The sequence below is a fragment of the Arachis hypogaea genome, chromosome 8, assembly GCF_003086295.3.
Source record: "Arachis hypogaea cultivar Tifrunner chromosome 8, arahy.Tifrunner.gnm2.J5K5, whole genome shotgun sequence".
In the NCBI taxonomy this organism is placed as follows: Eukaryota; Viridiplantae; Streptophyta; class Magnoliopsida; order Fabales; family Fabaceae; genus Arachis; species Arachis hypogaea.
In genome coordinates, this window is record NC_092043.1 from 18,759,232 (window position 1) to 18,831,320 (window position 72,089).

Genomic DNA, 72,089 nt, shown 5'->3' on the forward strand with positions numbered 1-72,089 from the left:
TTAATTGTTCGCAATGTGAAAATTCAATCTAGAAAGAAAATTGGATGCTAAGAACTTAGACTCTCTTGTCTTAATGTTGGTGAAACGTAGTTTTAAACCTCTTCTTGTCTTATATTTTAAAAATTGTTGTTTCTTTACACAATAGCAATGATAGTGTAATATTTTAAATATATGAAAACTTGTTTTTTAAATTGTATATATTATAAAGGTTTTCTCAATTTTTATTTAGGACTTTAAAATTAAAAAATTTATCATATCTAAAAGTATTATGAATCATATCCTTGTAATTATTGAACAATTTTTAATCAAATGTTTATATATTAAACAAATGTTTTTTATTTTTGAAATTTTGTAATCAAGCTATTATACTGAATGATATAAACTGTAAGAATTTTTTGTATAATACAAAAACTTAATTAAAAATATCTAAAAATAAATTTTTATATTAAAATAAAATAGAATATTTATCTATTTTGGTTTTCAAAAAATTTCGGATCAAATACGTTAATTTCCAACTAAAATAATTAATTAACTCGTTAATCCTCAATATTTAACTTCGTAAGTCATGTTGATTCTTGGTCCACTTTACTATGTTAACTCCTAACGGAACTATTTTACATATCACGTTATGTTGTTACGTCAGATATTAAGTATTACGCATACGAAAGAGACAAATTGATTTATATTCATTGTTAAACAAATTAGTCCCAAAATTATTCATTATAAAGCAAATTAGTCTCCCAAAATATTCATTATCACAAAAATTAAGTTATTGTCATATTAGACTTTCTCAGTACCAATATATCTCTCCCTTGCTAGTTTTATATTAAGAGTTCTATAAGTTATTTTATCACTGCATATCACATTGAATTCAACTTTTGTGTAATCAAATGCCTCTCTATGTGTGATGTGAGGCTAAGTAATGAGCCTCTTCTCCAACTTGGTTGCCACTCAACTTTGATCAGGTAGACTAGATCCAAACTCCCTTACACAACTTGATTTGAAAATAACCTCTTGCACTATTCCAAACACAATAAATGAACTGCGGACATTCATTTTGTAGAATTTTTGCATTGTTAGTTGTTACAGAAGTTTGAGGTTGAAGTCTTTTACTTCTAACTCCAACATCCTTTATATTAGTTATTACTTGTAGCCAATTATTGTGAGCTCTCTTGTGTTTCAGTCTCAATTATCACTTCTTGTACTTCAGTTTCAATGGCTGCTTTTTGTGTTCCTTCATTCATTTTTGGTGGAGTTCCATTAGTATTATGTTGTCCAACCCCTTCAGAATATAGTCTCACTCCCTCTTAACTTTGTACTTCATCTTAATTAAAATAAAAGGGAACAAAATGCTGTTCTTTTTACAATAAAATACGACATAATTAATTTATTATATATTAGATTTAGTTAATGAAGACCTTTAACTTTTAGAATTATATCGTTATTTTTCTAGCTATCTATATAGGAAATACTACCTTTTTATCTTTTAAAAAAATTATTAGTTACAACAACCCTATTCATTCACTTTTTTTTTTTACAATTCTCGTAACATATATGAAATGTAATTATTGAATTGTGGATAAGGAAATTAATGAGTTGCCATGCGAATGAAAAATTATGTAACCGAGGTTGCTGCTCTTACGGGATTCAACATTCAACGTAGACAGTTTTTCGATAATAGTTTCATTTGCAATAGTAATAAATAAATTACAATGACAAACATTCTCTATAGGTGGTTTGTATTTCTCGATTAGTGTTTATATTCACATGGACAATTATATTTTACACTCAAAAGTCCGTAGTATGCACTATTTAAAAACATTATTAAAAAATCATAAAGACTTTGAAAAAAGAATACGTTATAAATGTGGTTTATCGCAAAATTTTTGAAAAACATATAACATGATAGGGTATTGATAAAAATTAAAGGTTAATATAAAAAAGAGTATTGATAAACTCTAATAAATACAGAATATTCTAATATATAAATATATATTTTAAATGATAATATTTTAATATTTAATATTTTAAATAGCAACAAAATCTTTAATTCTTAAATAATTAAGTATAAATTTATAAATACAAAATATATCAGTATTTTTTATTCATTAAAATTAATTATTATACAAAAAAATTTATAATATTAAAAAATTATATTAAAATAATATTTTAAACTGTAATATAAAAATATAAAATAATTAAAATTTTATTTTATATTACTTGACAAATAATTAGATTATTATATTTAAAATTTATTAATTAATTACTTTTATTAAAAATATAATTTATTTAAAATATTATATATAATATATAAAAATATTAACTTTTTAAATTAAAAAAATAGAATAAATAATATAATTCTAAATACATACCTATTACATTATATATTTAGTTATATTAGTAAGACTAAACTAATTAAACTTACGCAATTACAAATTTTATGTTATCCTTTCTCTCTCTCTCCTTATTGTTATTCTTTCATATTTTTAATATAAATAATCAATCCGTTTTATTTTTAAGATGGTGATGTTATTAAATTATCGGTATGTTTGGTTTAAGGTTAAAAAAATTGAGAATATTTTATAAGAGAATTTTATATATCAAACTCGTCTTTTTAATATTATAAATTGTCCAAAGTTGTTTTAAATATTTTCAAAAATAAATTACAATTACCTTTACTTTATAATATATATTTAGAAGCTAACTTATATTCTCTCTTTACATAGAAACAGTAAATATTATTCTGTGTTGGGAATAAAATGTCAGCAATTATGATAATAATATAATTTGTTTGAGAATTAAAATTTAAAACTCAAATCAAATAAAAGATATTATATTTCTGTGCAATAATTTTCAATAATAGATTAGAATAACTTAAAATAAGTTAGAATAATTCTTTTATTTTAAATAAAAGTAAAAATATTGTGGTATTATATTCTAAACTTACTCATATTTCTAGCGTTTGAACTTTGAAGGATTATTAGGTGTTAATAATATACGCAAAAAATAATAAAATAATTCATAATAATTTATTTTGTTTTATAAATTTTATTCAAATAATATAGAATTCTTCATGTTAGGTCATATCTTAAGAGTTTTAAGTTGTTTATCTAATTATCTTAGCTTTAAACCATTATCCATTTAGATCTAAACTCAACCAAATATAACTCTCCTATACTTAACTATTGAAACTGTACATAAAATTTATTTGGGTATGAATTACCTCTACTATTAAAAAATTTAACTAAAAAATAAAAAAGTATTTAGAAATAATAAAAAATAAAAAAATGATATTATTATAAATATATAATTATAAATATTATATATATAAAATTATAAATGTTAAATTTAAAAAATAAGTTTAAATCATTATCTACTTAATATTACCACAAAATGAATATGAATAAGAAAGACTAGAAAAGAGGATCATGCGATGACATATATATTAAAAAGTTTAAAGAATAAAAGAATATATACCAATCCTATATCAGTCACTATTACACACACATATGATATCCACTTTCTTAGCTGGAAAAAGCTATGCTCTCCGAAAAAATCTGGAGGCCTGGGGTTTAGATTCGCCAGAGTGATGAACGACGCAAATCTCATGAAACTGGCCTGGAAGTTAATTCATAATAGGGATTCTCTCTGGGTACAAGTCCTCCGCAGTAAATATAGGTGTGGTGATAATACCATCCCTTTGATGAAGCCTCTTCAACGTATGTCTAACGCTTGGAAAGGTATCTCTCACATTTGGAAACAATTTGAGAGGAACCTTATCTGGAAGATTGGTTCAGGTCAGACCGTGAATTTTTGGAAGCATCATTGGATCCCAGGTGTTCATTTCTTGGTGGACTTTGCCCAAACAGAGGTAATGTCGAACATGAGAGATGAAAAAGTTTGTGACTATGTGGTGAATAATAATTGGAATTATGACCATATCGGTTATAATTTGGGGCATGATTGGCTCTCCATCTTTGCCTCTATTAAGCCACCAGAAGCGGAGTTAGGTGAGGATTCGATTGCTTGGATGCTAACACTGAATGGGGTGTTCTCCATAAAATCAGCTTGTTCTGCCCTTGCCTCCCCTGCTAGTTCTGAGAATGCGAGCCTTTTTACTCGGATATGGAAGTTGGAAGCCCCTCAAAGGCTTTGCAGTTTCTGCTGGTTGGTAGCCAATAATGCACTTCTTACGAATGAGGAGCGTGTTCGGAAAAATATAGCTCAGTCTGCTTTGTGCGGTGTTTGTGGCAGCAACTCAGAATCTTTGCTCCATGTCTTGCAGGACTGTCCAGTCGCATATAGAACATGGAAGAGCATTGATGACAGGTTGGATGCGGAGAATTTCTTCACCAAACCTCTTATCCCTTGGTTGATGGAGAACTTATCTTTCCAATCTCCTTTCAAAAGGGTTCCGTGGCCCCTCCTCTTTACTAGTACCTTAAACTTCCTGTGGTTTCGAAGGAACACTTTTGTCTTTGACAATGATAGAGTTCCAGATGAAAGCAAGATTCATAAAATAGCCTGATATATGGCACAGGACTATCACAGGACGCATTCTGAGTCTATGCGATCTAGGAAACGAGTGGGGACTTTTGCAGAGAAGCTCATTAAGTGGCAGCCACCTCCTCCTCCTTTTATCAAGCTGAATTCGGATGGCTCAGTTAGTAAGGATGGCAGAGCAGCTTGTGGTGGTATCCTTAGAGACAGCAATTGTCAGTTCTTAGCTTGCTATAGTGCGAATTTGGGTGCATGCACTGTGACTGCAGCTGAGCTTTGGGACATACTCTTCGGCCTTGAACTAATCATTAACTTGGGACATTCCCATGTTGAAATTGAGGTTGATTCAGCGGTAGCAGTGCAGCTATGTTCTCAGGATTTGGGTAACCTACATTCGGTAGGAACTCTTGTATCAGCAATAAAGATCAGGTGCAACAGACTCAGCAGCTGGACTCTTCACCATGAATTCAGGGAAGCAAACTCTTGTGCCGATAAATTGGCATCTTTTGGTCATAGTTTAAGCTATGGTTGTCATTTCTTTTTTTCATTGCCACCTTGTATTTCCTTACATTTCTTTACTGATGTTGTAGGAACGGTTCACTCCAGAATAGTTTCTGGTTAGTTTTCTCCTTTTTGGGCGTTTAGCCCCGTTGTTAATTAAAAAAAAATCAAGGAAGAATCTGATTCAGCATCTCATTCATTAATTTTAGTTTGTTTTTCTCTTTACCATGAGTAACTAACTCTCTTTTATTAGGGTTAAGAAGTTTGTTTAATTTTCATGAATTGGTAATAATGTGATTGTTTGTTATATTTTGATTAATGCATTAATATTTTTTCAAGAATTGAATTTTGTTCTTCATCTTAATGCTTAGAAGTATTAGAAAATATTCTAATTCTGTTTTGCATTCTGTTATTACTTTGAAAAATTTAATATCGAAATTAGTTTGAAACTCATTCTCATAATTTTTCAAATTGACTAAAAATAGTATTTTGAAGGTTGTGCAACATTAAATCGAAATTGTGCTTAAAATCTTTTTCTTAATTAATTGACAAAAAAATGGCGATTAAATATGTTAAAGAGATATTGAATTGCCAAAAAATTAAAATTTGATTATATATGATTTGTCGTGAAAATATTTTACATGAGTCAAAGTAAATAAACATGAGAATTTCCTTTTCTGAAAATTAAATATATCTGAAACCTTAACACATCTCATTTTATTGTTTATTTTCCTATTTTCATAAGTATTCATTCACACCAAACTCTTTACTTTACTATTTTTATTTCAAGATTTATTCCTCTTGCAAAAGTTCGGCTGATCTAATTAGAAATTGCTTGTTCAATCTTTTAATTCTCATAAAAACGATATCCACTCTCTGTCATATTATTTAAAGCAATTTAGTGCACTTGCCAAGATTAGTGCCATCAATTTTTTGGCAAGTTAATACTCAAAATGGCCCTGAAATTTGTTAGTAGTCTTAAATTAGTCTCTGAAATTCCAATTAACTCAATTTGAACCTCCAAATTTTAATAAGTGACTCACGTTAGCCCTTCTATTAATCTCCATTAACGGAATACTTACCTGAAACGTTAAGTGACATATAAACTATTACATGACCTGATATGACTGTGCTGACATGAAAAAATTAGTTTAGGCTCAATTTAGCCCCTTTTAATAAATATAAAACCCTAACAAATGACAAAGTCCCAAATTGAGATCATTGCTTGGGTGTTAAAAAGGATAGTAAAGAGTACCAATCAAAGTTTAGGAAGCTGCAACAGGTCTCATATAATGTTAATACTTAGCAGCAACCATGAACTCAAGTGATATCATCATTTTTCATCCATTGATGTTGAGACTATAAAGAAACAAGATTTGTCCAAAGTCCATTACAATTTACATACTAAATCAATATAGCTAACAACATAATATAATGACCAACATATGAATTCTAATAAATTAATAATTAAGGAATTACCATATAGACAATGGGAGTGAAATGGATAGTAAAGGGTACCATAAAGGCAAACATGATAAGAATCGACCAAAATGAAATAATTCCTGCCATTTATGCTATGGTTTTCTCTTGGTCCAAGAGGCTTAACATTAGGGGTGTGAAGATGAACACCGGAAGAAAAATCAGTGAAATTAGGAACAAAACAATCTATTATCTTTGAAAGTACATTCCCATCATATCATATTCCTTTGCATCGTATGCTTGACCACAGTGTTGACAAAGTATTCGCCATTCCTAACTACAATAATTATCATTAAAAACATAAATAAAATCGGAAGAAGAACTTAGTAATGTGAATAGAGACCATATTATGATTGCAATTGTATTTGTAGTACAAACATGTCAAGACAATTCAACAAAATGAATTCATAGCATAAGTTAAATTGAAACACAAAATACAAACAAAAAAGCACGGATAAAACCCTTGAAGTAACACTATTTTGATTGCTCTGATAGCAAAAGTTCAAAAGCTTGAAATCTTTTTTTCTTTTTTCATTTCAGAAAATAACATAAATTACTATTGATTGATAGCAGAAATTGAAGCACGCCCAAAAATATTACAAAAAAAAAGAAATTAAATTTTAATTTATGAAGTAGAGGAGAATCCTCCAAATTCTTTTTAATACAAATATTGTTCCATCTCCAAAATAAAAATTAAAAAAAAAGAGAGAAGAAGCTTTTTTTGTCAAATTTATTTAATTAATAATAAAAAAATTTAGCAAGTCAATAAATCCAATCCATTCGAACATCAAATAATGAAATCAATGACTTGTAAATCCCAATCAAGAGAAGACACAAAACATAATATTAAACCCAAACGTAAAATGGTTGTATTACTAATTTTTTTGAGAGAAACAATGGTGCGTAAGTTGTTCTTCCTCCTCCTAGCAAACAAGAACGTGTGCGATGAATATTATCGGTGACCTAAAGTAGCAGCGACATTGATCTTCCACAATATGGTGGATGCAGGAGAATGAAAAAAAAGAAAAAGAGTTTTTTTGTTTGAGTGATTTGATCATAGGTGATGAAGTGCATTTGAATTTTAGTCCCAAAACAGTTAAAACGATGTCGTCCGAAGAAAAATTACGCGCCAAAGAAGAAACGACGCCGTTTAATAAGGTTAAGTGTCAGGCTCATGTGTCACTTAACATTTTAGGTAAGTATTTCGCTAATAGAAATTAACAGAAGGGCTAACGTGAGTCACTTATTAAAACTTGCGAGTTCAAATTGAGTCAATTAAAATTTTAAAAATCGATTTGAAACTACCAACAATTTTCAAGGATCATTTTGAATATTAATTCGTTTTTGGCACATCAGTTATTACCAATAGCATTGTCATGTGCATTGCACTAATATGTCCACTAATATATTTAAAATTATATTATATGTATATAAAAAATTAGTCACTTAATTAATTATTTGTATAAAATATTTATTAAAATATAATATATATATATATATATATATAATAAATTAAATATTATATATATTTATATATAAATACATAATAACTAATTTTATAATTAATTTTTTATATGTACATAATATTTTTATAAAAATAAATTCAAAGCCAATTTTCTAGTGTCCATCATTTGGTATCGAATTTTTACCAATTTATTTTTTATAATAAATTTTAAATATTTAAAATTTATTAATTTTTATATTTTAAATTAAATATTAATTATTTAACATCCTTTGACAATTAGATGTCAAAACTTTGTTTTAGGTACATAATAAACACCTAAATTAAAAGTTAAAATCTTCCAGACTTCCGGTATTAGGTCGTCCAATCCATATCATGTTTGGTTTTAGCAGGCATTTTCAATCTTCCTCGACTTGGTATGGTTTTTTTTTTATCTATTTTATATTACTAATTTTATAACTAAAATATATTATATATTATTTTTTATTATAATTAAAATTATTTTTTTAATTATTTTTTTATTTTTTATTTATTTTATCTCTTTTATATATTATTATCAATAATTAATTATAAAATTAACAATTAAAATATTTAATATAACATTATCTAATTATAATTAAAATTAAATTAAAATTAAAATATAACTATATTATATAACTAGTTTATAATCCAAAATGTATCACGTAACATTTTTATTAAAATTAAAATAAAATAATTTTTTTAAAATTAATAAATTCTTTTTTTCTATCTTCTTATTTATTTTTCTCTTTTTTTCTTTATCCTTCTCGTTCTATATATAACTTATAACGTATATTTTATATTACTAATTTAACAAATCAAAATATATGATAAAATATTTTTTCATTATAATTAAAATATTCTCTCCAGTTAATTTTCCTCTCTCCTTCTTTTTCTTCTTCTTTTCTATTTCTCTCTCTCTACTCTCTCATTCTCTGTCTTATTCAACATTTCTGTTTTATAAAAAATAAAATTAATAAAATAATATAATTCAAATAAATTCATAAAATTATAAAAAATATATTAAATTTATAATTAAATATAATTAATAATAATCTCATAATATTATTCACAAAAATTATTATTATTATATACATACTTTTTTATATTTTTATTTAGTTTTAAAACTTTATCATTAATTTTTTTAAATATTTATTATATATAATTTAAAAAATATTAATATTATAATTAATAATTAAAATCAAGATTCAATTATTTTTAAAAAAATAATTTTGAATTAATTTTATAACTATCAATATAAGATTTTTTATACTAATATATAATTATATTTTTATATATAGAGATAGAGAGTAAAAATATCATTTTAAATAATAAACATAAAAATTAATTATTTTTATTTGTGTAAAAGACTTAATACTTAATCAAATATAAAAATATACATATTAAATTCTTTTAAGTTTTAGATCATGACTATTAAAATTAATTATTAATAAAAAAATTAAAATTTTACGTAAAAATAATAACTAAAAAATTTATTATTTAAACCGACGAAAATTTTTGTCTCTTACCATATTTGTATAAAAGTAATTTGAGTTTATAAATCTTGTGACATAATATATAATAACATATAATACCAGAACAAAATTAATATAATTTAAAAAAAAATTATATTTTCGTAATACTGTTATCAACCAAAAAAACCACTATTTCGTAATAATTCAATATGTTGTAAAAAAATTATTGGTCCAATTAACTTTCATTTTCATACTAAACTCCAAGTCTCCTCCAATCTACTATATGCAAAATAAGACTTACATACAGATTGACTATTCAACATAAACTAAGAAGTCGTGAAAAACACGATAGATTATAGTTTATAATTAAAGTAGTTACTTCCATGAGTTTTCATTTTTATTTTTCCTGGTTGTTGGGTATCCTTGTCTAGTTGTATTGGCTTAAAAAATACAAACAATTGAGATCCTCAATTAGATGATGATGAACTAAAAAAAAGGAAAGAGTAACCAATTATGTGTAAATGTACTGGTTCAAGAGGTTAGTATCTCTTTTTTCCCTAATAAATTGTTGGAAAAGTAGACCAGGGGATGCTTCTTACACAAGTTGCAAATATAATAATTATATTATGATTAAGGATAAAGAAGTATCTTAGGAGTAATTAAGGAATTGCTGTTGTGCTTTAGATATGGGCATATATAAATAAAAGAAATGAAATCACAGAGAGGCGTGGGTAAAGCCGTGTCTGTCTCCACCATCTTCAAGTTCAACCCAATAATGGCTTCCCTGTTGCCATTGCTGTTTGTGTTTGCGATTCAACCATGGCGGGTGACGTCGGAGCAGTACAAAAACATATTCATACTTGCGGGACAGAGCAACATGGCAGGACGAGGTGGAGTCAGTGAAACAACGGCAACATGGGATGGTGTGGTTCCGCCGGAGAGCCAACCGAAGCCGTCGATTTTGCGGCTGAACGCGAAGCTGGAATGGATGGAAGCGCAAGAGCCACTCCACGCGGACATCGATGTGACGAAGACGAATGGAGTTGGACCGGGGATGGCGTTCGCGAACACGATCTTGGAAAAGCGACCGGGTTTCGGTGTGGTCGGTTTGGTGCCATGTGCAATCGGAGGCACAAACATAAGCGAGTGGGAACGCGGGAAAGTGCACTACACGCGCATGATGAAGAGGGTTAAGGCTTCGTTGCAAGGTGGTGGTGCCCTTCAAGCTCTGCTTTGGTATCAAGGTGAGTCTGATACTTTGCTTCTCAGTGATGCCCAATCTTATCGAACAAGACTTGCCAAGTTTTTCTTGGATCTTCGTGCTGATCTTAACTCTCCATTGCTTCCTATAATTCAGGTACTTTTTTTTTTCTTTTTCTTTTTCAATAGTAAATTGTTTGTTAGGGTCCTTTTGTCAATGAATGTAGGACAAATAATTAATTAGGAAGTGACTGGTATAGGAAAAATATTCCTAAAGAATGCTCCTCTACTTTATGAAGGGCATTCCAAATACTAATAGTTAGGTGGTGCTTTACGCGTTATCTCTTGCATCATATAGTAGTGTTTGTACATTTACTCAACATTCATGAGATTGACATACTCCAACCAAGATTGACCAAGTTTCAACTTCCAAATAACTCTCTGAGAAATCCTATCTCTATATCAAAATTAGCTACTAAAATCAGTCACTAATATATTTGTATATAAATATATGTTTAGTTTAATTTATTTTTAATATATATTTTTATTTTAATATATATTTTATACTAATAGCTAACTTTGATCGCTAATTTTAATATACACGTAGCATAACCTAACTCCTCCGTGCTATATTAGGCACTTAGTGAATGATATATTTACATGCCTACCGGTGGGTGCGCTTTTTTTTTTATTCCTTAAGAAAGTATTTGAAATAATTGTTAGTTAGTTAATATTAATTAATTAATTTTTTAATTATAAAAATATTATTTTTTAAAAATTTAAAATTAAAAATTAAGAATTTAAAATAAATAAAAAATTAAAAAATTTAATTAGTATTAATTAAAAAATTAATTTTTTAACATATTTTTTATTTTTTGTCAGCATGTTATTTATTTAAGTCTTTAATCTGCATGTTTATATTTTTTGTCAACGTGCTCTTTATTTAAGTCTTTAATCTGCATGTCTAAGACCGCGTGTAACTATAAAATTGCATATTTAATTATAACTTATATTAAATTCGATTCGTATATATATGGTTAGGACTTGTGTTCATATTTTAGTACCAGTAATTTCCCCCCACCGACCCAAAATATTCTTATCCAATTTATAATATGCTCCGATTATTTCTTTTTTCCTCACAGTTTATTCAACGTTTTTATTTTTTTTTTTTAAGAAATCTAAAGTATTTCTGCTATATTAATTAATGATTATATAAAGAAAATGTCAGAGACAAAAAAAAATTAAGACACCAAAAATATAAAGAAAATACTTATGAATAGTAATTTTTCAAACAGTAATATTAAGAAGACAATATTTAAAATTGTTTTATATAATAATATTCATAATTTTATATATAATTATTTTCCAACAATGAATTTAAAAAATCTGAATTTTAGATTTGTATGGGTTAAAAAAAAAATTTTTAAGGAATAAACAAATTGGTAAGTCAGTTTTATAAAATATATATATAACTCTCAGATTTGTAATATTTATATCCAAAAAAATATATTAATTATCCACATTTTTAAAAAATACTACTTAAATCACAATGCTAAACTTTTTTTTTAAGTAATTTTGCTTCTCTATTTGTTTAGTGAAGATATCAGTTTAGGCTTTCTGATTACTGTAGACTACAGATACAAATTTTAAGGTATAGTGACCTTTTTTTTGTTGGGCCATTAAGCTATAGTCAGCTTAAATCTAAATTCTAAAACCAAGAGAGTGAAAGCGTCGTTATCAATTACCATACTCACTTGTTAGTTGTTATTAGTCTGATGGAATATCATTTTCTTCACTTTTTGGGGGTATGAATTGAAGTTCGTGCACTCAGCATTCCCATTTGCGATTGCAGGTAGCTTTGGCATCTGGAGAAGGCCCTTACATAGACACAGTAAGAGAAGCTCAGCTTGATATGGACCTCCTCAACTTGAGAACTGTCGACGCAAAGGGCTTGCCTCTTGGGCCTGATGGGCTTCACCTTACCACCCAGGCCCAAGTTCATCTTGGGCAGGTAATGGCTGATGCATTCCTTCAATTTGTACCCACTTCACTTCCAAAAAACAATGTTCTTCCTATTCATAATGGAGCTCCTCCTACAAGACCTCACAATGGTGCCTCCCAAATTTATATGATCCCAATATCGATAACATTTCTTACCGTAGTATCCTTAACTTTGTTATAGCAAGCATTCATTCACTTTTCAGCACTATTTCATCACACGGCCTAAGCACAGTGAGATGAGCGAAGTTGATAAGAAAATTATAGCTCTGTACGAATATTTTAAGTGGATCAGTGAGTTAACTATTAAAACCAACCCAACTTGGTTGATAAAACTACATTTTAATTTAAAGACTTCTTATTAGTGGAATATTTTTGTCCAAAATTAGTGGATTTTCATGGAATACAAAATCTGGGATCAACTATATCTCTCTATTTTCTTTTTTGGAATCTCTTGGGCACAGAAGATGTGAACTGTGCAGGACCAAAAGCACCAAAAGAAGTAGCAATATCACAGTCCAGCAGTCAATGTTCGTTGATACTCAATTTTAGCAAGCACTTTTGCAATTGTTGTTTCATGGCTATTGGGCCTTGATGGGCCAGATTCCTTTATAAGAGGCTTCAACCCTTGTTAATTATCTTTTTATGGGAAGAGTTCAACACAACATTATGCTGTGTTGCGCTAAATACAACACATGATACTGATAGTGTGTAAGGGTACTTGACCAAAAAGAAAAAAAAGAAAAATACACACAGGATTATTGCTCTCTTCAAGTATTGCGTCAACCATATGAAACAAGCACCACTCACATAAAGATCCCAAAAACAACTTTTTCTAAAGACGCCTACGTGGCAAAATCTAAACCATACATTTTAAAATCACACTTTTAATTATATAACACTTAAAACCGTAGCCTTTTATAAGAAAAAGCGTTACTTAATGAAAAAAAGTAAATTAGAAGATTTAAGAGAAGAAATAATTAAATTATCAAAATTGATAGATCAAAAACTAATGATTCCCCACATCTCTATCATACTTTTAACCCACAATTAAATTCTATAGTAGATATACTTGAAGAAATATTAGTATCCATAAAATTTTAAAGAAATAAGGAAAAAGAGGAACCTAATATAAACGAAATAAAACAGATATTAAATAAATATTTTCAGAAAGAGAATCCCAAAGAAGGAAAAATTCAAAATATAGGCAACATAACAAAACTAAAAGTAAAATCACAATTTAAATTATGAACATTGATGAAAAATTAGAAGAATTTACAATGCTTTTTAAACAATTAAAAATGGCTCAAGAAAATAATATTATGGAACAAGAATTTCAAATAGAAGAAGAATTAGTAAATTCTGAAAATATAGAAAATGAAGAACACATCCTAGATTATTCAAGTGATGAAGAACTAGCAGTTCCAATACAAGTAAAAAGTGAAGCTAGAACATCTAAGGATAATCAATCTCAATTTAAATGAGAAACAGGTTTTGAAAATTATGCTTTTAAAAAAGGATTTATAAATAAAAATTCAAAGTATACAAAAATACCATCAAAATACGTTCCTAAAATCTAGGAAATGGAAGGAGAAAGAATGCTTGATTTAGACTGTAAAAAGAATGAAAAAGAAATTTTCGAGAACTGGTTGAATTCCTTCTTATTAGAGGTCTTTACTAATCCAAAACTTAGTGAATTGTCTGGAGGAGATATCTGGAATTATATAGGGTTTCATACTAAAGGAACTGTAAGAGATTATATGACATCAATAGAAAACCAAATAATAGAAGAATTAGCAACAAAAACAACAGTTTACGATAAGATATTACATATAATGATGATTCTGTATAAAAAAATTTTTGGAAAAAATATTATAGATCATAGACAAGAAGTCTATAACAAAGAGTATCAAGAAGCAAAAAACCATTTAGCTAATATTCAAATATATGATTTATGTAATGTAGAATCTTACATATGTGAATACAGAATACATTATTATAAACTAAAAGAAGAAGATAAAAACCATTATCTTAGTATGTATATAACAAAACTTCCACACCCTGCTAATGAATTTATAATAGGAAGATTTATAAGAGAAATAAATAGAGGAACAATTGAAAATAATTTTGGCGGAGCAACTTCTGCAATAAGAGAGGAAATAAAAGAACGTTGTATGCAAGAAGCAACTCAAAAAATATTTGAAAATATAATTAGAATTTGCTGTCAGGATAATGAAGAAATACCTCAAAAATATGGTCTTAATAAAAATTTTCAAAGAAAAAGAAAATATCAATTTAGAAAAAGAAAATACTATTCAAACTGGAGAAAAAATAGGTATTTTAGAAAAAGAAATAACAATAAAAAACAAAAAAATAACTACTGCCCAAATAAAAAAGAAAATTGTAAGTGTTGGTATTGCCAAGAAGAAGGACACTATGCAAATGAATGTCCAAAAAAGAAAGATAAAAAAGACCTTACCAAACAATTAGAAATTGCTAAGTCCTGTTTCATGGAACCATTAGAAGAATCAGATGATAACTTAGACTATATTTTTGAATATGTCTTAGAAACAGACTTAGAGACTGAGCAATAATGCCACATTTATTACTATAAAAATAACAGAAAAGTTTATAAATGCTTTCATAGATACTGGAGCAACACAATGCTTTGTTAGTACAAATATAAAACTTGATTGGAAAAAATTAAAGAAACCATTAAGAGTTAGAATAGCTGACAAATCAATACATAAAATTGACCAAAAAGCAAAAATGGTTGAAATATTTATTCAAAATTATAGGTTTATTGTTCCATCCATATATATGATAGATTCTGGGATGGATTTTATCATAGGAAATAACTTTTTAAAGCTATATCATCCTTTCATTCAAGAATTAACATATATAGTTTTAAAAGCTCCATACGATTCTTCAATAAATCAAAAATCAAAACGTATAAAGATACCAACTACTACTATAGATAAGATTTTAAAATTTAAAATATTTTCTATATTAGAAACATGTTATTTGAATTTATATTTTCAGATAAATATCCCAAAAAATAATCTTGAAATAAAGATAGAAGAACTTTTGGATGAAGTTTGCGCTGAAAATCCTTTAGATATTAAAAATACAAATAAAGAATTAGTAAGCATTAAATTAAAAGATCCTACAAAAGAAATAAATGTTCCAAATAAAATTCCTTATTCCGCAAGAGATAGAGAAGAGTTCTCATCAGAATGTAAAGATCTTTTGGAAAAAGGAATTATAAGATTAAGTAAAAGTCCTCATGCGGCTCCAGCCTTTTATGTCGAAAACAATAATGAAATTAAAAGGGGAAAACGAAGAATGGTAATAAATTATAAGAAAATGAATGAAGCAGCTGTTGGTGATGCTCATAAACTTCCTAGAAAAGATTCTATTTTAGAAAAAATCAAGGGAGCAACTTGGTTTTCAATGCAAAATCAGGATATTGGCAACTTCGTTTAGATGAAGAAACAAAGAAATTAATTGCTTTTACTTGTCCAACAAAAGAATCAACAAGTGTGTTGCTCTATGAATGGAATGTTTTACCATTCGGATTAAAACAAGTCCCAGGTATCTATCAAAGATTTATGGAAGAAAATCTAAAAGAATTAAATGAATTTATTTTAGTTTACATTGATGATATATTAATTTTTACAAAACAGGATAAAGAAGATCATTTTCAAAAATTATTAATAGTTTTAGAAAGATGTAAAGAAAAAGGATTAGTTCTTAGCAAAAAGAAAGCAAAAATTGCAAGACAAGAAATAGAGTTTCTTGGGTTAAATTTATCCACTCAGGGAAAGCTAAAACTTCAACCAAATATTTTAGAAAAGGTAAATTTATTTCCTAATAAAATAGAAGATAGAAAACAATTACAAAGATTTTTAGGGTGTATAAATTATATTTCTGATCAAGGATTTTTAAAGAATATAACAGAATACACAAAAAACTTATTTCCAAAAATAAGTACTAAAAAAGAATGGAAATGGGAAGAAAAAGATAGTATGCAAATTCAAAGGATCAAAAAATTATGTGAAATGCTTCCGGAACTTTATATTCCAGTAGAAAATGACTACTTAATAGTAGAAACAGATGCTTCAGACATAACCTGGTCAGGATGTCTAAAAGCTAAGAAAGCTATAAAAAGTTTAGAATAAGAAAAAGAATCACTAGATTCTAAATATTCCCCAAAGAAATTACTTTGCAGGTATATTTCAGGGACTTTTACTCCAACAGAATAGAGATATACTACTCATGAAAAAGAAACTCTAGCAGCAATTAAATCTCTTAAAAAATGAAAAATTGATTTACTACCCAAAGAATTTACATTAAGGACAGACTCAAGTTACCTAACAGGTTTCATTCGATACAATTTAAAAGTTGATTATAATCATGGGCGATTGGTAAGATGGCAATTATTTTTGTTACAATATCCAATAAAAATTGAATATATTAAGGGTGACAAAAATATTATTGCAGATACATTGACAAGAGAATGGAGTTCGTCTACAATGCATTAAATCAAGAAATTCAAAAATATCAGCAAGAACTCGAAGAATGCAAGCATTGTCAACAAATAAGGAGACAGATCCAATCCCTCAAGAAGGCCATCGAAGCAACGAAATTAACACAACAACCAAAACCATCAGAGTTCAGCCAGGCAAGCATGGTGGACAAACCAGGTGAAGGAAAATTATCAGAAAATAAAACAATTGCTGAAATTATTAAAAAATCCACACAAGACAAAAAATATTATGTCATTATAATGGCCCCATGAAAGGAATATATGATGCCTGAGAAAAAGCAGCGCCATTTACACATCAATCAAAGATAGTTCATAAAGGAGGATTTTTAACACTAGAAGAGGCAAAGGAATCCTTCAGGGAATATGAAACTCTTCATCCAGAGCAAACCCTAAAAAGAGCAGATAAAGCTCCAGTTCAAAGAACAGGAATAATAAGAAACATTCCTACAAGGGCTGAGATCAAGAAAAAGAAAAGGGTCTGTAGATCAAATCTCAGAGAAACCCTTAACATAGTCTTGAATTGGACTGAAGAAAAAAGGGCGAGTTTGGGATACTATCCCATCGCCAAAGAACAGCTAACAAAGCTGGTTATTTTTCCAGAGGCTTCCCCATCTGACACTTATCAGTTTTTCCAATATGGATTAATTGATACAATTTTAATTTTTAATGATCTAAAAATTATTAGTGAGTTTCCTGCAGGATTGGTTGATGGAGTAAAGAGATTTAAAAATATGATTGACAATGTAAATCCAAGGGATATATCCCTAAAATTTACAAATAGTCAACCTATTTTTAATGAAGAAGAAGAATGCTTGGTTCCAGCACACCAAGTAATATTCATATCCGTCTTCCCAGGAAACTTTCAACCAATCGATCAGGTTCAAGATTTAACAATCTACAGTCATGAAGGAAGACTAGCCAGCACATTAGCAAGGGTTTTTGAAAGAACTCAAAAGATAACAAGGGAATCTCATACAAGAATTAATTATAAAAGCAGAAATACTCTGCTTGTGTCCAGTAAAAGAAATGAAATTGAAGAAAGAGAGATGAGACTTTTGGTAGAATTTGAATCTGCATTCTACAATCTATCCGGACTCTTAGAAAAGCTCCCTGAAGGGATAAAAAGGAATCTCTGCTATTTGATAAAAGACAGAGAAGACCACAAGTGCCAGCTGTGTGTCTCAGAAATATCTGAAGAAAGCAATAATGAAATGAGATCCACCCACATGATAAAAAAAGAAGACAGTGCATCCACCCACATGATAAAAGAAGAGGACAGCGCATTTGAAGCATCCCTCAACATTATTGCATAATGATGTAAGCGCTTAGGTCATAGAGCACCAACAATGTAGCAGGTGCAAGATAATAAACAATGACGTAAGCAATGACGTCATAAGAAGGGTAAGGATGGGAATTGTCCATCAGACCCAACCATTATAAATAGATTACTTAGGCAATTGTAGAAGGTATCAGAAAACAGAAAGCAGAAGGCTAAGAGTACTCATATGCTAGGAGAGCAAGGAGGAAGCTGCCGAGGCGATTCTGTAGTCTGACAAAAGAATTCCCTTAGGAAAAAATAGTTTTAAACTCCCCTCTGGAGTTAATATCTACAATCTCCCCTCTGGAGATAAAAACGTCTTATGTAAAATATACTAAATAAAGGAAGTTTTTTCTCCAGAAAGGTACGCCTTTATCCTAATCTCTTAGTTATGAATTATTTAGAAAGCTTAGAATTAACGGAAGAATCTGATTATTATAGATTAACTGCTTTATTAGATAAAGAAAAACAGGCTGTTCTAAAAACAGAACTAAATCTCAAATCAAATGAAAATTTTAATAAACAAAGTCTTTTAAAAGAAGTTTTTAATAGAAAAAATATAATATACTATGGAAAAATTCAACTTGAAGCCCCTGTAAAAATAAAATCTGCTAATGGAGAACTTGAAATAGCCTTGATAAATGATGAAGAATTAAGTAAACAGATTGAGAAAATTAAGGATCAACAGAAAAGATCTAAAATTGGATGGATTCATATTAGTACTATACAAGTTTTAATTAAATCTACATATATGAAAGAAATTAATTCACTAATAAGTTTAGCAATCTGTGATAAAAGAATTACTGATAACCTAATAGATCAAATAATTGGAATTGTTCATGGAAATTTGGCAAATGTAAATGTTAAATTTAATGCCCATCTTGGATATGCCATACCTGTATCAACTGAAAATCTTGGTAGATCTATAAGTTTAGCTTATAAATTTCATAGAAAAAGTTTAATGGAACAAGATGATGAACCATTTCAATTACATATGCAATAAATTATGCTTTAAAGAATAGTCATCATAGTATAATATTTAAAAATAGAGAAAGAATTTATGTTGATGAATTATTTCAGAAAATTGTAAAAACAGAAATACCAAAATATAAAGCTATTGAAAACCCAGTTCTATTATTAAAAGAACCATCAAAAAGATCGGTTTCATCAAATTTTCAAATAAGAGAATCTAAAATCAATAGTCCTTTAAGTTTATCTAAATTAAAAATTAAAAAAGAAAACTCTGAAATAAAAGAATTAACAAAAAAGGTCGAAAAATTAAATGAAACCCTAAATACTAAATTATGACAAGAAATAAGGAAGAAATATATGTAACTTATCAAGATAAGAAATAAGAGCTTTTTGAAAGAGAAAATCGTTTGAATTATTTGCAGTTTTCTGAAATAAATCAAAGAGCATTTAAAGCTCTAAAAATAATCTATAACAAGTTAAAAAAGGAAGTTGAAGAGTTAGAAAAATTAATAGAATCTCTGGAAAATAGTGATGAATTAATGATAGAGTTTGCAGAAATTCTAAAATAAATAATGATAAACAAAAACTATTTTAGGAATTATAATAAGATTACCTAACTTATGAGACATAAAAAGATTGAAAAACTAGAAAATAAAATAAAACGGAAAATGGCGAAAAAAATTAAAAAAATAAAATAGAGGAGTATAAAAAAGAATTACATAATCTACAGATTGAAATTGATGACCTTATAATAAAAAGGATAGAAATAAGAATAAATATAAATAAGTTAAAATTAAATCTAGGAAATTTATAAATGTCTGGAAAACCATATTACGATTAAAACTGTTGAAAGAAAAGATGGAGAAGGAAATTGAAAAGATAATTAACAAGAGAAAGTGTAAAAATAAAAGAAGTTTTTAAGGATTTAAGAAATTATAAACAAATAAAAGATTACATCAAGAACTAGTAATAAATAATCATTTAACAAATACAAGAGAAATTACAGAAATGGTTAAATACTCTAGATTATGAAGTTGCAAATTATTGAATCTATACAAATTATAAACTTATTCGAAGAGTTAGTAGAAATTTCGAAAAAAAGAATTAAGAGAAAAGTCGAAATTGAAAAAATTGGTATCAAAGCCAAGTTAACGATTAAGGGTAACACTTTCTTTTTAAGCAACACTTTTAGTAATACGCTTTTAAATCAATAACAACCACAAAATGAAAAACGTCGGGTCTTTACGAAAAGTTAAAATTGACAACTTTACCATAGACATCCACCTATGAAACATGTCGTGGCCCGTGTGCACTTAGATTAGCGTTTACAAGTATTAATTCATTTTTATAAAACTAGTTTTGATTAAAATATTTTTAAAAGTGTTCTAATATTATCTTCACTTTTATTCTGTTAAAATACATAATAGATCATAGATCATGTATACTAATAGATATAGAAACGTAATAATGATGTGGAGCGAACAAGATTACAAGACTATCCTATACATTCACTACAGGAAACACGGAAGATAGCGGCGACAAATTGCTTGCAGTTTCTTTATCTGCTGCAGTTTGCTAAGATAGCTGTGATTGATATCCGATCTATTCAACGTGACGCAGAATCAACTTGGATTAGTGTCGATTCCATGAAGTCCCGCCACTAACCCTAATCCAATTTCCCCCAAATCAGTTCAGATTACCCAAAATATATAGCAGGGAACCCACGAAAAGGAGAGTCGAAGGGGCGAACCCCTGTTCTCTGCCGACCCAACCTCTTCTCATCGCCATGACCGTTCCCCTCTACTCTACATGTATAACAAGCCTGTGCTACAGAAGCCCCTCCTCTCCCCGTGATGCTGGCGCTAAAGCGCAACCTGAAGGTGAACACGCCCGTGCTACGCAAGAATCTGAAGCACTCCATGTTGTAATGGAACAATAAGGATCAAATCCAGGCACTTAACCCGTTGTTTGACGTGGTTTGGGGGACAGACATGGTTTACATCGAGGAGTCGATGAAGCACTTGATTTCTCCTTGGAAGCTTTGGTGTCTAAAGACGGCGTTGTGTTGCTCGGGTACCAGGTGAGGTCTCTGGAGGCGCACAAGAGGTTCTGGGAGATGTGCGATGAGGTTTGGATATCGAGAAGGTCCCTCATGACCACCTGCATCCTGAATATGCATACGAGGAGACTGATGTTTTTCTCTTGTGGAAGAAGAAGAAGCAGTGATTTCGGTAAGCTTTCTAAATGAATTTTTAGAAATGCTTGAACTTGTTCACTCCTATGTCTTCCAAATCAAATTTACTAGTTGAGTTTTACAATCAATTTGAAAATTGGAGCGAAGGCTTTGCCTTTTTCAACACCTTAATCTATGATAGAATGAATGCTGGTATATGACTGCATAATCATAAGGTGTTTGAAGATTCATTAGTTCTAAAACTTTCTGTAGTTTATTTCATGCCATTGGATTTGCTTAGCTTATCATAGATGTGGCCTCTTCAATTTAATTTCTCCTGTTTATGTTTTTCTGTCTTTTAGGCTTGGATTATGCTGACCCAAAAGGGAAAGGAAATTTTTTTGGAAAAATTTTTTTTGCTGCTGGATTAACAGCATTATGCATTATATATCTTCTTGGTTCAGATTGTGCTTTCAGGTTATTTTGATTCAGATTTGGCTCAGGGTATTCAGGTGATAAGAGGCTGTTTTTTTATGAGTTCAAGCCTCTAGAAGCCTTGAATCCCATCTCTTTAAAAGAAAGTTTATATATTATTGGTGGTTATTAATATTGTTTCAAATTAAAGCGTTATTTCTGCTCACCTCTATCTATATATAGCAATTATATGACAATTTGTTTGACTTTGAAATTCTAGTAAACATGAGATATTTGAAGAGAAATTGTTATGGTTTTGGTTGACAATAATGATGTGAGCACTACATAAGCTTGCTAATTATTATGCTTGTAATATCGTACTTAGTATTTGGGCAGGTTGGGCTTCTCGAGCATATTTTTCTAGCAATGGATCTATTGCAATTGAAATTGCACTCAAGATGGCCTTCCTTAAATTTTCTGTTGATCATGTGGACTTGTTTGTAATTATCTTGAGGATACCACTAATGAGAGATCTTCGACTCAGCTGATGGTAGGTATCTGCTGTCTTTTAATTAATCTATTGTAGTTTTTGCATAATTATGTTGAGTTGATGGTTCGTTGCTCTCTAATGGTTGCTCTTTTAATATGTTTAGTTTCTGGTTCTCTTTCTCCTTGTCTTTTCACTTCATTTATTTGGTTTTCATTCGCATATTGTGATTGCTTTGCTATTTGATATAACAACGTTCAATGAGTTTTAGTCACTCTTAATTGAATTGTTTCAAATTCTCAAGCACTCCAGGTGTTTGATGAAATGATTATTTGTTTTTCTTCTCACTAAATGCAATAATTGATGTTGATTTAAGAATAAATTATTAATTTGTAAGGAAGGACCAAAATATAGATGAGGATGATGACAATGATTCCTCAAATATGGCGGTTCTACCTTTTTAGATCTTGGAATTAGCTTATTTTTATGAGCTTTGAATTTTAACTTATTTTTCTTAGTAACTAAGAGCTTAATAACCATGCTGCTTCAAGAAAGAGATATTTGATTAAATTAGCAGTTGTTGAATTTTCTATTCAGTAAGTCAAGTTATTGATTAATAATGAATTTGTTAACATGTGATTTTTGTTGCAATTGAAGGGAGCATAAGTGTAAGTGTAGTAGTAGTCATAGGACAATTTTGCCAGTGCAGCAGGGATTTGTTCACATAAAGGAGTTGTAAAAGTTGCTGGTGTAAGAATCTTATTTTTCTTATCATCTTTAAGTATTCTTTTTAAGTTTTTCCTTTTTTAGAATACTTTTTCTCTTTTTATGATTTTTTAAAAAACAATGCTATTTGAAGCGAACTTGAATATAAAAAACTTCATTTCCGATGTAGGCTTTTATCTTTAATAGCCACTTATCAATCCAACATCATTGACGCCATTTTGCATCTAAATGCATTTTTGGTAATTCAATTATCTATTAATGCATTTTTGTTTTGAATTTATTAGATACTATTTTAGTTTTGATTATCATATAGTTTGGTATTTTTGAAATTATTAGATACTATTTTAGTATATTTGGCTTACTTATTTCTTTTTTGTTTTTCTTTTTTTCTTGCGGAAAGGAACGAGAGCCGCAATGGAATCGTGACCTTAGCTCTTTGATATCAAGAAGAACTTAATAAGAAGGTAAGAAAATAGAGAATTAATAAATTCTGCAGAATATTTGATCAGTGATTGAGAACTGTGATTGTTTATATTGTTGTGTGTACAAGCTTATTCACCATTTCACATATGAATTAACACTATTTTTTGCATGCACCTAAGAGCCAATATATGTGGACTTTCTTCAAATACAATACATGCACCTAAGAATCATGTGATTGTTTATATTGTTGTATGTACAAGCTTATTCACCACTTCACATATGAATTAACACTATTTTTTGCATGCACCTAAGAGCCAATATATGTTGACTTTCTTCAAATACAATACATGCACCTAAGAATCATCCAACACTGTTTATTATACTTGTCACTGAAAATTGAATATATATTGTTTCAGAATTTAATAAAATTATCAAGTATTAGTAATTTAGGCATTTTACAGTAACTTATTTCACTTGGAAGATTTTTGTTTTTTGCTTGAAGACTAGTCTAACTGCATAACTTAATATTGTCATGTTTATTTTTTTGAGCTTTAGAATTGGCTATTGTGATGTGGATTTCTGTAGACTTTGCTTTTGTTAACAACTTTAAGATATAATATGCCAAGCAATAAAAGTATTAACCAATGTCTTTGTAGATGATTGTTGTAGGTTCTGATGGAAGGCTATACCTCTTATATATTACTACCTAAGTGTCTAGTAGCAGGACTCGGGAATTGAATGCTTTGTACATATATGTTCTATATCTTATGTCGGCAGTTTGGTTTCTGCGCATCCTCTTGTTAGTTCATGATATTTGGTTTTTATTCTCTCATTTTCAGGTTAGACTGAAAGTGAGTAGATCAATTAAATGGATGCGGACTGCTGGTATACGCACCCGAAAACTTGCTAGAAACATGTTGCTATTCTAGAAGCGAATAGGTAAGGAGATGGTATTTTTTCTAATTCCTTGCCAAATTTTGTTGATGCTATTATGCTGGTTATTGAACTCTGAATAATGCTATATTTCAAGAAGTAATCTTCATATGTGATTATGGTGAAGTTTAAAATAATATGACAGTTACCAAATGGCTACCTCTTAGGCTCCATCTTTATTCTTGAAAACTGAAAACAAGTTTCATACATGATGGTAGTTGATATTTGGTAGAAGCTTTTATTGGCTTGCTTATTGTGCACATACCTGTTGTTTTATATTTTTCTGTATCAACTAGGTTGTTGAAATGATATTGCACTTTTTTTTACATGTATTTGTAATTAATTAATCTAGGTGGCATTTTGAATCGTTAGTTTTTGATATTCAATTGAGAAGAATTGAGATTTGTTTAATAGATATCACACTAGTATTTTGGTTATGGTTGGAAAGGGGTGGTGTTTGCATGTAGATCAGATAATCTACATGCTCTTTGAATTGAATGTGTATATCGTCTCGCAAATGTAAATCTAATTTGTACATTTGACTCGAATGTGGTGTAATTACTAATTTTAAAATTTCACTCCTTGCAGGCAGAAGTACGGAGACAAAAGGAGAAAGAAGCCGCTGAAGCTTTGAGGCGTGAACAGGAGGAAGATCATGAAGAGGCTAAGTTGAAGAAGGAAGCTCTGAAGGCTGCTCAAGAAGCTGTTTTCAAACAGAGAAGATTGACAAGTGCTTTTGACACTAACTGCTTGAGGCTGTGCCAGCGCTAGGTTGATGAAGCTGATTTACTCCAACCAGAAGTTGTTGGATATCGATTTACAAACCCCTTAGATTTCCCGTTCTCTCTCTCTCTCTCTCTCTCTCTCTCTCTCTCTATCTCTCTATCTCTCCCTCTCTCTCTCATGTGAATTCATGTAACTCTTGCGTACTACACATAAATGCATTGCATTCTTGTTTTTTGTTTACAAATGCAAATAAAGTGTATATAGATTCACTTATAGGTGGACCAATATGTTGTTATAAATGCAAATAGAGTACATAATTAATTCCTCCCGTTATTCAGTTTTTTTATAAGTCCAGGTATAAAATTGAGACGGTTCAAAACTGTCTCATTTTTTTTAAAAAAAATCCTACGTAGATTTGTGGCGGTTTTAAACCGCCGCAATTTTTTTCAAATCCGCTGACAGAATGGCGGCGGTTTTGCAACCGCCGCAAAATCAATTATCTGATTTGCTGCAGTTGTGCCAGCGGTTTTCCAAAATCGCCGCAAAATTAAATCTCCACCCCCTAATAGGCAACGCTTGTGGAACCGTTGGAATTTTGTTTCGCAGCGGTTAAAAATCGCCGCAAATCCCTAAAAGAACCGCCGCTATTCGGCGTGTCTCTTGTAGTGATTTTATGAGTTTAATCTTTTATTTTTTATTTTTAAATTAAAAAATGATATTTTTACTTGATAATATTAATTTTTTCTTTACAAATTCATGTAAATATATAATGCAAAAAATTATGTCTAAAGTGGTATTATCAAAAGTAATAGTAGCAATATCTATTATCCTTTAATTTTATTATTTTTTAATATTTATTCATATTATAGGGGTGGCAAAACGAGTTGAACACATCGGTTTAACCCGTTAAACCCGCTAAAAAAGGTGGGTCGACCTAGGATTTAGAGCTCTCCATGCCCACACCGCTAAATTGGCGGATTTTGGCAGGACGAAACAGGTTAGTCTGCCAGGTTGAAATTTTTTTTTATTATTAAATAAAAGAGTAATTATTATTATAAAATCAATAATTATAAAATTTTCAAACACTTTTTTTTATTCTTCTTTTTAGTTATTAACTTTATTTATTTTATTTTACAATTCCGTATATTTGCTCAAATTATGTGACTTATTTTTTAAAATAAAGATGATTCTATTGATAAATATTATTTTGAACAATTTTATTGAAGTTAAAAATTAAAAAAATACTAAAAAAATTATATTATAATTCGACTAATTTTTATTTGTATTTGATTTTTTAATAATTATTTTTTAATTAATTTTAATGAATTTTATTTTTTAAAAAAAAAGTCAAGGAGATTAGCCGACTGACCCGCCAATTAGCTATAAAGTGAAACGGGCTAAAATTTTAAACCCATTTTAATTAACAAAACAGACTTAGACAAAAAAAAATTAGTTGGAACGGCCCACTTTACCACGTAGTAATATTATGAGAAGTGTCACATGTAATATTTATTATGTATGTTGCTACAAATTTCTTTATAGTTTTTGTATTGAGTTAATAGTGCCATAATATTGATTTTTATTTAAATATTTGTGACGCAAATACAGGACAAAAAAATAATTGTAGTATAACTTTGATGTCTATCCCAAATTTTTGAAAAAAAAAGTGATACTTTCCATTTTAATTTAGATGCAATGCTAATTGAATGTAATGGCAACAATTAATAAATCAAGTTGAATTGCTTTGAGTTGAACCAGAATTGACACTTGAAATGCATGAGAAATTTGACATTGCCTAAACACACTTTTCACCGTTACTATGCATTAATTGGATTGGAATTGAATCGAATTGAGTTGAGTTGGACTAAGTTTAAATTCAATTCACAGAAATTGAGTTTGGTTCACTATTCGACTCATTAACAATTGAGCATATTTCTTAAGTTTAAACTCGACTTACCAAAAGCTCACGAGCTAGCTCAAATAATAGGTATATAATCTATATTCTATATTAATAAATTATAACTTATATATTTTAAAAAATATTTAAAAAGATCAATTTTATATATTATTTATCTATCAATAAATTATAAATATTTTATTTATATTCTAAATCAAAATTATATATAAAAAATAAATATAAAATTTTAAATAATTAATATCATTAATATATATAATATTAAAGTATAGATTAAATACATATAAGATATGTGTATTAATAATTATATGTGCTAATTAATGAGTTGAGTTTATCTAAAGTCAAACTCGACTCATTTAATTTATGAGTTTAATTTCAGACTCAAATATAGTTTATCATCTTACAAAATTAATTTATTGAATTATTAACAAGTCAAATTCAAACTGACTCATGAACAAATTTAACTCACTTCAGCACTATGCACCAAACAAACCAAATAAGTTTGTTGATCCCATCAACATTAAACTAAACCCACATATAGTCTATTACTCTAATTAGTAATTAATGAAAAAGTCTAGAACGTATATCATGCTGTATTCATCAAATGAAAAAAAGTCGTCATGCAAATCGAAAACCAAAACCTTCAGAAGTCTCACGATCGAGGGGGGAATTGAGTAAACAATAAAAAAGTCTAAGTTGACGTGTATATATATATATATATATATATATATATATATATATATATATATATATATATATATATATATATATATATATATATACCTTAAAATTAACCATTAAAATTAGTTATCAATATATTCATATATAAATATATATATATAATTTAATTTATTTTAATATTTATTTATATTTTAACATGTATTTATATTTATAACTGATTTTAATTTACACGTGACATAATCAATATATATATATATATGGGATAATGATAAAAGATAGCCCCGCAACACGGTTGGGACAGTACAACTGTACAAGATCAAGATAATGTTGGTCTTGTGGTATTCAAGATTATATACATTTTGAACTTTGCAAATGAAATTAAATAGTTTATTTTATATGTATTTGTATATGAACGAGTCAACCGTGTTAGCATATATAGCTGGACGACAATTAAGCTAAGTATATTATTTGAGGAAGTGATAGTTATGAAAAACAGTGTGATTTGTGGCCAGCCATGCATGACTTAATTAGACTGTTAAGATGAATATAAACCCGCCCAGTGTTTTATGATTGTAATCTAAGGCCGATCAGTATGGTATTATTTTTATACAATAAGTAGGATGGTCAAAAATAATATAATCATCAGGACGATAATGATAACAATTCCAGCAAACTCGTGTATATCAGATGTATAAAATTCGAAAAGGAATATATATATTATTGTTTGAACATGTAGCCAGCCACCGCATCTCATGCAATGCGTGTCTGATATGGGGCAAGAGCCTTCACCAGAATGAGTTATTCTTGCAATGTAATATGAATTGAGATGAGTTAGTGTTGACTCTCCAATTAATAATTAATATTTTGGAAATAAATCAAATGCAATTCATCCACCTATATGTGACTGTGTTTGTATACGGGGTCGTAGTCAAATTCATCATATATTTTAATCACAATTTTAAAGCTACGCTACTAGGACGCTACGTACCGTACTTGAATGCTGGCTGATATAAATTATTTGCAGTATATATATAGTTTCTATTTTTTGATACGTGATTATCTATAATTTTGGTATTATTATGTTACGTAATTGTATTTATTAGAAGGGCAATGCATAAACGACTAAAAGTTATGATGCAATATAGAAATCAAAGCTGACACAAAGGGTTATCCGGCATATATGATCATCAGACCCACTAAAAGGAACAGTGGCTATAATAATCAAAATTTCAATCTATAAAGTGCACCACGCACTAAAACAAACGACGACTGTGATTTGTGTAAAATTTAATTTGTTTACATGAGATAGATTGAGAAGGAATACTAGCCTCACTTCAGCAATCATATAGTGAGAAATAATAATTCGGTTCACTTTGCTAGTTACTATTTATTATTTGCGCGATTAGTGAAAATGGAGAAACTCACTTGAATATGCTTAGAGTTCTCTCTTTACGTGAAAAGCGTTATATTGTGGTTTAGTAAAGTATAATGACTACTTAAATATTTATTTTAAAACATGTATAGGATAATTGGTATTTAATCATGTTAATAACAAAAGAAAAATAATAATTATAAATTAATTTTTTATTATTTTAAATCAATGTTATAAGATTCTAATTTTCAGTATGTTTAGATCATTCTAAAAATTGAGTATTAATAACTTGCCTTTTTAATAATTAAGTAATTATTATCTATTATTTAATAAATATGAGCCTGATCGTAGTTAGTTTGTTGTTGATTTTATGAAAAAATTTTTCTCTTTAACAAAATATTAAGTCAACGTACATCAACAGAAGATATAATGACAGTCACAAGATAATATAGAAATATTTATAATACAGGATCCATTCAAAACATTCTTGGCATAGATAATCATAATATATATAGGGGTAAATATATATGAGTTATTAATATAAATGATATTAGTAATATAATGATAAAAGATATACAATGAAATATTAGTAAAATTAAGTTCACCAAAGAGTATCGATATTTATTCATATCAATAGATTTTGAACTCAATAATAATATTATTAAACAAATCTTTGTTTTAATTAGAGCTGGTAATAACAATAATAATAATTTTATCTTTTTTTAAAAAATCTCATTATAACACAAATTATATAAAAATTTTAATTAATTTAAACTCTAGTTATTATCATAAAATTAATTTTATAAAATATTTTATTATAAAAAATTATATAATAATCTTAATTAATATAAACTCAAATCTTAATAAATTAATTTCTAAAAATAAAGAACTCAAATTAATAAAATAAATTATAATTTATTTATATTAAAATTTTTAAAAATATGGATCATTACAAAGGTATTTTTTATGAGCTAGCCAATTAATAATAATTATAAATTAACTTTTTATGAGCTAGCCAATTTCTTGAAAATTTAATTGATATATATATATATATATATATATATATATATATATATAATTTTAGTTTTAAATTATAAATATATTTGTATCAATTTTTTTATATATTTTTATTTTTATTACTCAAATTTTTTGAGTCCATCGCTCTCTTAACCACTTCTAATTTTTAATACCACAGCTGTCATGATTATTAGACTTAATTTCTTTTATATGTTTCATGATTATCATGATAAATAAAAGTTATCAAAGACAAATAAATAATTTATTAAATTAATGATAAATAATATATATTTAATATTTTTGTTATTATTATATTACTATTATTATTTGAATTAATCAAATAATTAGTGTCAATTTATACATATAATTATAATAATTATTAAAGAATATTTTAATCAAATAAATTAAGAAAATTAAAATATTTTAATATTAAAAAATAAGAATGTACATTTTATAAACGAAAAAAAATATATCACATAAGAAGAGAATGTCATTAAATTAGTCAAATTTAATTGATTAATGAAACCATCGAACCAAATCTCACATGAGAAGAGAATGTCATTGAATTGGTCAAATTTAATTTAATTAATTAAACAAATCAATCCAAATCTAATCAATTTATTACGTCAATATTTTTAGACCACGTTTTTTCTAAATCACTTGTCAATATAAAACAGATATTAATATAGAAAATATAAATTAAAAAATATAAAACAACAAAAGTATATATTAACCTTTTTTAATGTACACTTAATTTTGTTTATTTTTAAAACTAATGTTGTTAAAGTACATATTAAGATTATAAATTAAATTTTTTTATTAAAAGTAAAAAAATTTCAATTTTTAATATATTTATTTTGTATTTATTAAAAAAATATATTTAAAATATTCTACTAATAATAATTTTATCATGCAATATGTTTAGAACACATATTACCTAAAACAGAATTTTCCTCTCATCTTCTATTCCTGTTTAATAAAATGTCTCTTGTCTCCATCTAATTCTATTACGGGTCTCTTTTTTTTTTCTCCACGAAAAAGATAGATATTTGTGGATATTTATAGATATTAAATTTTAATTTTTTATTTAAAAAATTAATATAATCATAATAAAATTTAATATAATAATTCAATTAAATAGATTAAATTAAAATACAATTCAAATCTAAATTTAACATAATTAATATATACACAATCTTTAACATACAAATTAAAATAAAATAAAACAGAAAAATTTCATTTAGATAAGGAATGAATTAAGATTATATATAAAAGTATTTAAGTAAATTTTTTTATGGGATTTTGCAGGTCGTTGTAAGGTAGGTACCTCAATCTCCATTCTTGCCTTCAATTATTCGCGTAAGTCACATCCTCGTCGAGAATTTTTGCTGCAAATAACATAAATTTTTGCTGCAAGTATATTTTGTTGGTTGAGTTAGTCAATTGTGGTTTTTCTAAAATTTATGTTGTATATCAAAATTTTTATGTTATGCATAAAAAATTTTATGTTGTATATTAAAATGTGTGTTTTTTGTATTTTGTTAGTTGGATATTAATATTTTGGACATGTAATTTTTTAAAATTTTTGTACTATGCACCAAATTTTTATGTATACCAAAATTTTTGCATTAACGTGCGTATTTTGTTGGTTGGAGGTCAATGTTATAAACATGAGTCATTTAAAAATTTATGATTTACACCAAAATTTTATGTTGTGCATCAAAATTTTTGTGCTGTGAATCTAAATTCATGTGCTCTAAGTTTTTGAACATATGCAAAAGAAGATAAAGATAAAGAAAACATCAAAAAAGAAGTTTCAAGAAAATAAAATTATTGAAAACGACAATGATGACAACCACGTTCAAATAGAACTTGATCGATGAAATTGTTTGGCCGCATAACTTTTTTTAATAATAATAATAATAACTATTGTCACAATTTTTTAAACTAGCCTTAATCATGGTTTCTGTTCCGGTCTAGCCCAACACTGACCCGTCTCAGATACGAATAGCCGACCCAACGGGTCAATTGATCCGAATCAGGTGGTGACCCACACGTTACCACGCCACCTCTTCATCCACGTAAAAATTGGACAGCTAGCAAAAGCTTTCAGACAAGTGGGTCTGGCTACAAAGAGTCCACCCGAATATGGACTATAAAGGAAGATGGACTTACCCCTCTCCAGAGTTATGTCACCCATTCTAACCCTAAATTACCGCCTGAGTATGAATACTGACTTGAGCGTCGAAATCATTTCAGGTGGTCCCATCACATCATCATTCCCCTGCCCAGTCAATATTATAACCAAACTCTAATATCCCAGTTCGCGCCTAGGTCCTAACCCCTTAAAGTCTTTGCTCCGGTACAAGTTTAACTCAACCCACCAAACATTCGACTAGACGAATATTGGCATCGTCTATGGATACCTGGCGCAAGGATGAATGATTTTCTCCTTCTTAAATTATGATTATAGGCTAAAATTATTCTAGTGCCAACTAAAATATCATAATTTTCTTTAATTTATATATAAGTATCGATTATTTTATTATATATTAAGACACCAAAAAACTTTATATATGGATTAAGGTGAAAGTTTGGAATTTATAGAAATATGTCTTGATTATAGGATACAAAAAACTAAAGAGAACTATTTGTTTGGAAGCATTATTTAGCAATTGCGATCTGCATTGATAAAAGATTGAAGAAAATCTGAAAAGAGCCAATAAGGAAAAAGCACTAACCAAATTGAGATTAAGCTAGAATAGACATACAAGAAGGAGCATTTTCAACTTTCAAGTACCGATCACTACTTCAATCTTTTGCCTTTCGTTGCTATTTCTAAAAGAAACACCCACTAATATAATTCACATGTCTAGCATTCTAGAACTATCGGGACTCTCCTAAAATAGGAATGAAAACCAACCACAGGCCACTGAATTGCAACACAACAAACACCGCCTATTATTAGAAAGGCCATTACACAAACCTTGTACAATTCGAACCCTACACTAAACTAAACTATTCCCAGATTCCCACTTCCATGAAGCCATCCTCAGTGGCGCAGCCCCTAAACATGCCATTGCAGTTGAACCCATAAGCCACCTCACCCTTATTAGACACCGCTATGAGCCCAGCGAACCCTTCGTCGAGCCTATTCTTGATCACAAAGTCCACCGCTTCCTGAAGGCCCAGGCCCTTGTATTCCATAACGGCCGCAACCTCACGCGCCAGAGTCCCGCGTATGATAGCCTCCCCTTCACCCGTGCAGGACACACCGCACAACTCACACGCGTAAGTTCCAGCTCCTATGAGCGGTGAGTCACCGATCCTACCAGTCATCTTGTTCATGAGCCCCCCTGTCGACGTGGCAGCCGCACATCTACCTTCCTTGTCCACCACCACGCACCCCACCGTCTCCGGCGCGTACACGCTTATCGGAAGCCCGTTCATCTTCATTGGGCTCTCCACTCCTGCGCCGCACGTGTCGTAACCGTTCGTTGGAATCCTGTAGTCGAACTGCACCACCAACCACCAAACAGAAAAGAAAAGATATTCTCATTATTAGTTTTTGAATGGACACGAATTCCGTCACGTTTTGATTATATTCGCTTACTTACCAGGATTGTATTGGCTTCCTTTGCGAGCTTCAGCATCCCAACATTCTCAGGGGTAATGAAGTATTCGTTCTCCACAACCTCCACACCCTAACAAAACAAAAGAAATAATACTCGTAAGACTTTATGAAGTGACGTCAGCATGAGATGGAATTGAATGGTTTCTAAAGGGTAAACCTGGAGCCTGGCGAAATCTTCAGCGCCGGAGAAGGCAAGGTAGGAATGGGGGGACTTATCCATGACAAGGCGAGCAAGAGAGATAGGGTTCTTGACGGTTGTGAGGCCAGAAACGGCGCCGCAACGTCTCTTGGGACCGTCCATGATGCTTGCCTCCATTTCCACTGTACCGTTTTCTGTCAGCGCAGATCCGCGCCCAGAGTTGAACAGTGGATCCGTTTCCAGCTCCCTCACCTATATATGTTAACAACGTTCAGCTATTTATAGTATTCATATTATTGTTATAAGATGCTAGTAATTGATTTTATGTCGTTATTTTATGCAATATTACTGGTAGGTAGAAATTTAAGAGGGACCTACGACAAGTTCAACGACGTCGATGGCGGAAGCATTGGAATGAAGAGAAGAGATGCCAAGGTTGAGGCAACGAGCAAGGAGTTGCTTGGCCTCTTCCTGGCGTTGAGGTGGGAGATTTGGGTCCACGCCAGCGCCACCATGCACAGCTATTGCCCAACCTCCCATATTCTCTTTCACTAATACTACTATGAAATATGAGTGTGTTTGTGTTGAGAAATTCTTGCAGAGAAAGCGGAGGTTGGTTCGTGTTTTTATAGGGGAAATCGGACTTGAAACGTGTTTAATTATTATGTGGTGTAATTAAATTTTGAGATTTGGTAGGAAATGTGATTTGATTTGGTTAGTGAGAATAATGGTGTTCTTTTCCCGGTTGTAATTGGGTCATTTCATAATTTCACAACCAAGTGATGACTGCTTAATTTCCAATTCTGCCCCTCTTCCCTGCTGCCCCTCCTGAATAAGTCAAAAAATGGACCCCCACTCCTTTGTCTTTTCCTGCTTTTTCTCTTCCAGCATCTTTGGGAGAAACAATGAAATATTACCAATACAATACAAAATTATTAGTGCCAATACTTACTTGCAAATATTTTTGTTGGTAGCTACTAAAAATATATTTGAATAATTTTTTTAATAAAAATGTATTTGAATTTTAATATTGACAGAAATGTATTTAAATAATTTTAAAATATAATAAATTTATTTAATAATAAATATATATTTTTTAAAAAATATTTTAAAGGTTAAATTTTTATATAATTTTTTATAAATATAATTAAAAAATAACATATTATTATTCTTAAAATTTTGTAATTTTTTTAAGTATATATATTTTTTTGTAATTTTTTAAAAATATTAGTTATTAACAAAAAAATTATACAAAAATATATACTTAAAAAAATACTAAATTTTAAGGATGAAAATATTTTATTTTTTTAAAAATACATATTTACTGTTAGACATTTTTGTCGTGTTTTTAAATTATTTGAAGATATTTTTGTAGATAACAAGATTTGAGTATATTTTTGTCAATAATAAAATTATTTAAGTATATTTTTGGTGGTTTATCCATTTTTTTTAAAGAAATTGATTTTTATAATCTTATTAACTGATTTATAAAATTTAATTAGCAACATTGGTGGGGTTTTCTACAATTACAAGTAGGGGTTCTGTATACCCAAAAAGGAAAAAAAAATTAGAGGTGTTCATGGCATAATTTTTTCATAAATTGAACTGAAATAATATTAAATCACTTTTTAAAAAATTGGTTTTAAATCAATTCATAATATGGTATATCAGTTTAAATTAATTCTGTTTTAACTTAGTAGCTAAAAACCTGAAATAAAGGTGTTTGTCACGGCAAATTTTTCTGTATATTAAAAAAATTTTGGTGTAATATTTAATTATTAAATTTTACGGTGCTTTTTAAAATTGTGAGAACAATATAATACGTTCCTCTTAGATTAACAATACGTTCTCTTTGTATTGTATATTTTAATCCAATACGCTTTCTTTGTATTGTATATTTTAAAATATACAATACAAAGAGAGTGTATGTTAATTCAAGAGAAACGTATTATATTATTCCTACAATTTTAAAAAACACCGTAAAATCTAATAATTGAATATTACACCAAAATTAAACTAATATGTAAAAAAATAAATGGTTTGTCACCACAGTCGTCTCAGACAGTCAACGCGGGTGTGGGTTTATCGGCCAGAAGGACGGCCCGGTCAGTCGGGGATCCAATTCGATTGGCCAACAAAATCGTCCAGATTGATCGATGATGAACAGTATTAAAAATGATCGACACGATTTTAGAGGAGAGCAAACAAATGAAACCAATTTTGATTATGTGGTTTTAGAATCAACCGGTACAGAACTAGGTCGGGTCAGTTTTTTGTTAGGTAATAGAATTGTTCGTATTTGTGAGCACTCTTTCGTATGTTAGTAAATAAAATATTTAATTTACTTATTTATAAAAAATTCTTATGATGATAATGCTTGTTATTTTGTTCAAAATAAAAATATTTTAATTTGCTATCCTAATATACTTATAAAGATATATTATTTTTAACAAATAATTTTATTAAAAATTAAAATAATAAAATAAACCAATAATTAATTAATAAAATTTGCACATCTAAAATCTAAAAACATGAGTGTAAAATTTTAAAATTACACGTATAAAACTCATGTTGTTAATTATCATCAACTAACTAGTGTAAATACTCGTACAATGTACAAAAAATATTTGTTTATTTATTTTTATATCCAAAATATGTTTTTAAAAAAATTATCATAAATATATTTAATTTATATAAAATAATTTTATATTTTTTTGTTATTTATACAAATACCAAATAATAGTATAAAATAATAATAATATATTAATTACAGTTTTAATATCTTATATATGTTACAAAAATTTATTCTGATTATAACAATTCAACTAATATCTGTTTTATTCGAAAATTATTCTATTTTTTTCTTAATATTCGTAGTCATAATGAGAATGTATTCTATTTATAATTGTGTATGAAATAAATTTTAGAAATATTTTATATTACAAAAAATATTTTTTTTAAATAGTTTTACACTCCTAAAATACTCATACGTAGGTAGATAGAGAGAAAATAAAGAACATCAAAATTAAATCATATCTAACACGTCAGGAAAAAAAATCTCAAAATAACTATCTAAAATAAACTAATTATGAGATTAATATATTTATCCCTTAAGGTGAGTTTATGCATTTAATTATAATGCTTTTAACATTAGAAAAAAAATATGAATTAATGATATAATAATTTAATTTTCTAATTTAATAACAAATAATTATATATATTGTAGTATAATTTATTATATTCATTATAATTAGTAATAAATTAGAATATTATCTTTTTTTTAATAATATAATCAAATACATTTTTACCATTAATTGATTTAAAACATTATTACACGCATTCTAATCTTTAATAATATATAAATATTTTTTCTCATAATCATATATTAACTAGAATATTATATTTCTTCTAATAATATAATCAAATATATTTCTACCATTAATTGATTTAAAATATTATTACACGGATTCTAATTTTTAATAATATATAAACATTTTTTTCTCATAATCATATATCAATATACACGTTCCTTCCATAAGTATAATGCTATTAATATTAGAAAATAAACTATTAATTAATGATATAATAAAAAAATATCAAAATAAAATCATACACAATATATCAGAAGACAAATCTTAAAGTAACTACCTTAACAAACTAATTACTGAATTTTCAATAATAAAAAAATTAAAATATTAGAGTATATATATCCAAATCGGTCCCGAAGAAATTTTGCGTCGGAAGTTTTTGTCCTTAAGAAAATTTTATTACGTTAAGGTTCTTGAATTTTATAAAAATAAGACATATAAATCGGTATCTTAACTAGATCTATTATTTTTATTTAGACAAATAGATCCTAAAAAATGTGACAAAAAAATTTATATATCTTATTTTTATAAAATTTAAAGATCCTAATGTAATAAAATATTTTTAGAGACGAAAACGTCCGATGCAAAATTTTTGAGGAATCTATTTTAATTTATACTCAAAATATTATTTTATTCTCAAAATTCAATTTAAAAATATCTTTAATATACTAACATATTTATCCTTTAATTAGAATCTATCTATTTAATTATAATACTTTTAAAACTAAAAACTAAATTATTAATTAATAATATACTAATTTAACTCTCTAATTTAAAAACAAATAGTTTTATACAATTATAGTATATATAATTTGTATAATTTACGTTTAGTATAACTACTAATAAATTAGAATAATATCTTTTTCTAATAACATAATCATATAGATTGATATCATTAATTAATTTAAAATATATATATATATATGTTAACTTTAAAAATATATAAATATTATCTTTTTTATAATCATATATTAATATTCACGTTTTTTTCGTAAGTATAGTACTTTTAAGATTAAAAAAATTATTAATTAATAATATAATAAAGGACATCAAAATAAAATCATACTTAATACATTAAAAAATAAAATCTCAAAATAACTTTCTAAAACAAATTATTAAATATTATTTTATTCTCAAAATTTAATTTAAAAATTATGTTTAATGCACTAATCTCCTTAGTTAGAGTATATGCATTTAACAATAATGTTTTTAAAATTAGAAAATAAATTATTAATTAATAATATAATCATTTGATTATATAATTTAAGAACAAATAATTATGTACAATTATAGTATAATTTGTATAATTTTATAATTAGTATTAAATTAGAATGTTACATTTTTTCTAATAATATAATTATATATATTTTTACTATTAATTGATTTAAAATATTAATACACAAATTTTGATTTTAATAATATATAAATATTATCTTTGTAAAGTATTATTTTTGTCCTAACGTTTGGAGTAAGTCCAAAAGTTGTCCTTAATGTTTAAATCGTCATATTTAAGTCCTTAACGTTTTAAAATTGGCTCAATGTTGTTCTGCCGTTAGGGATCTGTTAACAGAATTAACGGTGGGACAAAATTGAGACAATTTTAAAATGTTAGAGACCTAAATAAGACGAAAATGTTGGGGACAAAAATGATACATAGAAATAAATTTTAATTTTATCATTCAATAATATCAATTTTTTACGGTACATAGTTATTCAATTATTTTTTAATCACATTTAAGTAAATTACACTTAATCACATTACTTTTATTCTAAACAAATTTATTTTTTCATAATTTTACTCTTAAAGATTTGTATTCATCATAAAATATTTGTAGAATGACTAGTACATAAACTTGTGGAAAAAATTATATATATATATATATATATATATATATATATATATATATAATAAAGTAATGTGATTCTAGTCATTCTATAAACATTTCATGATAAGTAAAAATCTTTAAGTTAAGAGTAAAATTATAAAAAAAAATAAATTTATTTAGAATGAAAGGAACGTAATTATGTGTAATTTATTTAGATGTGATTAAAAAATAATTGAATAATTATGTACCGTAAAAGATTGTTATTATTGAATGATAGAATTAAAATTTTTGTTCCTAACATTTTCGTCCTATTTAAATTTCTAACGTTTCAAAATTATCTCAATTTTGTCCCGCCGTCAATTCTGTTAATAGATATCTAACAGCAGGATAACATTGAGTCAATTTTAAAATGCTAAGGACTTAAATAAGACGATTTAAATGTTAGGGACAACTTTACAATTTATCCCAAACGTTGGGGATGAAAACGATATTTTACTCTTATATATTATATATCTAAATTAAATATACTTAACTAACAAAGTGAGATTAATTTTTAAATTCTTTTGAAATTAAACTAATCCAATTCTACTACTAGAATTAAGTTATTTAAATAATATCTATAGTATTTAATTTTAGACTTTAGATGTATATATATTAGAATCATTTTCGTAACGACAACTAACAGAAATAATTTGACTATATTGAATATATAAAATTCATGCAAATCAGAGTATTATCTTTTTAAATAAGCTCTAACATCAGTTATCAATATAATATAGCAGGCAAGAATAACCATATTTAGCTCAATAATAAATTCAATTTCTCTACGAAATATAAATTTATTCACATTCTATTAGCTTTGTTATAATATATAAGAACATCTAACCATCATTTAGCAAAACAAAATTTATTACCTCTACTGTGTTAAACTCTTATATACATATAATTAATACTCGAATCAATGAAACAATTTGAGATAAAACACGATGGATATGATACATTATAAATAATTACGATAAAAGACAATTTAGTGAATAAGAACCCTTATTAAACAACTAAAAGAATAAAAATAAGGTTGGATTTATAAAAGAATGATAAAATTCTAATTTATACCTTAAAAAATATCAATTTTAATATAAAAAATAATACATTATTATTATATGAAATAATTAAGAAAAGAAGATTAAAAATAAAACAAAGAATTTTGGCTCTAGAACTTACACTCATAAACAGTAAATAAAACACTTTATATATACTAGTTATGGAGAGATATAAAAGAATCATTGTAATTATTAAAAGGATATGATATAAAATATTATGATTATTGATAAATTTTACCATAATCAATTATTAGATATTAATAAATATAATTATTTAAAATTTAAAATTGATATTTTCAAAAATAAGAAATAGAAGAGAGAAGCAAGTATACTGACATCAGAATACGTTACGTTAGCATGCTTGACGCCAAATGTAAATATCATATAAATGCTAATTATGTATGATTGACAATTAGATTGATTGATAATTAGTATAAAGATTCATTAAATATTGATTTTCATATAATTATAAAAAAGATACTTTCTTAAAATAAGTTGTGAAAAGAGAGGTATACATACTGGTACTAGAATGCATTATATCAGTATTATTCTTAGTGCTAAAATGTAACCCGTTATAGAATAATACTTATGTATGTATCCATTGCACAAAAAATATTAATATTTTATTTATATACGAAGTATTTTTAACAAGAAAATATTCTTTAACATATTTAATTTAAATTAATAAGTCTAATTTATTTTTTTTATTCATGTGAATACTAAATAATAATACATAACAAAAAATTTTTACAAAATAATTAGATCACATTAGATGCCCATTAATATGGGCGGTTGAATTCCATTTTCAATAAGAATTAAGTTGAAAAAGCAAACCTCGTTGGCTTATAAACAGAGAAGCCATCTGAGGGATATAATACACAAGCAAGTAATAATAAAATCAATTCTCTCTTTATGTTGCAATCAAATACTCTTCTCTTTATATTTCTACTACAATTCTTTCTCTTCTTTTATTTTATAAGTATTTTAAATTCTCTTTTCTATTACTCTTTACATATAATATTAATAGCAATATTAATCATCTTTATTATATTGAGATAGTAACAATAAACATATGCAATTCTCTCTCTCTTTACTTTTAATACTTCTTTCTATCTTTGTATATATATACACATTACAACATATAATATTATTATATATATAAATCATTATTGAGCTAATTATTTTAATACTAAAGTCTTTTATTTATACATCTTTATATATCTTTTACAACACGTTATCAGCACGAGACTCTGATCAAATTTTTAGGAAGACTCGGGTAACAATTTTTCATTATGTCGAAACTCTCTCATCTTGAATTCAATGCTCTTGATATATTTGGAAACAATTATTTATCATGGATACTAGATGCTGAAATTCATCTTGATTCAATGGATCTTGGAGATACCATTAAGGCTGAAAATAATGCATCCCAGAAGGATAAAGCCAAAGCCATGATTTTTCTTCGTCGTCATCTTGACGAAGGGTTGAAAAATGAATATCTCACATTAAAAGATCCTGCAGATCTTTGGAAAGACCTTGAAGAAAGGTACAATCATCAAAAAACGGTGATACTTCCTCAAGCCCGATATGAATGGACGCACTTGCGTCTACAAGATTTTAAATCTATAAATGAATATAATTCTGCAATGTTTCGAATCACCTCACGAATGAAATTATGTGGGGAAAAGATAACTGATCATGATATGTTGGAGAAAACTTTATCAACCTTCCATGCCTCGAATGTGCTCCTGCAGCAGCAGTATCGAGAAAAGGGGTTTAAAAAATATTCTGAGTTAATTTCTTGCCTTCTTGTTGCTGAACGCAATAATGAGTTACTCTTGAAAAATCATGAAGCGTGCCCAGCCGGCGCCGCCCCATTTCCTGAAGTAAATACGGCAAATCATTATCCCAGAAGAGGTAAATGGCAAGATTTTAATAACAAGAAAAATTATGGAAGGAAAAAGAATTATGTTCAAAAGAGAGGATCTCACCAGAAGTGGGATAAGGAAAGGAATATCGGGCAAAATAAATCAACAGAGGATAAGTGTTTCCGTTGTGGTGGAAAGGGCCATTGGTCTCGTACCTGTCGTACCCCAAGGCACCTAGTCGATCTTTACCAGGCATCTTTGAAAAAGGATGACAAAGGAAAGGAAACAAATTTTATTTCAAATGATGCTGAGAACTCCACCACTCATTATGATGTATCTGATTTCTTTGAGGATCCTGAAGGAAATATTGGTCATTTGATTAATGATGGAATAGTTTAATATGTGGGATTGTGAAGTATCTATGTAAATAAATAATGTAAAGAACTTATTGTTAAGTTTTATTTTCTATGTATTTAAGTTTCAAATGTGATGTACATAAATAATGAAATATTAATGTTTATGAATTTTGAAATTATTAAATGTGTCAAATTTTAAAAATAAAATTTTAGCATATGATATTATTTTATGTACAGTGTTTCTTAGAAAAATAATTCTGATCAAGTATTCAATTTAACTGTACATACTACTCATTTTATTATTATTTGTTTTTGAAGAGAATGGCAAGGATATGTAATGAAGACGTATGCTTTGCGGATAGTGCAAGTTCACACACTATTCTCAAAAGTGATATATATTTTACCCATCTTGTGCCAAAAGAGGAATATGTTAATACTATTATTGGCTCAGGCAATGTGATAGAAGGCTCCGGAAGAGCTATAATTTTGTTTCCTGGAGGAACAAAATTTATAATAAATAATGCACTATTATCTACCAAGTCTATGAGGAACTTGTTGAGTTTCAAAGATATTCGCCGAAATGGATATCATGTTGAGACGATGAATGAGAAAAATCATGAGTATTTATGTATCACAACTCATGATTCAAATAAAAAAGTTATATTAGAAAAATTACCCTCACTTTCATCTGGGTTGTATTATACCAAGATTAGTGCAATTGAATCACATGCCATTGTAAACCAGAAGTTTACTAGCTCAAATAAGTTCATAACTTGGCACGACCGATTGGGTCATCCGGGAACAACCATGATGAGGAGAATTATTGAAAACTCTCATGGACATTCACTAAAGAACCAGAAGATTCTTAAAACTAGTGAATTTTGTTGTGCTGCATGTTCTCAAGGAAAGTTAATTTTAAAGCCATCACCAGTAAAGATTGGATTTGAGTCGTCTGAATTCCTAGAAAGGATTCAAGGTGATATATGTGGACCTATTCATCCACCATGTGGATCTTTTAGATATTTTATGGTCCTAATAGATGCATCTTCGAGATGGTCACATGTGTGCTTATTATCTTCTCGCAACCTGGCGTTTGCGAGATTACTGGCTCAAATTATTCGATTAAAAGCACAATTTCCAGAAAATCCAATCAAAGCAATTTGTCTTGATAATGCTGGTGAATTTACTTCTCAAGCTTTTGATGCTTATTGTATGGCTAATGGAATAAGTGTTGATCATCCAGTAGCTTATGTTCACACACAAAATGGGTTAGCAGAATCACTTATTAAACGCCTCCAATTAATTGCTAGACCCTTACTTATGAGAACAAATCTCCCAACCTCGGTTTGGGGGCATGCTGTTTTACATGCCGCAGTACTTATTCGTTTGAGGCCAATGAGTTACCATCAATTCTCTCCTATGCAATTAGCTTTTGGCCAGCAGCCAAATGTTTCCCATTTAAGAATATTTGGGTGTGTGATATATGTTCCCATTGCACCACCTAATCGCACCAAAATGGGACCCCAAAGAAAATTGGGGATATATGTTGGATATGATTCTCCCTCTATAGTGAGGTATCTTGAGATACAAACTGGAGATGTATTTAAAGCCCGGTTTGCGGATTGTCATTTTGATGAATCAAAATTTCCAACATTAGGGGGAGAGAATAAGCTTCCTGAAAAGGAACTTAACTGGAATGCATCATCGTTGATGCATTTAGATCCTCGATCAGGGCAATGTGAACTGGAAGTTCAAAAGATTATACATTTGCAAAGAATAGCAAATGAATTGCCTGATGCATTTTTCGATACAAATAGGATAACTAAATCTTATATACCAGCGGAAAATGCCCCAATTCGAATTGATGTCCCATTAGGACAAGTAGCCACTGAAGCAAATTCACGCCAGAAGCGTGGCAGGCCTGTCGGTTCCAAAGACAAAAATCCTCGAAAGAAAAAAGAGGTAAAAAAAGACATAGTAGAGACACCTGCAGTTGTCCAAAATTCTGATATAACGCCAGAAGACGTTCAGGTACCTGAAAATTGTGAAAATGACGAGATCTGGATAAATTATGTCTTTACAGGAGAGAAATGGGACCGAAATAAGACAATTGTCAATGAATATTTGCATATAATGTGGCATTAGATATCATGCATGAAAGTGAGGATCATGAGTCAAGATCAGTTGAAGAATGTCGACAAAGAAATGATTGGCCAAAATGGGAAGCAGCCATGAAGGCTGAATTAGACTCACTTGCAAAACGTGAAGTCTTTGGACCTGTAGTCCGTACACCTGAAGATGTAAAACCTGTTGGATATAAGTGGGTATTTGTGAGAAACCGAAATGAGAAAAATGAAGTTGTGCGCTATAAAGCCTGACTTGTGGCACAAGGTTTTTCACAAAGGCCCGGTATAGATTATGAAGAAACGTATTCCCCTGTAGTGGATGCGATAACATTGCGTTATTTGGTCAGTTTATCTGCATATCATAAACTGCATATGCATTTAATGGATGTGGTAACAGCCTACTTATACGGCTCATTAGATCGAGATATCTATATGAAAGTCCCTGAAGGACTAAAGATATCTAAACCATCCAATGAATATTCGCAAGGGTTATACTCAGTCAAATTGCAAAGATCTTTATATGGTCTAAAGCAATCTGGACGAATGTGGTATAATCGTCTTACTGAGTATCTGGCCAAAAACGGATTCAAGAATGATGATATCTGTCCATGTGTTCTTATAAAGAAATCTGCATCTGGATTCGTTATAATTGCTGTGTACGTTGATGATTTAAATATCATTGGGACTCCTGAAGAGATTCCAACAATTATAAAAACTCTAAAAGAAGAGTTTGAGATGAAAGATCTTGGAAAAACTAAATTTTGTCTCAGCCTGCAGATCGAGCATATAAAAGACGGGATCTTTATTCATCAAACAACATACACAGAAAAGATTTTAAAAAGATTTTATATAGATAAGTCACATCCCTTGAGTACCCCAATGATCGTAAGATCTTTGGATGTGAAAAAGGATCAATTCCGCCCTAAAGAAGAAAATGAAGATATCCTTGGTCCTGAAATACCATATCTTAGTGCCATTGGAGCGCTATTGTATCTTGCTAATAATACGCGACCTGACATATCATTCGCGGTGAATTTATTAGCAAGGTATAGTTCCTCTCCAACCAGAAGATATTGGAGTGGAATCAAACAAATTTTTCGATATCTTCATGGAACGGTTGATATGAGATTGTTTTATCCCTATGGATCCAAGTCACAACTAGTTGGCTATGCAGATGCTGGATACTTGTCTGATCCACATAAAGGGAGATCTCAAACAGGATATCTATTTATATATGGTGGAACAGCTATATCATGGAGGTCCACGAAACAGACGATAGCAGCAACCTCCTCTAATCATGCTGAAATACTGGCAATTCATGAAGCTAGTCGCGAGTGTTTTTGGCTGAGGAGTCTGATTCAATATATTATGTCATCGTGTGGACTGATTGATCATAAGATAGCTCCAACTGTCCTGTTTAAAGATAATACAGCATGCATTGCTCAACTTAAAGGCAGATACATTAAAGGCGATAGAACAAAGTACATTTCTCCCAAATTCTTCTTCACTCATGATCTTCAAAATCAAGGAACAATTGATGTCCAACAGATTCGCTCAAGTGACAATTTAGCAGATTTATTCACAAAGTCACTCCCAAAATCCTCCTTTGAAAGATTGGTACATGAGATTGGGATGCGCCGATTTCGAGACATTAAATAATGTCGGCAAGAGGGGGAGACTGTACTTTTTTCCCTTAGTCAGGTTTTTTTTCCATTAGGTTTTTTCTGACAAGGTTTTTAATGAGGCAGTCCCCATCACTAAAGGATTTTGTACTCTTTTTCCTTCACTAAGGTTTTTTCCCACTGGGTTTTTCTTTAGTAAGGTTTTAATGAGGTATAATCCTAAATGGGCATCTAAGGAGGAGTGTTGTGATAAGATCACATTAGATGCCCATTAATATGGCCGGTTGAATTCCATTTCCAATAAGAATTAAGTTGAAAAAGCAAACCTCGTTGGCTTATAAATAGAGAAGCCATCTCAGGGATATAATACACAAGCAAGTAATAATAAAATCAATTCTCTCTTTATGTTGCAATCAAATACTCTTCTCTTTGTATTTCTACTACAATTCTTTCTCTTCTTTTATTTTATAAGTATTTTTAATTCTCTTTTCTATTACTCTTTACATATAATATTAATAGCAATATTAATCATTTTTATTATATTGAGATGGTAACAATAAACATATGCAATTCTCTCTCTCTTTACTTTTAATACTTCTTTCTATCTTTGTATATATATACACATTACAACATATAATATTATTATATATATATAAATCATTATTGAGCTAATTATTTTAATACTAGAGTCTTCTATTTATACATCTTTATATATCTTTTACAACACACATTTTTTTGTCTCTAACATTGATAATTGCACATCTATATAGGTTGTACTTCTATTTCTATATCAAATAAAATTTAAATATTATTTATATAAAAATTTTCATCCAACTACAAAAAAAAATATGGAAAAACACAATTAACAACTTAAATAGTATCTAATCATTTCAATTTATTAAAGACTTTTCTATACACAATGTTAATCGTAGAATGCTCAAAAACTCTCTTATAACATAAAAAATTATAATCACATAATACATTAAGGGGGCATACACATAATGCATAATGTAGAACTAATCTACTCTAAATTAAAAATAAAAATAAAAATATTTAATTAATTTGATTATCTATTTGAAAACAAATGTACAATTATGTGGATTTGATTTCTAAAATTAAAAATATACTTTTTTTTAATTAATAGTTTTTTTCATTTATATATATGTATATATTAATTATTTAATTAATAATTTTCTTGTTATGTGGATATACTTATTTTGTTTAAATAATTTTAAATATTTTTTATTTATGTATATGTATATATTAATTGTACGTAAATATATTTAAGTCATATAGATTAATTATTTTTTAATTGTGATTTTTTTTAGCCTTTATATATAATTATTCAATGATTCTTTTATTCTATCAATATCACATACATGTAATAATCTTCATAAATCATAGTAATTTTTTTATTTATATATACATATATATTAAATTATTAATTATGTAATTCATAATTTTTTTTATTCTTAAAATATATTTATTTTATTTAAATAATTTTAAATATTTTATTATAAATATATGCATATCATATTAACCATAATGACATAAATCAACTCTTCTAATAATATAAACTTCAATAAGTCATAAAAGACATTCAATTTTTTATACTCTCTATTTATGATGAAAATTACAAAAATATTATATTCACATAAAATTAATTATTATAAAATTTTATATAAATATATTATATTTAATTTATATTTTATATTATAATATATATTTAACATAGTTAATTGAATAAATAAATTTTTACGTACCCTATAGCATAATTGATTTAACAATATGGGTCCATCTACTGTACAGATGCATGTTTGTACAGATTTACAGATTTTGATTTAAAAGCGTGTCACTAAAAGTGTTGCTTAAAGAGAAAGTGTTACCCTTAATCGTTAATTTGGCTCTGATACCAATTTTTACAAGTAAAACGACTTTAAAATTTTTTTCGAATAATTTGCCAATTCATAATCAAAAGTATTGACCATAATTATGGTTTTTATAGTTTTTCAATCTTGTTTTAGTTTATAATATTCTTTTTTGCATGGATTATTATATATAAAATCTTTTATCTGTTTGTCTTTTTCTTTAATATATTTTCTTAAATCCTAAAAAACTTCTTTTATTTCTACACTTTCTATTGTTTCTAAATATCTTTTTAATTTTTCAACTTCATTCTCCATTTTTTCTTTTAACAGCTTTAACTCTTTTAAGTCATAATACGGTTTTCCAGGCATTTATAAATTTTTTAAGTTTAACTCCAACTTGTTTATATTTATTCTTATTTCTATCCTTTTTATTATAAGGTCATCAATTTCGATCTGAAGATTATTTAATTCCCTTTTATACTCCTTTATTTTACTTTTTAATTTTTTCGCCCTTTTCCTTTTTATTTTATTTTCTGGTCTCTCAATCTTTGTATGCTTCATTATTTATCTTAGAATTTCTGCAAATTCTATCATCGATTCATCACTATTTTCTAGAGATTCTATTAATTTTTCTAGCTCTTTGACTTCTCTTTTTAACTTGTCATAGATTATTTTTAGAACTTCAAATGCTCTTTGATTTATTTCAGAAAACTGTAAATAATTCAACCAATTTTCTCTTTCAAAGAGTTCTTGTTTCTTGTCTTGATAAGTTACATATATTTTTTCTTTATTTATTGTCATAATTTAATATTTAGGGTTTCATTTAATTTTTCAACCTTTTTTGTTAATTCTTTTATTTCAGAATTTTCTTCTTTAATCTTTAACTTGGATAAACTTAAAGGGCTATTAATTTTAGATTCTCTTATTTGAAAATTCGATGAAACTAATTTTCCTGATGGTTCTTTTAATAATAGAACTGGATTTTCAATAGCTTTATATTTTGGTATTTCTATTTTTACAATTTTCTGAAATAATTCATCAACATAAATTATTTCTCTGTTTTTAAATATTATACTATGATGGCTATTTGTTAAAGCATAATTTATTGCATATGTAATTGAAAATGGTTCATCGTCTTGTTCCATTAGATTTTTTCTGTGAAATTTATAAGCCAAACTTATAGATCTTCCAAGGTTTTCAGTTGATAAAGGTATAGTATATCCAAGATGGACATTGAATTTAACATTTACGTTTGCCAAGTTTCCATGAACAATTCCAATTATTTGATCTATTGGGTCATCAGTAATTCTTTTGTCACAGATTGCTAAGCTTATTGGTGAATTAATTTCTTTCATATATGTAGATTTGATTAAGGGCTTGTTTGGGTGAGCTTTTAAGAAAAGATCTTTTTTCGAGTTATCTTTTTTTAAAAGATCTTATAGAAAAGTAAAAGTAATTTTATGTTTGGATATCTCATGTAAAAAGGTCTTTTTATCTATCAATTATATTTGGGTATAACAATATAAAAGTACTTTTTTGTTTATTTATTACATGAAAAATATCTTTTTTTTAAGGAAAAAAGATCTTTTAAAAAAAAGATGTAAATTACAGCTTCTCAAAAAAGATCTTTTTTTGATTTTACTAGTGCTTTTACTTTTACTACTAAAAATTTGCCAAACACGTTAAAAAATAAAAAAGATCTTTTTTCGTTGAAAAAAGATCTTTTTTTAACAAAATAATGGCGCCCAAACATGCACTAAGACTTGTATAGTACTAATATGAATCCATCCAATTTTAGATCTTTTTTGTTGATCCTTAATTTTCTCAATCTGTTTACTCAATTCTTCATCATTTATCAAAGCTATTTCAAGTTCTCCATTGGCGGATTTTATCTTTATAGGGGCTTCAAGTTGAATTTTTCCATAGTATATTATATTTTTTCTATTAAAAACTTCTTTTAAAAGATTTTGTTTATTAAAATTTTCATTTGATTTGAGATTTAATTCTGTTTTTAGAACAGCCTGTTTTTCATTATCTAATAAAGCAGATAATCTATAATAATCATATTCTTCCATTAATTCTAAACTTTCTAAATAATTCATAACTAAGAGATTAGGATAAAGGCGTACCTTTCTGGAGAAAAACTTCCTTTATTTAAAATATTTTATATAAGATGTTTTTATCTCCAGAGGGGAGATTGTAAATACTAACTCCAGAGGGGAGTTTAGAATTGGTTTTTCCTAAGAGAATTCTTCTTCAGACTATAGAATCGCCTCGGCAGCTTTCTCCTTACTCTCCTAGCATATGAGTACTCTTAGCCTTCTGCTTTCTATTGTTTGATGCCTCTACAATTGCCTAAGCAACCTATTTATAATAGTTGGGTTTGATGGACAATTCCCATCCTTACCCTTCTTATGACGTCATTGCTTACGTCACTGTTTGCTATCTTGCACCAGCTACATTGTTGGTGCTTTATAACCTAAGTGCTTACATCACTATGCAATAATGTTGAGAGATGCTTCAGATGTGCTGTCCTCCTCTTTCATCATGTGACCTTCAGATGCGTTGTCTTCTTCCTTTATCACGTGGGTTGATTCCGTTTCATAATTGCTTTCTTTAGATAACTCTGAGACACATAGCTGGCACTTGTGGTCTTCTCTGTCTTTTATCAAATAGCAGAGATTCCTCTTTATCCCTTCGGGGAGCTTTTCTAAGAGTCCAGATAAGTTGTAGAATGCTGATTCAAATTCCACTAAGAGTCTCATATCTCTTTCTTCAATTTCATTCCTTTTACTGGACACAAGCAGAGTATTTCTACTTTTATAATTAATCCTTGTGTGAGATTCCTTTGTTATTTTTTGAGTTCTTTCAAAAACCCTTGCTAATGTACTGGCTAGCCTTCCTTCATGGCTGTAAATTGTTAAATCTTGAATCTGATCAATTGGTTGAAAATTTCCTGGGAAGACGGACATGAATATTACTTGGTGTGCTGGAACCAAGCATTCTTCTTCTTCATTAAAAATAGGTTGACTGTTTGTAAATTTTAGGGATATATTCCTTGGATTTACGTTGTCAATCATATTTTTAAATCTCTTTACTGCATCAACGAATCCTGCAGGAAACTCACTAATAATTTTCAAATCATTAAAAATTAAAATTGTATCAATTAATCCATACTGAAAAAATTGATAGGTGTCAGATGGGGAAGCATCTGGAAATATAACCAGCTTTGTTAGCTGTTCTTTGGCAATAGGATAATATCCCAAGATTGCCATTTTTTCTTCAGTCCAATTCAGGACTATATTAAGGGTTTCTCTGAGATTTGATCTACAGACTCTTTTCTTTTCCTTGATTTCAGCCCTTGTAGGAATGTTTCTTATTATCCCTGTTCTCTGGGTTTGAATTGGAGCTTTATCTGCTCTTTTCAGGGTTTGCTCCGGATGAAGAGCTTCATATTCCCTGAAGGATTCTTTTGCTTCTTCCAGTGTTAAAAACTCTCCTTTATGAATTATCCTTGATTGATGTGTAAATGGTGCTGCTTTTTCCCAGGCATCATATACTCCTTTCATGGGGCTATTATAAATTACATAATATTTTTTATCTTGGGTGGATTTTTTGATAATTTCAGCAATTGTTTTATTTTCTGAAATTTTTTCTTCACCTGATTTGTCCTCCACCACGCTTAGCTGGCTGAACTCTGATGGTTTTGGTTGTTGTGTTGATTTCATTGCTTCGACGGCCTTCTTGAGGGATTGGATCTGTGTCCTTATTTGCTGACAATGCTTACATTTTTCGAGTTCTCGTTCATATTTTTGAATTTCTTGATCTAATGCGTTGTAGACGAACTCCATTCTCTTGTTAATGTATCTACAATAACATTTTTGTTACCCTTAATATATTCAATTTTTATTGGATATTGTAACAAAAATAATTGCCATCTTACCAATCGTCCGTGATTATAATCAACTTTTAAATTATATCGTATGAAACCTGTTAGGTAACTTAAATCTGTCCTTAATGTAAATTCTCTGGGTAGTAAATCAATTTTCCATTTCTTAAGAGATTTAATTGCTGCTAGAGTTTCCTTTTCATGAGTAGTATATCTCTGTTCTGTTGGAGTAAAAGTCCCTGAAATATATCTGCAAAGTAATTCCTTTAGGAAATATTTAGAATCTAGTGATTCTTTTTCTTGTTCCAAACTTTTTATAGTTTTCTTAGCTTTTAGACATCCTGACCAGGTTATGTCTGAAGCATCTGTTTCTACTATTAAATAGTCATTTTCTTTTGGAATATAAAGTTCTGGAAGTTTTTCACATAGTTCTTTAATTCTTTGAATTTGCATACTATCTTTTTCATCCCATTTCCATACTTTTTTAGTACTTATTGTTGGAAATAAGTTTTTAGTGTATTCTGTTATATTCTTTAAAAATCCTTGATCAGAAATATAATTTATACACCCTAAAAATCTTTGTAATTGTTTTCTATCTTTTATTTTATTAGGAAATAAATTTACCTTTTCTAGAACATTTGGTTGAAGTTTTAGCTTTTCTTGAGTGGATATAATTAATCCAAGAAACTCTATTTCTTGTTTTGCTATTCTTGCTTTCTTTTTGCTAAGAACTAATCCTTTTTCTTTACATCTTTCTAAAACTATTAATAATTTTTGAAGATGATCTTCTTTATCCTGTTTTGTAAAAATTAGTATATCATCAATGTATACCAAAACAAATTCATTTAACTCTTTTAGATTTTCTTCCATAAATCTTTGATAAATACATGGGGCTTGTTTTAATCCGAATGGTAATACATTCTATTCATAGAGCAACACACTTGTTGATTCTTTTGTTGGGCAAGTAAAAGCAGTTAATTTCTTTGTTTCTTCGTCTAAACGAAGTTGCCAATATCCTGATTTTGCATCAAGAGATGAAAACCAAGTTGCTCCTTTGATTTTTTCTAGAATAGAATCTTTTCTTGGCAGTTTATGAGCATCACCAATAGTTGCTTCATTCATCTTCTTATAGTTAATAACCATTCTTCGTTTTCCCCTTTTAATTTCATTATTGTTTTCGACATAAAAGGCTGGAGCCGCATGAGGACTTTTACTTAATCTTATAATTCCTTTTTCCAAAAGATCTCTACATTCTAATGAGAACTCTTCTCTATCTCTTGCGGAATAAGGAATTTTATTTGGAACATTTATCTCTTTTGTAGGATCTTTTAATTTAATGCTTACTAATTCGTTATTTGTATTTTTAATATCTAGAGGATTTTCAGCACAAATTTCATCCAAAAGTTCTTCTATTTTTATTTCAAGATTATTTTTTGGAATGTTTATCTGAAAGTATAAATTTAAATAACATGTTTCTAATATAGAAAATATTTTAAATTTTAAGATCTTATCTATAGTAGTAGTTGGTATTTTTATACGTTTTGAATTTTGATTTATTAAAGAATCGTGTGGAGCTTTTAAAACTATATATGTTAATTCTTGAATGAATGGATGATATAGCTTTAAAAAGTTATTTCCTATGATAAAATCTATTCCAGAATCTAACATATATATAGATGGAACAATGAACCTATAATTTTGAATAAAAATTTCAGCCATTTCTGCTTTTTGGTCAATTTTATGTATTGATTTGTCAGCTATTCTAACTCTTAAAGGTTTTTTTAATTTTTTCCAATCAAGTTTTATATTTGAACTAGCAAAGCATTGTGTTGCTCCAGAATCTATAAAAGCATTTATAAATTTTTCTATTATTTTTATAGTAATAAATGTGGCATTAATACTCAGTCTCTGAGTCTGTTTCTGAGACATATTCAAAAATATAGTCTAAGTTATCATCAGATTCCTCTAAAGGTTTCATGAAACAAGACTTAGCAATTTCTATTTGTTTAGTAAGATCCTTTTTATCCTTCTTTTTCGGACATTCATTTGCATAGTGTCCTTCTTCTTGGCAATACCAACACTTACAGTTTTCTTTTTTATTCGGGCAATAGTCACTTTTTTGTCTTTTGTTTTTATTGTTATTTCTTTTCCTAAAATACCTCTTTTTTCTCCAGTTTGGATAGTATTTTCTTTTTCTAAATTGGTATTTTCTTTTTCTTTGAAAATTTTTATTAAGCCCATATTTTTGGGGTATCTCTTCATTATCCTGACAGCAAATTCTAATTATATTTGCAAATCTTTTTTGAGTTGCTTCTTGCATACAACATTCTTTTATTTCCTCTCTTATTGCAGAGGTTGCTCCACCAAAATTATTTTCAATTGTTCCTCTATTTATTTCTCTTATAAATCTTCCCATTATAAATTCAGTAGCAGGATATGGAAGTTTTGTTATATACATACTAAGATAATGATTTTTATCTTCTTCTTTTAATTTGTAATAATGTATTCTATATTCACATATATAAGACTCCACATTACATAGATCATATATCTGAATATTAGCTAAATGGTTTTTTGCTTCTTGATATTCTTTATTATAGACTTCTTGTCTATGATCTATAATATTTTTTCCAAAAAATTCTTTGTATAGAATTATCATTATATATAATATCTTATCATAAGCTGTTGTTTTTATTGCTAATTCTTCTATTATTTAGTTTTCTATTGATGTCATATAATCTCTTATAGTTCCTTTAGTATGAAACCCTATGTAATTCCAAATATCTCTTCCAGACAATTCACTAAGTTTTGGATTAGTAAAGGCTTCTAATAAAAAGGAATTCAACCAATTTTCGAAAATTTCTTTTTCATTCTTTTTACAGTCTAAGTCAAGCATTCTTTCTCCTTCCATTTCCTGGATTTTAGGAACGTATTTTGATGGTATTTTTGTATATTTTGAATCTTTATTTATAAATCCTTTTTTAAAAGCATAATTATCGAAACCTGTTTTCCATTTAAATTGAGATTGATTATCCTTAGATGTTCCAGCTTCATTTTTTACTTGTATTGAAATTGCTGGTTCTTCGTCACTTGAATAATCTAGGATGTGTTCTTCGTTTTCTATATTTTCAGAATTTACTAATTCTTCTTCTATTTGAAATCCATGTTCCATAATATTATTTTCTTGAGCCATTTTTAATTGTTTAAAAAGCATTGTAACTTCTTCTAATTTTTCTTCAATATTCATAATTTCAATGGTGGTTTTACTTTTAAATCTGTTATGTTAATTATATTTTGACATTTTTCTTTTTTGGGATTCTCTTTTTCCTTATTTCTTTGAAATTTTATGGATACTAATATTTCTTCAAGCATATCTACTATAGAATTTAATTGCGGGTTAAAAGTATGATAAAGATGTGGAGAATCATTTCCATGGTAACATTTTTTAGAAATTTCGTGTGAAAAATAAGTTTTTTCAGGTTTTTGAAGTCCTTCAATAAAACTTATAGTAAAATAAAGATCTTGAGAAAAATCATTTTGTATTGATTTTAAGAATTTAGTGTCATTACAATTAACATTAGTTAAAATCATTAATTTTTGATCTATTAATTTTGATAACTTAATTATTTCTTCTCTTAAATCTTCTAATTTACTTTTTTTCATAAGGTGACGCTTTTCTTTGTAAAGAGTTACAGTTTTAAATAAAAAATGTAGTTTTAGAATGTGTGATTTGAGTTTTGTCAGGTAAACACATCTTCAAATTTTGATCTGTACCCTATAATTCCCTTAACAATATTGATTTTTGGTTCGGGTCTCTGTCTCAAAAGATTCTTCTCTGAAAGAATCTTGATTTTAGACCTTTTAGTATTTTTACCGAGAAATAGGAGCTGTTTCCAAACACACTACAAACTTATAGGAATTCAAAGTTTCAAACTTCAAGGCATTATTAGGCATCCATCATCCTTGGGGGATGCAAAGTTGCCACCCCCAATTACTTTAAAAAACGAAAATTCAGTCCATCGTCTTGCCTGAATCTATGTTTGTGCCTTCATTTAGGTTATTTTTAAGGTTCATTGTTTAACTTTTCGAGTGTTGAGGTTTTTTTTTTTTTTGGTTTAGATTACAGAACAAAAATTTTTTTATTAAAAATATTTAAAACTTTTTAATAATAATAAATTTATTATGTGTCTTTAAAAGAATATGAAATTTTTTTAAATAAATATTTTACATATTTTATTTTTTGATATAAATAATTTAAATATAATTTATATTTTTATGTCTTATTACTTATTTTATTTACAATATAAACAAATTGATTATATACATATTTTGTTTATATTATAAATAAAATAAAATACATGTATTTATAAGTGTATCATAAGTACACACGTATTATGTAATAAAACATATATAATTTTTAATATAATGTGTATAATATATTTATTTATACAATAAACAAGATATGTGTTATCAGCATTTATGTATAGAATTCGTTCACAAAGATAAGATTAATTGTGGATAAAAATTATAGATGTTGTAGATCGAATCCAAATTTATTTACCTTCTAACTTTTAAGATTTTCTATATAACTTCAATCTTGCAAGCACTCTTCAACTATGATGTGTTCTCGTTTTGTTTTTTTGTTTTTTTTTTAATTTCTTTGTTTCATCTTCTTCCTTTTATTTATTTATTTATTTTTAGTTCTAATACGTCAAGGGGTAATTTTAGGGTAGCTATCGCATCTTTAACTGCAAATTTTCCTCTCTTTTTTAGGTTGGTGTTATCCTCAATTTTTTTAACATATCTAGCCGTACGTATATAATATTTATTTAAAGAAGAATCATCAGCCGTAAAAATATTTTAAACCAGGATTCTGGAATCTCCTTGGTTAACTTAAAAAATTCTCACCCGGTGGGATTTGAAAGATACTAAATTTGCCAAAAGGGGAGACAAGGGTACAAACTACACACTCTTCCATTAGCCTTTTCTTTTGCTAAAATGGCATAAATAAAGTTAAAATAAAAGGTACAAAAATAAAATTTGTCATTGAGCGGAAGAGTTTTATCATTTTTAATCAAGGCTAAAATGGCATAAATAAAATTAAAAATGTACAAATGTCAAGAGCTTAATCATAAATAAATTTTAATAAAAATTCTAAAAATCAAACTGATCATACAATCGATTAAATTAGAGATTTAATTATTTAAATATTCAATTAAAATTAAATTAAATATAAAAAATATATTATATATAATTTTTTTTAATTTTTAATTTTTGTTATTTTAAATTGATTAGCTAATAAAATATAAATTTATTTGATTTGTTTATTAATTTTTCATTAATATTTTTAACTTTTTATATATTCACTAACAACACATTTTTTATTTTAAACAGAACCAATATAATGACTACATACATTTTTTATTAATCTAATTGAATCGACCAATTCAACCTGATTCTCAAAACTAAAGTTTTAATAATTCAAATAAGATTACTTATTTTATCTATTAAAATATTTATATGCTAATAAAAAGAATAAATTTATGCTCGATAGTGAATATTTTATTGTGAATATACATGTATATATAAAATGAAATTTTTTATATAACATAGTCAAGTAACTAAATAATTTAATGGTGTAATTTTTATTTATGGTTATTAAGTATATATTTTCAAAAGAATTATGCGTAACTTGATTTTAGAAATTAATTTATTAATAAAAAAAATGAGTGTAATATAAATATATTGATGCATGATATGTAATACACAAATGTAGACATATAAATACAAAAGTCTACAAAATGTAAGTCACATTTTGTATATAAAAAAAACAATAGTTACCAAACACAATTTGTGTTTTGCAAGATACGTTACTAGAAGATGAAATATGAATCAAGCTGTTAGACCAAATTGGACGTTGACTGCGTGGTCATTGCTTTTACAATAAATTAGGAGTGTTTTTATTTGAATACGAGACTTTAATTTTTATTGTCATTGTTTTTAACTATATTAGTAGAGTATGGTAAGAAATTTTTCAATCACAAAAAATTTTTGCGGTCGATTTCTGCTTTGCCAACTAAATCTTACGATAATTTACAGTATAGTTGAATCTGGATTGAATTTTTGCAATAATCGACTTCATCTTTATTGATGGGTCTGCTTTAACTAATGACCTAATAACATCTGCAATTGTGTCTGAGTCCAATTTAGTATGATCTTGTGAAATCATTCTCATGGTGCATGTGTATTTATCATTGTATCTCCTGATCTTCCAATAACGTTTTTTGAGAATCAAACTAGTTCGGATGAGTCAATCACACCCTGCACCATACCGCTTGCATTTTGCATAGAATGTTTGGATAGTATAACTTTTGATTGCGGATATCACCGACTCTCTAGAACTAAATTCCATTCTGACACTAAATTCATCATTTTCTGCCACAACATTGTCTTTTACCTACGACATGCGAACCACTATTAGTTGGTTAAGGAAAATAAAAGAAATGGTAGTGGTAACTTTAATTAATAAACATAACATATCCATATTCGTATGTTCATGAAATTTCGAGACATGCATGACTACGAGATCCAGAGTTTGCATAAAAGACAGAACACTAAAGGGGTGCTGGTTTACAAGTGCAATTGCTTCATTTTGCATCGCCAGATTCCTTGTCAACTTTTCGTTATCATTTTCGTAATTAGATTCGAACTCCTCTTCAATGTCGTTATCTTCTTTTCAATTTATACTCCAAATTCATTAATATTGATCTCCTCGTCAACCGTGTTTAATCTTATATGTTGTTCAAACTTAATGTACAATTTGATCATCGACCTGTGAAATCGAATTTTTTAATAAATATAAAACATCTACTGCATACATGTGTTATCAGTGATAGATATTATTTAAAATTGTATCAACCCATTAAATATTTATACAAAATTTTTATATAAAATATTATTCATCTTCTTTAAAATATAATTTTCTATATTCTGACCTAGACAATTTTATAACTCTATAAAATTCACCGTGCATGGAATAGGGGTCAAATGTTCTTTGTCATTTCTAGACTATACAACTGTAATTTAGGAAAAGTGGGCCACACAAAAGTGTGGTCCCTGACCTAATTAATCATCATGGTCATTGGTCCATGTAGATTCAACTTACCGCTACTTTTCACAAACCGGGGGCAGGGCGGCGCAAAACAGAGGAGGACAGATAAGTAAATTGCGGTTCATTAAACTTAACCTTTTTCTTATATTTTATGATTGATTATTCCAATTATTTTATCAACTAATATTTTTCTAGGTAGTGGTGGAATTAGGACATGTCTTGAATTTCTTGCTTGCTAAAGCATGTAGTCACTAGTTAAGTTTTTCTGAAATAATAAAACTAAGGAATAGAAACAAACTTTTTAAGCTCTCAATATATTTATATCTTTTTTTAAAGATTTTAAAAATGATGAGGCACATGCTATTATAAAAATCTTCTCCATATTTATTTCTTCCGTTTCAAAAAGGATGAGACGATAAAGATTGATCAGCCAGGATTGGTTACTAATTAACACGAAGGATCACACGGCTAATGTGATATACTAGAAATATATGCATAGCTAACTAGCTTACGACTAAACACGCACGCCAAATTTAAAAAGAAAATCGGCTGGAAAATGAATGAGTAACGAAATAGTAGCCTTAAGCCTAGCTTACGCCACACAATACGTTCATTGACCCAGCTCCGATAACGTTGAATCATGAATGAGACTTTGGTCTTATATGAATATCTAGTATTATTGAAGTTATGGACTAATGTTTCAAGTTAATTAAACGCATATATGGGTGAAGCAGAGGGGACGAAAGGGAGTTGGCATGAAAGGAACGGTGGTGCATATGTGAATTGCGATTCGTAGAAGAAATGGATCTTCTCTAGTTTTTTTAACACTTTTATATTTTTATTTGTGGTAAGGGCGAAAATAGTAATGAAAGCAAGAGTTCTTTTATAAAAACATGAGAATTTAACTAAAAAAAGATAATTTTAAAGATCTTGATGAAACTAAAAAATATAAGTATTTATAAATTAAATACAAAAATTGTTATGGATTAAATTATAAAAAATTTTTTAAATAAAAAATAAATATTTGTGCACACTATAAAATATAATTTCTTACTTTTAATTTTATAAATAAGATAAAAAATAAATAAAAAAATAAAATTAAACACTTAATAATATTTAATTTTTTTTTTTTTTTGCAAACTGAAAAGAATTCACTTCCATTAGTAGACGTCTCTATCCGCACTCTCTCAAAAAAACGCCCACAAAAGTGGGAAGGACCAAGAATCTAGTCTTGCAAGATTCTTGCCCTCCCATTATGGCCCACTAACACTGTCAAACCACAACTTGTTTACTTGTTTTTTTGCCTTCCAATCGATTCTCTGTCTTTCACCGTCTTCTTATTTTCTTTCTACTTAATTTGTATATGCTTTTAGAAGTGAAATATCGTTTTCTCCTCGGATATAGTGTCCCAATTTGTTATTGGCCAATTGTATTTTAAAAGAATTAAAATAATAAAAAATAATTTACTCTCCTCAAATTATATTAAAAAAAATTTAAAATTAATAGAATTTATTATTTTTTATTAATATTTTTATTTATTATTTTAATTTTTTAATATAATAATTTAATAACATATTTTAAATAATTCACGCTTTTAAATATTATTAATTAAATATTAGATAAAAATAATAAATTTATTGACTTTTTAATATCTTTTATATTTAAATATAAAAAATTATAATTTATTGTTGGAACATTAACTTTTTACAATTTGTCCCGAACGAATTCTATTTGTGTCCATATTTTTAAAAATTACTAATAATGTCAATTTTTTGGAAATCTACCTTCCAACATCTCATATGAATTTTTTCCCCGGCTGCCCCTCATCTTTTAATATCTAAAACAACGTTCTATATACATTTGATAATATTTTTAGTATATATGTAATATTTTTGTTATTTTCAAACATATTATTTTAAAATTTACTTTTATAAAAAATAACAACCTAATTAAAAAATTAGTATAATAATTCATAAAATAAATAACATGATTGAAAGGTTAGTACATGAATAAATAATTTTAAAAAATTGATATTCTAGTAATAAGTAATAACTAATAAGTATGGAAACAGTCGAAGATGGGTAATTAGCTCCCTTTTGATTCTTTATATTTTAAATTATTCTCTTAATTTTAATCAATGAAAAATATAATACAATTGCTAATTTAAAAATTATTAAAAAAAACTCAGTGCGAGGGATCAGGATCTCACGTCAAAAAGACTATTTGTCTGCAAGGAAAATGACTATTTGATTTAATCAAATGGTACGTACTAATTTTCTGGTGATAATTACATTACTTGGTCACATCTCCTTTTCTCTTTGAAAACAATTTAATTCACTGCCACAAACAATGGGTGAATTGGACCTAAAGGCATCATGGCGTCACATATATTTTATATTTTACTTTTTCATTAGCCGGTTGAATGATTACGTTCATTTTAAAAGGTAAATGATATTTGATTATTTGCACGCTAAAAGGGTGTTTATTTAAGTACTATTATTATTATTATTGTTATTAAAATTAATATTACATGCATGCAGTAAATATTTGCGTATTTAATATTTTCACCACTGGAGAGGCGACCCATGTAGTGCTGAATCTGTACCAAAAAAGCAGGTGAATCTTTGAGGAATATACCTATGAGCGGGGTTCATAGGAATAGGAGCAGTACCATAACTTTATGCGGAGGAAACAAAGACACGTTGTTCTGCTCCCTTGGAAATAAAGGAGCACAAACCTATGAAGGCGATGGAACCTACTCACTACTGTGTAAGATTATATATCCGTGCAATTCAAGGCAAGCCAATAGCATTTCGAATCAAACGTCACTCCATTTCTTTACTGTTTCCTCATGCAACCAATCCATCTATTCTCAGCCCACCTGGGCTTTTACTCTTCTTTTTTGAGTTTTTTCATGTGTTACTAGGCCATGGATCATGCTTTACTGGGCTGAGGAGTGAGCACAGTTTTATCATTCAAGGGCCTTAGACGTGATGGGCTAAAAAAACCATAGTCCAAGGAGAAAAGAGTAAACAGCAATAAGGCATTAAGGCTTCAACTAGGAAAGTGTGTCTGGCTTATCCATTTGTGCATATACCAGTTAAGGGGTTAAAAAGATCATAGAAGTGTTAACTCACTTCACTTTCATCTTTCAATTAAATAGCCAAATTCTTCATTCATTATAAGTAGTTTTGCGGTAAGATACAGATGCCATGCTACTATGCTATATATATAGAAGGTAACAAGTTCTAATTAAGCACTAGTTAGGTAAATGTATAGCCTAACCAATTGATACATGAGAGCTTCTTTGAATGCCAAATGAGAATGACAATGTGCAATGGACCAAGTGTAGGATCCCGTTTTCTTGAATATCTTAAACTGTCACCCCATTGTAATAATGTTAGCATAATATTATACTACTACGTAGCTTGAATTTGAGGTTTACAAAATTAGGTACCATTAGAATATTGTTTATTGGAATTTTTATTTTTGGACATAAACCTTATTTTGTTTATTTAATAAGATTTTAGCTTACAGGAACTTAAAAATACATATTAAAATTACTAATTAAAAAATATTTTTATAAAAATATAAAATTTAAATTTTTAATATGCTTATTATATATTTATTAAAATAAAAATATTTAAAAATTTTTACTAACAATAATCTTAATATATACCATAAGGTAGTTAAACTCACTAAATAATCATGGTGTGGATTCAACCAATAGAAAAAAAAAATTATGTTGAGCTGCTGTTTATTTTTGTTTTTAAGAGTTGGGATAGGGTGTTTACGAGTCGGATTTAATCAAATCTGGACTCGATTTTAAAAAATTACAGGATCTATTTTGATCCAATTTAAAAATAACTTGAAATAAACTAGATAGATCCGATATAAAATTAGTATATATAATTTGTAAATTTTATATACTAAAGTAATAAAATTTTATAATGTCAAGATAAGATCAACGTAATTTCAAAAGATTTATATTCTCGTAATATTATTACGAATAAAAATACTAATAAGTAATAAATTTAGTCAATTATAAAATTTGGTTTGGCCTAAAACCTATTAAAAGATATGATTGTTTTAAAAAGGTAATGAATAACTAAACAAGGAAAATAATAGATATTAAAAATACTAAATAATAAAAATTTATAGATGTAATTAAAAAAATTAATCTAATAGATGAAAATACTTCAATATCATAAATCACACAGATTCAAATCATCACTTCAATTCAATATATATAGTTATTAGTTCTTTTTATTTTTTTGGTCTTGTCAATTCAATATATATAGTTTTTTTTTGGGTATTGATTCAATATATATTGTTGGTAGTTAATGCAAACCTCCATTCTCCTCCCTGTCAAAGGTTGAGGTATCATTGTTCGGCCTTGCCCGGTTTCAGGATAGTGATTACCTAACAACACACATAGCCCAAGCCCACTAACCTGTTTTTGTGAAAAAAAAAACACTTGGAGGTGACAATGTTAATAAAATAGTAAAGTGATGTTTTAATCATTTTTAAATATGTAATATTTATTATTTGTAAACCCTATTATCTTAATCTAAAGAGTGATTAATGTTTTTTTTTTCTCAAATGACTAAATAACTGTAGAAGAACCAGATGTCCTATTTATATACTCACCCCGTGCTGCATGTGACCACCCTTCGTACTATGCCAAGTAAATAAATTCAACATTCACAATGGAACAGACCCAAAAATTAAATATAAATCAACATTCGTAATGACTTAAAATTTCCGTTAAAATAGCTACTATCCTAATGTTTATCTAAATCCAATAATAAGTGGAGTTGAAATTGACAATGAATGGCACACAAGAGGAGAGGATAAAGAATACAGGGGTCCGTCACCATTACAATAGTCACGCATGGAATGTGGATCTGCTGTCACTTTGATAATTCAATCTGTGTCGAGCCTTCAATAATCAGATTCTAACATGACAGTGTAGGGGGCCACTACTCCATCCCATTCCATCTAATTATATTGTCCCAAATCCCTCTTCTTTCCTTCTGATATTCAATGTTGACGTGCTTGTTTATTTTTTATGTTACTATCTTTATTTTATTTACGATATGGTCACTATTCTATTTGCTTTTTAATTCAAAGGGAGCTACTACGGTTCAATTATTTCTCCCCCATACCCAATCATACCATCACATAATACGTAAAACTGGAAATTGCGTTACATATATAAATAGAGATGCACACGGTGAAATCCAACTGTGACAGTAATAGCTAGGAACATATTTAATGTGTTGTGTCCAAATCCAAATTTTGACGTGGGGCCTCCACTATAGACTATACCATTGAGTAGTGTCTTACAAAGGAAAAGTGAGAAAGACAGAAAATAATACATCTAAAGAATATTACCAACAATAAAAACAAAGGAGAGGCTGAGTTGTAGACACTATACTAAATTAACATCTCACATTAATTAAGATGGGTCTTGGAAAATGCTTGATATGGCCGTCCGATTGGAGGTTCATGTTGATTCATCACCCAAGAGCTTGTGATCGTTCTACACTTTGTCCTTACCTTAATTGACCTTATAAGGATGGATCATGATGAGGGTTAATGAGTGATTAATTGAATGAATCAGATCTAACCATTTCAAGTGATTATTCAATAATTGCGTTAGAGGTTCAATTCAACAGCACATTTTTATTTTTATTTAAGAAAATAAAGGAAAGAAAAGAAAGAAGCAACCTATTACGTGTGTCATGTTTAAGCAATAGTCCAGAGAGAACACTATCATTGTCTTTTTTATCTCTTTTTCTTTTTGGTTGAAATACGCACTATTGGATTCTGCACAGTCTTTTTTATCTCGAAACCACGTAGAGATCCCAAACAAAATAACTAGATATATATACTCGTGCCCCCGCAAAATTCAACATTCCTCACCTTTCTTCTCCTTTTAATCCCCCTTTTTTATTGAACTATGTGTTATGAATTTTCTTTCCTTTATCACAAATTAAATAATCTCCCTCCCTTATTTTACTTTTCTATCTCCATTTTGTTCTCACTAGTTTGCTTAGACAATGATAAATTCAAAGTATTCTTATGCCTTCTATTCCCCGTTAACTTTATTTGTTGGGACCATATACATGAACTAATGCCATGACAATAAGAGAATTTATTGGAGAAAATTTTAGAACGCTGATCAAATAAAAATAAATCAATTAAGGTGAAATATCCGCATATACTACAGTATTAGGCTATAAACCAAATCCCATTGTAGATATCTTCAACATGGTACGGTCAACATCACCCCAAACTAGCCAACCCCGACATACTCGGTGGTGATAGTTTAATTTAGGGTAGAAACTTAGATGAAGTCAGTGAAGTTAATACTTAGGAGCCATTAGATGATTTGACTGTGTTGACTAAATTTTTCATCTAACGGCAGGTATCAACTTCACAACTGAGTTTCACCTTAATTTAGTTTTTATTTTCTATTATCTATTAGTAATAGTAAAATAAGAATTCATGTAATTCTTCTTGGCTAAAAATAATGTTATGTTCGTTATTGGATTACCTACTACAACAATATATAATTATATATTAAAAAAAAAGAATGCAACAAAATTTAAGGCAGATGCACATATGTAGAGAAAAAAAAAGGGAATAAAGTCAATGAATGACAACCTTTAATAAGGTGGGGAGAAAGCACATGCAGTAGTGAAGAGGCTTTTGTGCGTGTGTGTCTCTCGCGTGCTGAAGCAAGATCCACAACAACAAAATATTAGTTTTACTGAGGCAATAGATTTCTCAAACTCAAGTGGCATGTTCTTTATTTAATCACATCCTACTCTCAACATATTTTGTCTTATACTATGTTTCTTGTATATAACTCATCAATCTGATCTCATCTAAGCAAACAAACAAGATTTCCAAGGTATAGGTGGCCGGTTTTATTTTATTTTGTGAAAAAAAAAAAAGACTATAAAAGTTAAAAATTTAATAAACTTAACATAGCATATATAGGTCAGGTAAGGACATTGTGTTAGGTGAGTATAGATAGATATAATAATTTGCTAACAGAATATTACTAGATTTCATTAGTTATTGGGATGTAAATTTATCATAGTTTTTGTTGTTGTAAACAGTTGTAGGATCGGATGAGATCTCTTGTTGCTGAGGAAAACTGGTTGATGTGGTGTCATTGACTCGACTCTGTTTGATTGAGATGAGATGGCTGTACAAACTTTGTGATGCTTCCGAGAAAAAAGATGGAAACGAATTTTGCACTCTCAAAGCCATTGACATATCACCCAACAAAACCTTTCTTTTTAAGAGCTTGTGAAAGCAAAAGATTATTGACACTGCTACCCTCTCCTTATTAATTCCTTTTCTTTATTTGCTTGTCACTTGTCATAGCCAGAAAATTGAATTATTGCTAATTGACCCTTTTCTTTTGAAAGTTTGGATAAAGAAATGCCAGTCCAATCTTATGATAATGATGTTTAACCTCACTGAAAGGCCCTTCTCTGTGTGAAGTTGATTTGATAGATTTTCAACAAGAATGGTTCATATGTTACATTATTTTGAAAATATTGTAAGATCGCAAGTAATCACCATTCACCAGGATACTCAAATTCAATTGAAAGAGAGAAAGTAAGAAAAATATTTGGATACTGGAGATACAGAAAAGGATGGTATTACAGCTGGATTGTTCATTGTATGGTTACTTTTTGCCATAATTGCAATACAAACACCAATTTAACGAGGTCAACACCTCAATAAATAACCCTTCCTACTTTCGTTACTTAATATGTAAGTGTGGCCGACAACATGTTTCTCCCATCACATGCAAAACAAAAATTCATTCCCATGCTCCCTCTCTTTCTATTTTTTCATATTGAGAACGATAATTAGTGAAATACATACACTTTTGTTATAGTTAATTAGTCAATTAATGTGCTTGTGAATTGGTCAAGTAATTCAAGAATCCCCTTAGAAAGATGGTACGTGGTTAATTATTACTACAGCAAGTAATTATATAGAAGAAGAGTAATTAAAGAAGTGCTAAATGAAATGGGATGAGTTGGGAGGGTTTAATAGAGTCCTATTCTTCTTAGGTTCCGGTGAGGATGAGAGGGAAGAAACATTGTTGTTATTATTATTATTATTAGCAAGTAGTAGAGGCCATGAATCATTGGAGCTATCATCAGAGGCAGAGGTAAACGACACATCCATGACGCCGTTTGGACTATCTGGAACCCATCCAAACTTGCGTTTCTTGTTCCCCTGTTCCCATATCAGCTTCAAGCATTCATCCACCTTCTCTTTCTTCGTTCCAAGAATGCGTACCACCTGGTTTCGCTGCTCCACGCTATTCAACACGTGCATCATTGTGGCAGTTGCCACCACAGAAGGAAGGTAACTCATGAACCTGCTATCTGCATAGAAATTAATTAATTAATTCAAGATTATATTCATCAGCGCATGAGTAGTAATTAGTAATTACCTGGAAGGGTCGATAGAAGAAGGGATTGGGATCTGGTGAAGAAGTCGTTGGAGTTGAATAATCCAAGTCTTCGTGTGATATAGTCGAGAAAAGAGAGAGGAGTGACGGGATTCATCTTCCATCGGAGAGTTGAAAGCACCAAAATCTCCATCCTTTTGATGGTTTTGGCTTCGAACACGTATCTGCAATCCTCCACCTACACACATAATAAGCGTTAAGAAGAATAATTGATGAGCATTGCAAGAAGGGAGAAAACATACTTGGAGGTCTAGTAAGTGGGGGAGATGAGTCTCTTCAAGCTTGGCAGCGAGTGAGAGAGAAGCGACGGCAGCCAGCTGAGTCATCCATGGCTTATTGAGATTGTTAATGGAGGAGAAAGTGAAGAGGAACCTGTGAAGGTAGTTGGCGGCAAGAAGAGAAGTGAGAGGAGAGAAGGAGTAATGTGAGCTGACTTTGAGTATCCACTCCACCGCCTCTCTGCGAGCAGACTCCAATTGGAAGCAGAGAGGGGTGTGTGTTGTGTGTTGTTCTTCCCTGGCCAGCATCCACGCAAGCTCCTCATCATCCCAAAACATGTCCCCTTCTACCAACCCGGAACCCTCATCTTGTTCTAATTCATCCTCTTCCTCTGAGCAGTATAGAGCGTCTTGGAGATGGTAGGGAGCCATGAAGGGACTATGATATGATGTGATTTTTTCTAACCCCCTTAAAACCTGAAACAAGGGAATTATGGGTCATGCACCACAATTACTCAACACGTGACAATTGTACCCTACCATATTCTTTTTATACAATGTTTAGCCCCACACCCCTACACTCACTAATACTTGACATTACCACTGTAATTATTTAATTAAAGTGCTGCCCATCGACCTTTCACAAATCCCTCTCTCTGCTCCTGCATGCACCATCCCATTACGCCATTACGTTTCTGTTTTCGAACAACGCAAAATACTTTAATTTCTTTACAATAATCTAGCTTTTTAATAATTCATCATCTCATTATTATTATAAGAGATCAAATATGTGAAATCGTGAATCTCAACTCACTCCATGAGTTAAATAATTTCATTTTCCATGCGTTATGTTTGTGCATCAAGCTGTTGGACTTTAACTACGTAACAAAACTGAACTACTCGGACTCATCATTCATGAATGAAACCACGGTTGGGAATGGGGAAGAGTTGTAAAGATCGATGCTACCGATTCCAAGATAAACAAACAGGGAAATTTTGTATTGTAGTGATAAAAAAAGACTTCATCTTAAAATACATGCTCTACTAGTCAATAACGAACTTCGATAGTTCAACATCAGTTCATTATTTCTTTATTCGAACCCAACTCAGTATCTTTCTTTATTAAATCCGTATTATGAACTGGACATCTCATATTAAAAATACAACTAGAAAAAGATGGGATAAGTCATGTTTATGTACATACAGAGGATATTTAATATTTAAATATTGGCATGAAAAAGAATATAAATGAAATAATTAATAATTAAATCCCTTTCTTGCTCTCAAACACTCATATTTCACCAAGTATATACAACGAACCAATAATATTCGGTCCCAAAATTAAAGTGACTTAGAATTTAAGAAATCGTTCGTCCACCATAAAGCTTGCTATATATTTGGGCATGTCATTATTTAATTTGAATAACTCAACGACAATTACACTGACAAGTATATACATCAGTTATTAAATGTTTCCTTGAGATATATACCTATCTAAACGTACGCTACATATTAATTAGGTGTAGCCCCACTTTTTTTTTTAAACAAAATAAAGTGAAGAGCAATAAAGCATTCGTTTAGCAATTATCACTCTCCCTCAACAAATATGCTTGTTGATATTATTAGAAGAATTTGTATTTTCATTCTTAAAAAAAGTCTAACATACCAATGCATGATTGTTTCTAATTCGGATTAGATTGTATAAACGATTTTGTTTGGATTGATTTGAGTGATTTTTTGCTAATAAGATGCATAGAAGAAGAAGGAACTTTTGATAAAGAAGTTCATCATCCGCATGCAAGGATATTGAATGTGGCTAGTCCACTAACCATTAGTAGTGACGCTGAAGTCCAAAGAAGATTTTAGAAAGAGACGTAAATACATGCATACTCAACGGAGAGATAGAAGACATGTTATGTTGGTTTCATTTGTGGGCATCATTTCTTGTGCTTGGAAGACCGAAAACGTGTATCGTAGTGTGGCAAATATGGAAGCATACGCTTTCCATTGTAATATACTACTAATATATATATAACACAGCTAGCACAAGGACAATTAATCAGTTCTTCGATCTTTTTATCGTACGATAAAGATATGTCTCTGAAATCTGCAATCTGCAATCGCCCCCATTACAATAAATATGGTTGCTAGCAGAAAAAAGCCTGAAGCATATCTGCGATAGAAATATAGAGACTACTAAACACTATATAGAGCACGTTTTATGAGTTTCTCAAGAATTTTCCTTCTTAATAACTAGTCACGTCATTATGCAACAGAAGTGTTAGAGCTTTATTGGGTGCAAAATCACATTAGTAATGTTTATAGTCTGTTAACTAATTAAACTGAGACATACCCGCCTAATCGGGGCTAATTTTTTCTGCGACCATATGAGTAGTTGCTTTCTTCTTTTTCTTTTCGTTTCTTTTATTTGGATATTTGTTTTCACAATTTTATTATCTTCTTTAAAGGCTCAATATCCGAGGAAACAAGTTTGGTGGAGATGAAGGGTGATAAAGAGAAAGAGAGAGAGAAAAAGAGGAGATAGTACAAGCCGGCGAAGGCAAGTAGTATGGTGGTTGCGTTATGGCATTGTACATGCATGGTGGAAGCCATAGTCATGGGTTCCAAAGATTAGGTTTGTCAAGGAATATGAATTGTTTTCTGGAAAAACATTTATTTTTTATATATATTAAAATTAATTATTGGTATAAAATAATATTTTTAATTTTACAATTACATAACATAATACAAAATGTAGAATCTACTTCGTGTTTTAGATAAATTAGATATAAATTTATTAAGTACCATCGAATTTTTTAAGTTAATAACTAGTAAATTTATTTGTATAAATATGTGAAAGAAAATGGATTTTTTTTACTATAATCCTAAACACTATTAAATCTTTCTTAATATTCTTTATATAATATTATGATTTTTCATATGAGAAAGATCATGAATATATGATGATGATTTTTTTTATGTATATATAATATGATGATTTTTCTTATGAGTTTTTTAGGTTTTTTTTTTGTTCTTTTTATACTTTCTCCACAAAGTAGTGTCTGATTTCTAAGACAAAAACAGCAACTCCCACTTCATACTAGTCAAAGTCAGACAAACCCACTCTCGCTCAAACACCAGAAAGTGGCTGATTTCTTTGCATTTCAATCGCTGTGCAGAATACACTTTTCCATAAATAAAAGCAGGATCCTTTATTGGGACTCAAATCCTTTACTTTGTACAGGTCTTAGACCATCTCCAATAGGGAACTCATCTCAGTTCTTATTTATGACCCACCTGTCATAAAAAGTAACTCCACATTAGCTTTTGTGTCATAAACAGTAAATAGGAACTCAAAGCATCTCTCTCTTCTCCATTAGGAGGAACTAACTTTAGTCCCTGTTGTAGTCCCACTTAATTAATTAATTAAAATACTTGTAATTAATGTAATTAATTTTTTTTAATAATATAATTTAAATATTTAAATTTAAAAATAATTCACTATTAAAATATATTAATATTAAATAAATTCATATATAACAATAATACACAATAGATGAATTCGGGGTTACACTAATTTGTAAAATTACTTAATACAAAGAAAAACATAATTAAACTCTATAGTTGACGACAAGCATTGTGAAATTGCCATAGTGTTCAATCAAGTCCTCCTTCAATTGTCTATGCTGCTGCCTATTTCGAAGTTGGGCATTTCTTTGGAGAAATTGATGGTATGGTGCAAAATCTTCCTCTCCCAGCTGAGGTTGTGATAAGCCATTTTCAACATCATCATACTCTAAGCCTTGAGCAAAATTTCCTGCATAGCTGTCTCTTTCATCCTCAACAATCATATTATGCAATATAATACAAGCTCTCATTATGTTGGCAAGCTTTTTCTTTTCCCAAAAACGAGCTGGACCACGTATAATTGCAAAGCGTGCTTGCAACACTCCGAATGCTCGTTCCACATCTTTTCTTTGCCCTTCTTGGTATTGTGCAAATAACTTGCGTTTCTCACCTTGTGGCTTTGAGATTGATTTGACAAATGTGGCCCATTCAGGATAAATACCATCTGCTAAATAGTATCCCATTATATAATTATTACCATTAATT

At 28.6% G+C, this 72,089-nt stretch overlaps 3 protein-coding genes and 1 long non-coding RNA gene across 7 annotated transcripts; 2 read left to right on the top strand and 2 right to left on the bottom strand.

Moving 5' to 3' along the window:
* The first annotated feature begins 9,771 nt into the window (after window positions 1–9,771).
* Window positions 9,772–13,003, top strand: LOC112706472 (probable carbohydrate esterase At4g34215). Its single transcript, XM_025757779.3, has 2 exons — window positions 9,772–10,792; window positions 12,488–13,003. The coding sequence occupies exons 1-2, from the start codon at window positions 10,145–10,147 to the stop codon at window positions 12,815–12,817; spliced, it is 978 nt and encodes a 325-aa protein (XP_025613564.1). The 5' UTR covers window positions 9,772–10,144; the 3' UTR covers window positions 12,818–13,003.
* Window positions 13,004–20,892: 7,889 nt separating this feature from the next.
* Window positions 20,893–25,679, top strand: LOC112706473 (uncharacterized). 4 transcript variants are annotated; one of them, XR_011864628.1, is made up of 7 exons: window positions 20,893–21,703; window positions 22,456–22,609; window positions 23,204–23,296; window positions 23,442–23,511; window positions 23,673–23,736; window positions 24,535–24,634; window positions 25,217–25,679. It is a non-coding gene; the product is annotated as an uncharacterized lncRNA (long non-coding RNA). The 4 variants fall into 4 exon arrangements; XR_003155767.3 differs by lacking the exon at window positions 23,442–23,511 and having other exon boundaries at window positions 20,914–21,703; XR_011864629.1 differs by lacking the exon at window positions 23,442–23,511 and having other exon boundaries at window positions 21,046–21,703; window positions 22,445–22,609.
* Window positions 25,680–33,062: 7,383 nt separating this feature from the next.
* On the bottom strand, window positions 33,063–34,808 carry LOC112706474 (probable isoaspartyl peptidase/L-asparaginase 2). The gene is made up of 4 exons (XM_025757780.3): window positions 34,491–34,808; window positions 34,131–34,364; window positions 33,957–34,043; window positions 33,063–33,855 (listed from the first exon to the last, which is right to left on the bottom strand). Exons 1-4 carry the CDS (start codon window positions 34,650–34,652, stop codon window positions 33,358–33,360), a joined length of 981 nt encoding a protein of 326 aa, XP_025613565.1. The 5' UTR covers window positions 34,653–34,808; the 3' UTR covers window positions 33,063–33,357.
* A 32,106-nt stretch (window positions 34,809–66,914) lies between these two features.
* Window positions 66,915–68,501, bottom strand: LOC112706475 (cyclin-D3-3). The gene is made up of 3 exons (XM_025757781.3): window positions 68,001–68,501; window positions 67,741–67,936; window positions 66,915–67,672 (listed from the first exon to the last, which is right to left on the bottom strand). Exons 1-3 carry the CDS (start codon window positions 68,406–68,408, stop codon window positions 67,299–67,301), a joined length of 978 nt encoding a protein of 325 aa, XP_025613566.1. The 5' UTR covers window positions 68,409–68,501; the 3' UTR covers window positions 66,915–67,298.
* Window positions 68,502–72,089: the final 3,588 nt, after the last annotated feature.

What these genes read in the sequence shown, in the direction of transcription:
- LOC112706472 (XM_025757779.3), top strand. Translation starts at nt 10,145, where the DNA reads ATGAAATCACAGAGAGGCGTGGGTAAAGCCGTGTCTGTCTCCACCATC. An exon ending in CATTGCTTCCTATAATTCAG is followed by an intron (nt 10,793 to 12,487) that starts GTACTTTTTTTT and finishes TTGCGATTGCAG; the next exon opens with GTAGCTTTGGCATCTGGAGA.
- LOC112706474 (XM_025757780.3), bottom strand. Translation starts at nt 34,652, where the DNA reads ATGGGAGGTTGGGCAATAGCTGTGCATGGTGGCGCTGGCGTGGACCCA. An exon ending in TCGACGTCGTTGAACTTGTC is followed by an intron (nt 34,365 to 34,490) that starts GTAGGTCCCTCT and finishes TAACATATATAG; the next exon opens with GTGAGGGAGCTGGAAACGGA. An exon ending in AGGAAGCCAATACAATCCTG is followed by an intron (nt 33,856 to 33,956) that starts GTAAGTAAGCGA and finishes TTGGTGGTGCAG; the next exon opens with TTCGACTACAGGATTCCAAC.
- LOC112706475 (XM_025757781.3), bottom strand. Translation starts at nt 68,408, where the DNA reads ATGGCTCCCTACCATCTCCAAGACGCTCTATACTGCTCAGAGGAAGAG. An exon ending in CCCACTTACTAGACCTCCAA is followed by an intron (nt 67,937 to 68,000) that starts GTATGTTTTCTC and finishes TTATGTGTGTAG; the next exon opens with GTGGAGGATTGCAGATACGT. An exon ending in TCTTCTATCGACCCTTCCAG is followed by an intron (nt 67,673 to 67,740) that starts GTAATTACTAAT and finishes ATTTCTATGCAG; the next exon opens with ATAGCAGGTTCATGAGTTAC.